The sequence below is a fragment of the Rhinoraja longicauda genome, chromosome 37 (genome assembly GCF_053455715.1).
Source record: "Rhinoraja longicauda isolate Sanriku21f chromosome 37, sRhiLon1.1, whole genome shotgun sequence".
Classification (NCBI taxonomy): Eukaryota; Metazoa; Chordata; class Chondrichthyes; order Rajiformes; family Arhynchobatidae; genus Rhinoraja; species Rhinoraja longicauda.
Window position 1 is genome coordinate 148,400 of NC_135989.1, and position 72,089 is coordinate 220,488.

General features: G+C 47.5%; 1 long non-coding RNA gene across 1 annotated transcript; it reads right to left on the reverse strand.

The window, feature by feature from the left end:
* Nucleotides 1-2,349: 2,349 nt before the first annotated feature.
* Nucleotides 2,350-19,057, reverse strand: LOC144610558 (uncharacterized). The gene is made up of 5 exons (XR_013549438.1): nucleotides 19,040-19,057; nucleotides 14,153-14,236; nucleotides 9,591-9,628; nucleotides 8,238-8,415; nucleotides 2,350-2,480 (listed from the first exon to the last, which is right to left on the reverse strand). It is a non-coding gene; the product is annotated as an uncharacterized LOC144610558 (long non-coding RNA).
* Nucleotides 19,058-72,089: the final 53,032 nt, after the last annotated feature.

Sequence of the window (72,089 nt, forward strand, 5' to 3'; positions counted from 1 at the left end):
CGAGGCGAGGGAGTGAGGGAGGGAGGGGGCACGAGGGAGGGGGGAGGGGGGCCACGAGGGGAGGGAGTGAGGGAGGGAGGGGGCACGAGGGGAGGGAGTGAGGGAGGGAGGGGGGGCCCACGAGGGGAGGGAGTGAGGGAGGGGGTGAGGGAGGGGGGGGGCACGAGGGGAGGAGTGGGGGGAGGAGTGGGGAGGGGGGGGGAACGAGGGGAGGGAGTGAGGGAGGGAGGGGGGCCACGAGGGAGGGAGGGGGGGCCACGAGGGGAGGAGTGAGGGAGCGAGGGGAGGGAGTGAGGAGGGAGGGGGGGGCCACGATGGGAGGGAGTGAGGGAGGGGGGGGGGGGCATGAGCCGGGCTCTGTCGGTGTTGACCGCTCGGTCCCCGTCAGTCCTCCAGAGGTCCCTCTTCCCGCAGCTCTGCACGATGTTGGGGTCCGGGTCATCAAAACATCTCCCGCAACTGCAGCCAGAGAGGAGTAAAGGGGAGTTACTGCACGAGTGGGGGGGGGGGGGGGGGGGAGAGGTGGGGGGGGGGAGGGGTGAGGGGGAGGGGAGGGTGAAGGGGGGAGGAGAGGAGAGGGTGCTACACCAATGCAGGAGAAGTTTGGGCCCCACTTGGTCTAGTATACCTCTAAACATTCCTGTCCATGTACAGCCAAATGTATTTTAAATGTTTTTATAGTACTTGTCTTAACTATCTCCTCTGGCAGCTCATTGCATAAATCCAATACAAACATTATGAAAAAGCTGCCCCTCAGGTTCCTATTAAATCTTTTCCTCTCACCTTCAATCGACAGTCAATCTTCCAGAGCAGCTACCATGTGGAACCTTATCAAATGACTTGCTGAAGTCCAATAGACAATGTCTACACTTTGTCCTCATCCACTCACGTTTGGGCCATATCTCTATCCTGCCCATCTACCTGTACAAATGTATTGCAAATGTTGTTAGAGTCACTCAAAATGCTGGAGTAACTCAGCAGGTCAGGCAGCATCTAGGAGAGAGGGAATGGGTGACGTTTGGGGTCGAGACCCTTCTTCAGTATTCGACACTAGAGTACCTGGGGGGATCTACCTCACCGGCAACTCGTTCCATGTAAACACCACCCCCTGTGGGTAAAGATGCACCTCAGGTTCCTATTAAATCTTCCCATCTCACCTTACACCTATGTCCTCTGGTTCTTGATTCCCCCACTCTGGGTAAAAAAACTGCATTCACCCTATCTGTTCCCACATAACTTTATACATCCCACAGCCTCCTGTGCTGCAAGGAATAAAGTCCTAGCCTGCCCAACTCTGGGCCAAAGAATTGTCCAGGCATTTGAAATGTCAAGGGACAGGAATCTATGATGTGAACACTGGCAAATGGGATGAGAATGGAGAGGTAGTTGAGAGTCAGCATGCAGATGGTGGGCCCGAAGGGTCTTTCACCCCCACTGTTTGTCTGTCTGGGGAAGAGACTGAGAGACCATCGAGAGAGCGAGAGAAAGAGAATAAAACAAGGAACAAATGTCCGTGGGAACAAAAGGGAAAGTGTGATAAGAGAAGACAGCGGACAAGAAGGATCAACAATGAGAGAGAGAGAGAGAGACAGAGAGAGAGAGAGAGAGAGAGAGAGAGAGAGAGAGAGAGAGAGAGAGAGAGAGAGAGAGAGAGGAGAGAGAGAGAGAGAGAGAGAGAGAGAGAGAGAGAGAGAGAGAGAGAGAGAGAGAGAGAGAGAGACAGAAGAGAGAGAGAGAGAGAGAGAGAGAGAGAGAGAGAGAGAGAGAGAGAGAGAGAGAGAGAAGAGAGAGAGAGAGAGAGAGAGAGAGAGGAGAGAGAGACAGAAGAGAGAGAGGAGACAGAGGAGGAGAGAGACAGAGGGGGAGAGAGAGGGGAGAGAGGAGAGGGAGAGAGAGAGACAAGGAGTGGGGAGAGAGAGAGAGAGAGAAGAGAGAGAGAGAGAGAGAGAGAGAGGAGAGAGAGGAGAGAGAGAGAGAGAGAGAGAGAGAGAGAGAGGAGAGAGAGAGAGAGAGGAGAGAGAGAGAGAGGCATAGATGCACAGGGAGATAATGTAACAGACAGACAGACAGATGATTGGAGGGTGAGAGTGGTGGAGATTGTCAGGCACTGGACTGTACCAGATGTGAATAGAATGAATGCAGATTGACAGAAAGCTGGACAACACCCCTGAGGATGTGGAAGAGATATTGTGATACAGATAACCCATAAACGCTGGAAATACCCAGCAGGTCAAACGACAACAGTCTGCCTGTCACTTCCTTCTTTGTTGTTTGTTTGTATGAGTTAAATGTTCTTTAGCTTGTTTTATGTGGGGGGTGGGGGGGTCGGGGGAAACTTTTTATAATCTCTTATCTCGGCATTTCTGTGGTCTGAGGGAACGTTGCAACGTTCTCACCTTCATCACCAGACTGATCGTTAGAAGTTTTCCTGCAGGAGGATGCTGAGTCAGCGGTTCCCGGAGCTTTTCCAGATGCTCCATCTGAAACACAAAAAAGTAGACGCAAGGAACTGCTGATGCTGGTTTATCAAACAAAGGCACAAACTGCTGGAGGAACTCAATGGGTCAGGCAGCATCTCTGGAGGACATGGTAGGTGACGTATCGTGTTGGGACTAAAGAAAGGTCCTGGTCCTGAAACGAGGACAGTAGTGGTCCCAGTTGCCTGTGATTCTGTGGGGAGATGGAGGGGGCTGAGCTGTACCACCTCCCCCTCAGCACACCGCCCCCAGGGGTCAGCCGGAAATGTCCAGACTAGGGATACTGAGAGGTTACTCCTGAGCCACATGTTAGAATAGTTCCTTTATTGTCATTGTAACATGAGCCATGTACAACGAAATTGTAAAATGTCAGCCAGTCAGTGCACCATTCAAACATTTCTAAAAGCTAACGATACATACAAGGTAAAATATTTTAAAAAAGATAAACAACTAAAATAAATATCATGAAAATAGCACGCATAAACACCCAACCCTACATCCTTCTGTCGATTTCACAGTCTCTTATTATGTATCGCCCCTGCGTTCCTTGGCGGCTACATTTAGTGCCTTTATAGCAGTGGGGTAAAAACTATTTTTAAGTCTGTTTGTCCTTGTCCTTGTAGATCTGTACCGTCTGCCTGACGGTAACAGTTCAAACAGGGAGTGTCCGGGGTGGGAAATGTCCTTTATAATACTCTGGGATTTTTTGATGCAGCGGGAACTGTGTAAGTCCTCCAAGGTAAGTAGAGGGCAGCCGACAATCCTCTGGGCGTTGTCAATGGCCCTCTGGAGCGCTTTCCTCTGAGCCGCTGTGCAGCTGGTGTACCATACGCATACACAGTATGTTAGGATGCTCTCAATGTAGCACCGATAAAAGGACAACAGCAGTCTCTGAGTGATGTTATTCTTCCTGAGCACCCTCAGGAAGTGCAGTCTCTGCTGGACCTTTTTCAGCAGCGCAGAGGTGTTCACGCTCCACGTCAGGTCCTCCTCAATATGGATTCCCAGGAAGCGGAAATCCGCCACCCTCTCCACACAGTCCCCTCTGATAGTTAATGGTACCATGTCCGTTTTATTCTTTCTGAAGTCTATTATTATTTCCTTTGTCTTTAAGGTGTTGAGGAGCAGGTTATTTTCTCCACACCACACTGTCAGCTGCTCCACCTCATCCCGGTAGGCGTACTCGTCCCCCCCGGTGATGAGTCCCACCACCGTAGTGTCATCCGCAAATTTGACAATGGTGTTGCTGTGGTGGGCGGGGGTGCAGTCATGTGTATAGATGGTGTAGAGCAGGGGGCTCAGCACGCAGCCCTGTGGAGAGCCGGTACTGAGGCTGAGGGCCGTGGATGTGTGATGGCCCACTCTGACTCTCTGGCTGCGAGCTGACAGGAAGCTATTTATCCACATGCAGGTGGAGTGTGGAAGTCCCAAGTCCCCCAGTTTGTCCACCAGTTTATGGGGAAGGATTGTATTAAAGGCAGAGCTGTAGTCCACAAAGAGCATCCGCACGTAGCTCCCCGGCTGCTCCAGGTGGAACAGTGCAGCATGGAGGGCTGTGGCTATAGCGTCCTCTGTGGATCTATTCGCTCTGTACGCAAACTGGTGGGGGTCAAAGCTTCGGGGCAGGAGTGATGTGATATGACCCCGGACCAGTTTTTCAAAACACTTCATCACCACTGGTGTGAGTGCGACTGGCCGGTAGTCGTTGAGGCTGGAAATGTTGCTCCTGCACCAGCAGCCTGGTGTTCTTTACGACCCACATTTGTGTGTTTGAGTCAGGACTGTCATTCCCCTCGCTCACTGTGCCCATGTCCACTGGCAGCAGAGACACCACAGTTAAAACCAAGTGACCATTGGCCATCCTCTCTGCTGCAGTGATGGTGTGGGCAGTGGTGTGTGTAGACTGGGCCCCACAGGGCAGTGATGTGTGTGTGTAGACTGGGCCCCACAGGGCAGTGATGTGTGTGTGTAGACTGGGCCCCACAGGGCAGTGATGTGTGTGTAGACTGGGCCCCACAGGGCAGTGATGCTGTGTGTGTAGACTGGGCCCCACAGGGCAGTGATGCTGTGCCCAGTGGTGAGTGTAGACTGGGCCACACAGGGCAGTGATGTGTGTGTGTAGACTAGGCTCCACAGGGCAGTGATGCTGTGCCCAGTGTTGTGTGTAGACTGGGCCCCACAGGGCAGTGATGCTGTGTGTGTAGACTGGGCCACACAGGGCAGTGATGTGTGTGTGTAGACTAGGCTCCACAGGGCAGTGGTGCTGTGCCCAGCGGTGTGTGTAGACTGGGCCCCACGGGGCAGTGATGCTGTGCCCAGTGGTGTGTGTAGACTGGGCCCCACAGGGCAGTGATGCTGTGCCCAGTGGTGTGTGTAGACTGGGCCCCACAGGGCAGTGATGCTGTGCCCAGTGGTGTGTGTAGACTGGGCCACACAGGGCAGTAATGCTGTGCCCAGCGGTGTGTGTAGACTGGGCCACACAGGGCAGTGATGCTGTGTGTGTAGACTGGGCCACACAGGGCAGTAATGCTGTGCCCAGCGGTGTGTGTAGACTGGGCCACACAGGGCAGTGATGCTGTGCCCAGCGGTGTCAACCCTAGGGTTCTCAAGGCGTGTGCCAGCCAGTTGTGCGGAGTATTCCATATCTTCAACCTGAGCCTGAGCCTGGAGAGGGTTCCTGTGATGTGGAGACATCCTGCCTGGTTCCTGTACAAAGAGAACATGCCCAGCTCCTCCAATGACTACAGACCAGTGGCACTGACCTCACACATCATGAAGTCCCTGGGGAGGCTGGTGCTCACTCACCTGTAACCCCTGGTTAAACCCTACCTGGACCCCCTGCAGTTCACTTACCAAACACAGGTGGGGGTTGAGGACACCATCATCCACCTGCTCCATCGTTCCAATGCTCAGCTGGATAGGCCAGGCAGCATTGCGAGAGTCATGTTTTTTTACTTCGCCAGTGCTTTTAACACCATCCAGCCTGCACAGCTAGGGAGCAAACTGACGAAGATGTGGGTGGATGCCCCATTGGTTTAAAAAAGGTTCTAAAAGTAAACCTAGCAATTATAGACCTATTAGTTTGACGTCTGTGGTGGGAAAATTAATGGAAAAGATACTTAGGGACAATATATATAATTATTTGGATAATCAAGGCCTGATTAGAAACAGTCAACATGGATTTGTGCCTGGAAGGTCATGTTTGACTAATCTTCTTGAATTTTTTGAAGAGGTTACCAGGGAAATTGATAAGGGCAAGGCTGTGGATGTTGTCTATATGGACTTCAGTAAGGCATTTGACAAGGTTCCACATGGAAGGTTGATTAAGAAGGTTAAATCGTTGGGTATTAATAGTGAGGTTGCAAGATGGATTCAACAATGGCTGAATGGGAGATACCAGAGGGTAATGGTTGACAATTGTATGTCAGGTTGGAGGCCAGTGTCTAGTGGAGTGCCCCAAGGATCTGTGTTGGGTCCACTGTTGTTTGTCATTTACATTAATGATCTGGATGATGGTGTGGCAAATTGGATTAGTAAATATGCAGATGATACTAAGATAGGTGGAGTAGTTGATAGTGAGGTAGATTTTCAAAGTCTACAGAGAGACTTGGGCCTTTTGGAAGGGTGGGCTGAAAGATGGCAGATGGAGTTTAATGCTGATAAGTGTGAGGTGCTGCATTTTGGTAGGACAAATCAAAATAGGACGTACAGGGTAAATGGTAGGGAATTGAGGAATGCAGTGGAACAGAGGGATCTGGGAATAACTGTGCATTGTTCCCTGAAGGTGGAATCTCATGTGGATAGGGTGGTGAAGAAGGCGTTTGGTATGCTTGCCTTTATAAATCAGAGCATCGAGTATAGAAGTTGGGATGTAATGTTGAAATTGTACAGGGCATTGGTGAGGCCGAATCTGGAGTATGGTGTGCAGTTCTGGTCGCCAAATTATAGGAAGGATGTCGACAAAATGGAGAGGGTACAGAGGAGATTTACTAGAATGTTGCCTGGATTTCAGCACTTAGGCTACAGAGAGAGGTTGAACAGGTTGGGTCTTTATTCTTTGGAGCGTAGAAGGTTGAGGGGGGACTTGATAGAGGTTTTTTAAATTTTGAGAGGGACGGACAGAGTTGACGTGGGTAGGCTTTTCCCTTTGAGAGTGGGGAAGATTCCAACAAGGGGACATAGCTTCAGAATTGAGGGACAAAGGTTTAGGGGTAACATGAGGGGGAACTTCTTTACTCAGAGGGTTGTGGTTGTATGGAATGGGCTTCCGGTGGAAGTGGTGGAGGCTGGCTCGATTTTATTATTTAAGAGTAAATTGGATAGGTATATGGATAAGAGGGGATTAGAGGGTTATGGTCTGAGTGTAGGTAGATGGGACTAGGTCAGGGAGAATGGTCGGCGTGGACTGGTAGGGCTGGACAGGCCTGTTTCCATGCTGTAGTTGTTATATGTTATATATGTTATATATGGTGTCCTGGATCACCAACTACCTGACTGGATGACCACAGTATGTCAGGCTACAGAACTGTGTCTCAGACATGGCATTGAGCAACACAGGGCCCCACAAGGGATGGCCTTTCTCCCTTCCTGTTCACCATCTACACCTTGGACCACAGATATAATCTGGACTCCTGCCACTTTCAGAAGGTTTCGTATGTCTCTGCAATTGTGGGCTGCATCAGTGAGGGGAGGGAAGCTGAATACAGAGGTGTAGTCAACGACTGTTGTACGGTATGGGTGGAATCACCTGCAGCTCAACACCAACAAGACTAAGGAGTTAGTGGTGGACTTTAAGAGGAGAGGAATACCCCTGTCCCCTGTCTCCATCAATAATGTGGATGTGCAGTTTAGCAGGGAGTACAAATACCTTGGAGTGTACCTGGACAGTGAACTGGACTGGTCCAGGAATGCTGAGGCCCTGCACAAGAAGGGACCGAGCCAGCTGTACTGTTTGAGAAGGCTCTGCTCCTTCAATGTCTGCAGTAAGATGCTGCAGATGTTCTACCAATCGGTGGTAGCCGGTACCATCTTCTTCACTGCCGTGTGCTGGGGCAGCAGGGCGAAGGTCGCGGACACCAATAGGATCAACAAACTCATCAGGAAGGCTGGCTCTGCCCTGGGGGTGGAGTTGGATTCATGGGAGGTGGTCTTGGAGGGGAGGATGCTCCTCAAACTGTGGAGCATCCTAGACAATACAGCTCACCCCCTCCATGACACACTGGCCATCCTGAGGAGCACCTTCAGCAACAGACTGGTTGCACCAAGATGCAGCACTGAACGTTACAGGAGATCCTTCTTCACTGTGGCTGTCAATCAATCTGTACAACTCCTCCCCCTTCTGTCGTGGGGTCGACTGAGACTGACTAAACCCCCCCCTCCCCAATCTTTGCACATCCCCAAACATTTCCACTCATCACTTTAATTTCATGTTTCATGTATTTTGTGTTTTATGACTGTTGGCAGATCAATTTCCCTCCTGGGATAAATAAAGTTCTATTGTATCGTATCAGACCACCGCTTTTTGTAACTTCCTATGTTCCTGGGTGTTTGAGTTACAGGACCAGGCAGTGATGCCATCAGTCAACATTGACACGTTACCCATGAGAAAGAACATTGGTTCCAGATGTCCACCAGTTTCCTCTCTCACTGCCAGACATAAACAGTTTCAATGGCTGGTGGTAACAACTGTGTATCTGAAACCAATGGCTAAAACAGAACTTTATTCAATACTGCTAGAAAAATACAAGATTATTACATTACCCAAGGTATTGGAAGCGAAGTTTGCCTTTTGTTGGTGATGTAAATTCCGGACAGATGCTAATGTGTAATTTTCCATGATTTCCAGGAAATTGGAAACCAACTTGGAGAATTCTGTTGAACGTGTCTTGCAAAGCTTTGACAAACTCATGTTGAAAACCTCAGCAAATGAATGAATATCCTGTTGGGATAGAGATAGTGCCTTTATCACCACTTGATCAACCTTCAAGCATCTGTGAACATGCACTTTATCCATTCCTCTGCACCGCTCCATATCCTTCAATTTATTGCATATTCTCTTACTCATTTGCAATCATCTCCCTCCTTCCATCCAATGTACAAGCATAGAAACGCTGGTCAGTGTGGACTTGTCAGGCTGGACCAGTTTCCACACTGTATCTCTAAAGTCTAAAATAACAGGCACTTTGGCCCAATTTGTTCATGCTGACCAAGATGCCCCATCTAAGCTCATCCCATTAATGTACATTTGACCCTTTCCAGCCTGTGTACCAATCCAAATGTCTTTTAAATGTTGTTATTGCGCCTCTCTCAATTATTTCCTCTCACAGCTTATTCTATATATGTATCACCCCCTATATATGAAGATGTTGCCCCTCAGGTTCCTATTAAATCTTTTCCCTCTCGTCATGTTCTCTAGTTCTTAATTCCTCAGCCCTGGGGAGAAAGAACTGTGTGCGTCCACCCTATCTATATCCCTGATGATTTTATACACCTCTGTAAGATTACCTCTCAGTCTCCCACACTCCCTGCCTGCCCAATCTCCCCCTACAGCACACGCCCTCAATTTCTAGCAACATCTGCAGAGACCACTCCCTCCGCAATCCTTGGTTTCCTCATCCCGTCCCACCTAAACCGCACCATCCTCAGGTACATTCCCCTGCAACCGCAAGAGATGTAACACTTGGCCTATACCTCCTCGCTCACCACCATTCAAGGATACCAGCTGTGCTTTCAGGTGAGTTGCATCCCCTCTAAACTCACCTACTGCATTCAGCATTACATTACAGGTGTCCAGCGAGACCAGGTGTAGACAAAGTGATCATTTCGCTGAACACCTTCACTCGGTCTGCCAAGACCAACTGGATCTCCCAGCTGTTAATCATTTTAACTCCACTTCCCATTCTCGTACCAGCCTTTCTGCCCTGGGCCTCCTGCATTGTCAGAATAAGGCCACACTCAAACTGGAGGAACAACACTTCAAATTCTGCTTGGGTAGTTTGCAACTCAACAGTAAAAACATTGAATTCTCCAATTCATAGTAACAACCCAAATGATGTTTTCTTCCTCCCACCTTTCCTGACCCCAGTACGCACCTGCGGAAAAACATGAGCTTACCACAACAGATGAACTCTTTGGGCAAAGATTGATCAAATCTGTGAAGAGAACAGAAAATAGTTGAAAAAAGACCCAAAATGCTGGAATAACTCAGCAGGTCAGGCACTACCCTGGAGAATTTAGACAGGAGACATTTCGGGTTGGGACCCATCTTCAGACCCATTGTATGGGGGGGGGGGGGGGGGGACTGGAAGGAAGATGGGACAGGACAAAGCATGGTTGGCGATGGGTGAACACACGCTAAGGGCTTTTTGATGGGCAAATGGTTGGACAAAAGAGGGGGCAGGGAAGGAATAGGTACAAGGCCAGGTGGGGCCCAGTGGAATCCCCTCCCCTCTCACCCCCAGACTACCCTCTTTCTTCTTCCCTCCGCTGCCCTGAGCCACAACTGGCCGTGCACCAATTACTCCCCTGCCCCTCCCCCGACATTTCATCCTCCGGATTCTTAAATTGCAACTCTTTAATCCATTTGTCCCACAGCCTGTGTGTTTTCATCTCTGGCCTTTGTCCACCCATCTGCCTATCAACCCTCCCTCACTTGTGCTTATCTACTACCTGCCCCTCCTCTCTTCCAGTTTTCATCTCCCCACCTTACTAACAGATTGAAGAAGGGTCCCAACCAGAAATGTCACCTATGCATATTCTGCAGGGATGCTGCCTGACCCTCTGAGTTACTCCTGCATTTTGTGTCATTTTTTGGTAAACCAGCATCTGTAGTTCTTTGTTTCAACAAGAAGACAGCTGCAGCAGCTATCAGGAGGATATGTAGTTATAAAGGACCGTCCACCATCATCATCTGCTTCCGGTAAGCATACCAGCATTGTGAGCAATTTTGTGCACCATATCTGAGGAAGAATGTGCTGGCCTTGGAGAGGGTCCAGAGGAGGTTACAAGAATGATCCCAGGAATAAGTGGATTAACATATGATGAGCGTTTGACAGCACTGGGCCTGAACTCGCTGGAGTTTAGAAGAATGAGAGGCGACCTCATTGAAACAAACCGAATAGTGAAAGGGCTTGGATAGAGTGGATGTGGAGAGGATGTTTCCACTGGTGGGAAAGTCTAGGACTAGAGGTCATCGCCTCAGAATTAAAGGACGTTCCGTTAGGAAGGAGATGAGAAGGAATTTCTTTAGTCAGAGGGTGGTGAATCAGTGGATTTTTTAGCCACAGAAGGCTGTGGAGGCTGTCAATGGATACCTTTAAAGCAGATATAGATAGATTCTTGATTAGTACGGGTGTCAGGGATTATGGGGAGAAGGCAGGACAATGGGGTTTGGAGAGAGAGATAGAACAGCCAAGATTGAATGGCGTAGTAGATTGCAGATGGGCCAAATGACCTAATTCTGCTCCTATCACGTATGACCTCATGACCTTACTTTCATGCAACCTTTATCTTTACATTTAACAGAAAAGTGCTGCTGCCCGACTGCAGCCAATCACCTAGGGAGGGTCCTGACCATTGAAGATTGTGGAGTTTGCACCTTTCTCCTCTACCCACGTGGTCTCCTCTCAGGACTCCATATTTCCTCCCTTTGAGAAGGGTTCCACATGGTAGGCTGCTTTGGAAGGTGAGATTGTCTGGGTTCCTGGGAGAACTACCCAACTGGATACAGAGTATGCTTCATGAAAGGAAGCAGATTGTGGTGGTGGAAGATTGTTTTTCAGACTAAAGGCCTGTGGCTAGTAGTGTGCCACAATGTGCTGTGCCCATTGCTATTTGTGTTTTTCCCAACAATGTGGATAGAATGTACAAGGCATGAATGTAAGCTTGCAGAGGACACAAAAGTAGGTAGAACTGTGGACGGTGAAGATTCCTATCAAAAATTGCAGCAGGTTCTTGATCAGCTGGACAAGTGGGCTGATAAATGGCTGATGGAGAGGAGTTGCACTTTGAGAAAAATGTTCCCAATGTTGGGGAATTCCAGAACCAGGGGCCACAATCTACGAATAAAGGGAAGGCCATTTAAAACTGAGATGAGAAAAAAAAAATCACCCAGAGAGTTGTGAATTTGTTGAATTCTCTGCCACAGAAGAGAGGCCAATTCACTGGATGAATTTAAAAGAGCGTTAGATAGAGCTCTAGGGGCTAGTGGAATCAAGGAATATGGGGAGAAGGCAGGCATGGGTTACTGATTGTGGATGATCAGCCATGATCACAATGAAAGGCAGTGCTGGCTCAAAGGGCCAAATGGCCTCCTCCTGCACCTATATTTCTGTGTTTCTTGAGCAGGCCCTTCACAGTGAATCCTCAGACAATGGCAAGCACTGAAGAGCTGAGGGATGAAGGTTACAGGTACATCGTCCCCTGAAAGTGGAGTCACAGGTAGTTAGGGTGATGAAGAAAGGGTTTGGTACATTCGCCTCCATCAGTCAGAGTATTGAGCACAGAAGTTGTGATGTTATGTTATAGTTGTACAAACTGTTTGTGAAGCCACATTTGGAGCAGTGCGTTCAGGTTTGCTCACCCTGCTATCAGATGGATGTTATTGGGTTGGAAAGAGTGCAGAGAAGATTTGTATCTTCAGAAGATCAGAAGAGCAGCCGCGGTGGTGCAGCGGTAGAGTTGCTGCCTTACAGAGCTTGCAGCGCCGGAGACCCGGGTTTGATCCCAACTATGGCTGCTGTCAGTATGGAGTTTGTATCTTCTCCACGTGACTGCAAGGGTTTTCCCAGAGATCTTCGGTTTCCTCCCACAATTTGTAACCTACAGATTCGTAGGTTAATTGGCTTGGTGTGTGTGCAGATTTCCCCTGGTGTGTGTAGGATAGTGTTAATGTGTGGGGATCGCTGGTCGGTGTGGACTCAGTGGGCCGAAGGGCCTGTTTCAGTGCTGTATCTGTAAACTAACAAAACTGAAAGAGCTGTAGGGAGAGATTAATTCTTTATTCTTGGAGTGCAGTAGGCTGAGGTGTGATCTTATGGATGGATATAAAATCATGAGGGGGATAGATCGGGCGCAGGCACTGTCTTTTACCCAGAATAGGGAATCCAGAATCAAAGGACATCGGTTTAAAGTAGTAAGGGAAAGATTTAATGGGAACCTTCGGGGCAATTGTTTCCACACAGATGGGGGCGTGTATATGGAACAAGCAGCCAGAGTAGGTAATTGAGGTATATATTCCAACAACATTTAAAATGCATTTGCACAGGTATGGGAGAGGAAAGGTTTACAGGGATATGGGCCAAACGTGGGCAGGTGGCCCTCCACTAGATGGGGCATTTTGATCAACATAATAAAGTTGGGCCGAAGGGCTTCTTTTACTGCTGTAAAACTCACACATCCCAAAAATATGAGGATTGGTAGGTTAATTGTCAAATGTAAATTCCTGCGCGAGGTCTATAGATTTGCAGAGAAGCACAGACTAGGGACAGGCCCTTTGTCCAAACTCATGCATAACTCAGCCAGGGGAGGCCACAGCTAGTGGTTCTCCCCCTCTCACACAGCTCTGCTGCTCTGAACCCTGTCGGGGAGAAGAGGCTCTCAGGGGCAGCAGCAGCAGCCAGGTCAGTGGTACCAGTGTCTGGCTCTGTGTAAAGCAGGGTAGGGCAAAGACCAGGGGAGCAATAGTGAGACGGGACTCTCCAGTCAGAGGCACAGACTGGTGTTTCTGTGGCTGCGAACCACGGTCACGGATGTCTGAGTGGGCACAAATTATTCTGAAAGAAAGGGTGAGCAGCCAGGTCCACAGTGGTACCGACAACATCGGTGGGGAGGCAGATGAGGTCCTGCCAGGTCTCCTGGGGAGTCAGGTGGTAAATTGAATGAATCTCTGGATTAGACACTGTGCTGTCGAGCCAGGCAAGCAATGAGAAGATGGCTGGGATAGATGTGTGGTGAAGGGGCAGGTGCAGTGGGGAGGGCTTCACATACATGGACCATTGGGCTCACTTCCAGGAGAGTGACCTGTACAAGAGGGACAGGTTACAGCTGAACGGGAGGGTCACCAGTATCCTGGTGGAGAGATTTGCTCGGGCTACTTGGGAAGATTTAGACAAGTATGATACTAGGATAAGACCCAAACCAATTGTGTGGACGAGAAGCAAATAGAGCCTGATATAGATGTTGAGATATGTGAGGCAGTGGAAATGTGTTTATCTTAATATGGTGTTGAACATTGTGTGAGAAGGCCCTGTTCCTGTGTTGTACTATTGTATGCTCTGTGTTTTGTGAAAATGACTAATAAATTCTATATGATCTAATTACTCCCACTTCAGTACCTTGTCTCAGTAGCTGTGTAATTTGTTTTGTTCTACAGTAATGTAGGAACAATATGAAACCAACTGACAATAAGGCTGGTCCTTTGTGAATTCTCCACATGTTGTGCAACTTCAATTATTTACTGGTAGAGAGGCGGAAGGTGAGGATTTGCAACCTCACAGAAGTCTGAAGAAGGGTCCTGACCCAAAATGTCATCTTTCCATGTTTTACGGAGATACTGCCTGACCCACTGAGTTACTGCAACACTTTATGTCCATTTTTGTGAACCAGATCCTTGTTTCTACCGAAGTTGTTACCATGACACTTAATGCCTCCAGTGTTGAGGATAAATCTGTCCTTACCGGTGCACTGATAACTTCCCAGAGTGTTGACACACGTTGCAGCTGGACCACAGATGTTTGGGTTGTTCTCACACTCATTGACATCTGGAGTGAAAACAAAATCTTAAAATGTGGCTGAAAACCTTTGTGCACTGATGGTCTCTCACACCCTCTTGTCTGTCCCTGACGTGAATTGCTGTGACATCTATCACCATGTCACGAGCATCATCTGGATCAATGATGCTCAGATAACACAAACAATATTCAGTGCCCGAAGTAACGGAGGTGCTGGGAGATTATACAAACGGCACAGACGGTGGCTCATAGAACAGTACAGCAAAGGAACAGACCCTTCGGCCCACAATGTCTGTGCTGAGCATGATGCAAGTTAAACAAATGGCCTCTGCCTGTAGGTGATACGTATCCCTGCATGTACATGTGCCTATCTAAAAGCCCCTTAATTATCACTATTGTATCAGCCTCCACTACTACCTCAGGCAGCATGTTCCAGGCACTCACCACTCTCTGTGTAAAAAACTTGCCCCACACATCTACTGTGAATATTGCTGCTCTCACCTTCAAATGATGCCTCTAGTCTTTGACATTTTCACCAACAACCTGTCCTGGACCAAGTACATTGAATCAATGACAAGAGAGCACAACATTGTCCCCATTTCCTCAGGACACTGAGGAGATTCAGCAATAACTCTCAGCAACTTCAAGAGATGTGGATGTAGCACAGTCCATCACACAGAGCAGCCTCCATCTACACATCACCCTGGCTCAGGGAAGCATCCAACATAATCAAGGACCAGTCACACCTGGTCATTCCCTCCTCACTCCACTCCCATCAGGCAGAAGGTACAGAAGCTTGAAAGCAGTTAGCACCCTACTCAGGAACAGATTCTTCCCTTGTTATCAGATTGGGAACAGTAATTTAGGGAGTAATCCCGATCTTCCAACCTAAACCATATTGCTTATATTGAACCTTTTTCTCTGTAACTGTAACGCCACCATGCTAGCAAACTATATTCTATATTTGGGTATTTTTCTCTTTGAACAACCCGTTGTATTTGTGTGTGCAATAACTGTATTCATGTATAGAATTATCCAATCTAATCCGCACCAGTGTAAACCAATGGTGTTTCCAATCTTGTTCAAGGACAGACTCACCAAAGGGTGTGGTACAGTTATACACAGGTGGGTCTGGGTGTGGTACAGTTAATCACAGGTGGGTCTGGGTGTAGAGAGTGTGGTACAGTTATACACAGGTGGGTCTGAGTGTGGTACAGTTATACACAGGTGGGTCTGGGTGTGGTAGAGTTATACACAGGTGGGTCTCGGTGTGGTACAGTTATACACAGGTGGGTCTCGGTGTGGTACAGTTATACACAGGTGGGTCTGGGGGTGGAGGATGTGGAACAGTTAATCACAGGTGGGTCTGGGTGTGGTGCAGTTATACACAGGTGGGTCTGGGTGTGGAGGATGTGGAACAGTTAATCACAGGTGGGTCTCGGTGTGGTACAGTTATACACAGGTGGGTCTGGGTGTGGTACAGTTATACACAGGTGGGTCTGGGTGTGGTACAGTTATACACAGGTGGGTCTGGGTGTGGTAGTTATACACAGGTGGGTCTGGGTGTACAGGGTGTGGTAGTTATACACAGGTGGGTCTGGGTGTGGTACACTTATACACAGGTGGGTCTGGGTGTGGAGGGTGTGGTACAGTTATACACAGGTGGGTCTGGGTGTGGTACAGTTATACACAGGTGGGTCTGGGTGTGGTACACTTATACACAGGTGGGTCTGGGTGTACAGGGTGTGGTACAGTTATACACAGGTGGGTCTGGGTGTGGAGGGTGTGGTAGCGTGATAAATGATGAACCTACTGAACCTCATCCTGACCAATCATGATGTGGCTGCTGGATCTGTCCATGAGGATTTAAGGCAGAAGTGACCCCTGCACAATCCTTGTGGTGACAAAGTCGACCTTCTCCCATTGTTGGCAGTTGGGCTGACTGTATGGTATGTCTCTATGACATTTATATATTTTATACATAAGAGGTGCCAATTGTGAAGCCAACTAAAGAAATAGAAGTGGAAAGGAACAGAGTGGGGGCATGAGGGGGGAAGGAGAGAAATGGGAACAAATCCAGGTGGGCCACAGGGACTAGAGGGGAAAAAGAGGGGTGAGGGTCGGGTTTATTTGTAGATTAGTTATCTGAAACTGGAGAATTCAATATTCACACTGTTGGGTTGTAAGTGGAATATAAGGTTGTGTTTTTTTCCAGCTTGCATGTTGCCTCACTCTGGCAATGGATGAGGCCCAGGACAGAAAGGTCAGGATGGGATTGGGAAGCAGAGATAAAATGGTTAACTACCTGGAGATCCAATACAATAGGATTGAACACAACTATTCGGTGAAACGGTCACCTCGTCTGCGGTTGGTCTCGCCAATGTAATGGAGGCCACATCTGGAACACTGAATGCAGTTGCAGGGGAAAGTACCTGATAAGGGGCTGGCTTGGATGGGAAGGGGTGTGAACCAATGCTTTGCGGAGAGAGCAGTCTCTGTAGAAGGTGGAAAGAGTGGTGATGTGAAGATGTCATAATAATGTTCGAGAGTAGTAACCTCCAATAGTGTTTAGATATCTCACTATTCCCTGACAGTGATGTTGAATATTTCACCAGCACCATACTAGAACTAGGGTGAGGAAGGGGACAGGGGCAGGGAGGGGAGGGGAGAGGAGAGGAGTGTAGGATGAAATCACTTCAAATTAGACCATTCTATGTTCATACGGCTAGCTGATAAGTTACCCAAACAAAATATGAGGTATTGGTGTTGCAACTTGCATGTGGCCTCACTCTAGCAATAGAGGAGGCCCAGGTCAGAAAGGTCAGCAAGGAATGGGACGGGGAGATGAAATAGTTAGCAACCGGTAGATCTCGTAGGTATAGGTGGACAGAGCGTAAGTGTTCAGCGAAACGCTTGCCCAGTTTATGCTTGGGCTCGCCGATGTGCACGAGTCCACATATGGAATACCGGATGCAGTGGATGAGGTTTGAGGAGGTACATGTGAATCTTGGTCCAAACTGTAAGGACTGTCGCGGTCCCTGGATGGAGTTGAGGGAGGAGGTATAAGGACAGGTATTGCATTTGCTGTGGTTCCTGGAAAAAGTACTGTACCTGCAGGGGTGGTAGTTTTAGTGGGAAGGAATGAGTGAACCAAGATGTTGTGGAGGGAGCAGTCCCTATGGAAGGTGGAAATGAGTGGAGGTGGGAAGATGCGATTAGTGGTGAGAGTCCTCAGGAGTTGACGACAATGTTGGAGGATAATGTATTGGATGCGGAGACTAGTGGCGTTAAAGGAGAGGACCGGGGGAACTCTGTCCATGTTGCGTCTTGAAGGATGGGGAGTGAGAGCAGAACTCTGGGACACAGAGAAGACACGTGTGAGGGCCTCATCTATGACAGAAGGGGGGAAACCCCGTTCCCTGAAGAACGAGGACATCTTCGATATTCTAGAATGGAACACCTCATCTTGGGAGCAGATACGGCGGAGACAGAGGTATTGGGAGTCGGGAATCACATCTCTGCAAGAGGCAGGGTGGGAAGATGTGTAGTCCATATAGATGTGGGAGCCAGTAGGTTTGTACTAGATGTCCATTGATAGTCTGTCTCCTGTGATGGAGACAGAGATATCGAGAAAGGGGCAGAGGTGTCCGCAATAGTCCAGGTGTATTTGAGGGTGGAGGGAAAGTTAGTGGTGAAGTTAATAAAGTCCATGAATTCTGTACGGATGCAAGAGGTAGCTCCGATGCAGTCGTTGACATAGTTGGAGATAGGACCAGTGCATGGAGACCTGGAATAAGGACTGTTCGATGTACCTGACAGAAAGGTAGGCATTGCTTGGGCCCATGCCAGTTCCCATGGATATGCATTTGCTTTGGAGAAAGTGAGGGGAGTCATAGGAGAAGTTGTTGAAGGTGAAGATGTTCCGCTAGACGGAGGAGAGTGTTTGTAGAGGGAAATGGGTTAGGCCTTTGTGTTTAAAAATACCCAATGACTTGGCCTCCACTGCAATGAATTCCGCATATTAACCACCCTCTGGCTAAAGAAATCTCTCCTCATCTCCATTCCAAAGGTACGTCTTTTATCCGGAGGTGGGAGATCCCCCCCACCCCCCCCACCCCCACCCCCCCCCACCCCCACCCCCCACCCCCCCCACCCCCCACCCCCCCACCCCCCACCCCCCCACCCCCACCCCCCCCACCCTCTCCCCACCCCCCCCCACCCCCCCACCCCCCCACCCCCCCACCCCCACCCCCCCCACCCATTCATTATTTCAATTTCATTGAAAGTGGTGGTTGTGTAAATTACAAATAAATCCTACTTCATCTAATTACTCCCACTCCACTCCATTACCTTTCCTCAATAGCGGAGAAATGTGTTTTGTTATACAGCAATTTAGGAACAGTGTGAAACCAACTGGCATAATGAAGGATGAGTCGTACCCTGGCCACTCCCTCGTCTCCCCTCTCCCCATCCAGCAGACGGTATTGAAGTGTGAAAACGCACACGTCCAGATTCAGGGTCAGTTTCTTCCCAGCTTTTATCAAGCAACTGAATCATCCTACCACAACCAGAGAGCAGTGGTGAACCACTATCTACCTCTTTGGTGACCTTCTGACTTTCTGTGGCTTTACCTTACACTAAACGTTATTCCCTTGTCATGTGCCCATACACTGTGACTGGCTCAATTGTAATCATGTATCATCTTTCCGCTGACTGGATTGCACACAACAAAAGCTTTTCACTGAACTTCAGGACACATCACAATAAACTAAACTAAACTACGTGAGAGCGGTGAATGCTTTGGATTTGCAACCTTCTCACAGAAGTCTTTACCTTCACACTGAATTACTGCTTTATCAGTGAACGTAATGGCACCGGTGGTTGTGACAAATCCATCCATACAGGTGCACCGATGATTTCCCGGAGTGTTGACACACGTTGCATTTGGAACACAGATGTTTGAGTCATTCGCACATTCATTGATATCTGGAGTAGAAACACAATCTTAAAATGTAGTTGAGAAACGTTGTGCACTGATGATCTCTCACACCATCTTCAGTCTGTTCCTGACATGAATTCCTGTGACATCTATCACCATATCGTGATGCAGTACCTGGAGAAGTGATGCTCACAAAACACAAACAACTTCCAGCAGTCAAAGCAACAGAGGTGAGTCTGGATCTGGGCGGTGTAATACAGTTATACACAGGTGGGTCTGGGTGTAATACAGTTATACACAGGTGGGTCTGGGTGTAGAGGGTGTGGTACATTTATACACAGGTGGGTCTGGGTGTAGAGGGCGTGGTACAGTTATACACAGGTGGGTCTGGGTGTAGAGGGTGTGGTACAGTTATACACAGGTGGGTCTGGGTGTAGAGGGCGTGGTACAGTTATACACAGGTGGGTCCATGTGTCGAGAGCATAGGAGAGTGATAAATGATGAACCTACTTAACCTCATCCTCACCAATCACATTGTGGCTGCTGAATCTGTGCCCATGGGCTTAAGGCAGAAGTGGCCTCTGCAGTCATTGTGGAGACAAAGTCCATCCTCCCCCATCTGTTGACCGTTGGACTGATGGGGCAGTGTCTGTCTGTATGTATGAATGTATGACTGCGTTAAATATGTTGTTGAGAGGAGATTGTTCCCTGTCGTGGACTGGGCTGCTTCCAAAACTCTGCAATTTCTTGCTGTCTTGGCCAGAGCAATTCCAAACCAACCTATGATCATATTTAGAATTCTCTCTATGGTACATCTGTAGTAATTGGTAAGAATCATTGGAGACATGTCAAATTTCGCAGTCTTCTGAGGAAGTAATGGTGTTGGTAAATTTTCTTGGTTATCCCATGAATGTGGTTGGTGATATTTATGCCAAAAAATGGAAGTAGAAATGTAAATGTGAATTCTTTCATGGAAGGAAGCTGAAGGTGATGGTGGGAGGTTGCCCGTGTACTCTTTACTCCATCTAGTCATTGTTTGAGATCCAGCCCAGCCCAAGGAGGGCTGTACTTATAAACTGAATGCACCCCTGAATAAGGGGTGAATTTATAGGGGTGTATAAAATCATGAGGTGAATAGATAGTAGAATGTACGGAGGCTGGACACTCCATCTGTTACCTCAGGACATGTGCAGACCAGCTGGCAGGAACATTGTTGACATCTTTAACCTCTCACTATTCCATTCTCAGGCTATTCTCACTCAGAGGTTTGGGGGTGACCTTAGAGATGTATAAAATTATGAGGGGCACAGATAGGATAAATGATCAGAATCTTGTTCACAGGCAGTGAAGTATGGAACTCGAGGGCAGAGGTTACGGTGAGAGGGGGAAATTTAAAGCTTCTGAACTGTGTTTTTCAAACAGTCATAAAGTCATACACTACAAAAACTGGCCCTTCAGCCTGTCTTGCCCTTGCTGAATAAAATGCCCATCTAAGTTTGTCCTATTTCACCGTGTTTGGCCCATATCCCTCTAGACCCTTCCTATTCATGTATCTGACCAAATATCTTCTAAATGCTATTCAGGTATCTGCCTCAACTGCCGTCTCTGTCAGCTCATCCCTTATATCTGCCACAATATGAGTGAAAAGGGTGCCTTTCTTATCTTGTCCACTGGTTCTTGATTCCCCTACCCTTGCTAATAACCTCTGTACATTCACCCTATCTATTCCCCTCATCATTTTATACACCTCCATAAAATCACCCCTCAGCTTCTTGCACTTTAAGTAATAAAGTCCTAGCCTACCCCCATAGCTTAGACCCTCGAGTCCTGGTAACAACCTCGTAATTTCTCTCTGCACAACTCTAAAGGCGGTGAATATCTGGGAACACATGCTAGAGGACATGGTGGGGGCAGATACAATTATGGTACTTAAAGAGTCTTTGGCCAGGTGCCAGAGCAGCTGGAAATCATTTTGCACATTGGGGCAAATGACATAGGGAGGAAAGGGGACAGAATGAACATGGAGAACTGAGCAAAAAGGTTCCAAAGCAGCAATTCAAGGGTAGACAGGTCTGCAGATAGAATAGGCAGGAGTTCGGCTGAGTGTGAGGATGCACTGTTGGATCAAATTGCATTTATTTCAAAGCGAGAGGCTTGATCAGTAAGGCAGATTAACTGGTGGTGGAAGGGTGTTTTTCTGAGCGGAGGCCTGAGACGTGATGTGCCCCGGGGATCATTGCTGGGACTATTGCTGTTTGTGGTTTATAACAAAGATTTGGATGACAATGTACAAGGCATGATTAGTAAGTCGTGTAGGAAAGAACTGCAGGTGAAACAGTAGATTGAGTCACAGATAATGATTTTAACAAATAGCAAGTATGATATCATACATCAACACACATTAATTAATTGGTTATGGATGATCAACCAAGTTCAGAAAAAGGTCAGTGGTAATATTTGGAAAGATGGATCACCAAACCAGCAAGCCAGATAACACTTCCAATACAGTTTCATGAAGATTATAAGCATCTTATCACGTTATTGGAAGGGGATCAACCATTTCACTAAACACAGGACCCAGAATACTCCTGGCTGAGTATACATGTTTTTAAATTTTATTTTGTATAAGGAATGACACAGAGGGATTCACATGGATCCACTGTGAATGGAGGGATATGGATCACTTGCAGGCAGAGATTAGTTTAACTTGGTATCGTGTTGGCAGAGACATTGTGGGCCAAAGAGTCTGTTCCTGTGTTGTACGGTCTGTCCAGGATTGTTAAGATGCTAATACTATTTTGTCAAATGCTCTGGTTGGTCACTGACTTTTGGGTCAAAGGCCAGTAAAATCCAAACATGGCCGGAAAGAGGAAAATAAACGAAAGTCTGATCCAACATGAAAGAAAGTCGAGATTTTATCAAGGAAATAATCAAGGCAAAGCCTGCCCCAAATTATAGTTGTTAACATTATTGTGATCCAGTTGTGCTTGAGGGACCAAGGGTGGATAAGTAGTTTGAAATTTTGAGTAAATAACCAAAAATGTTTAAAACTGTCCATATAAAACTGAGGTGAGAAGGAACTTTTTCACCCAGAGAGTTGTGAATTTGTGGAATTCTCTGCCACAGAGGGCAGTGGAAGCCAAATCACTGGATGGATTTAAGAGAGAGTTAGATAGAGCTCTAGGGGCTAGTGGAATCAAGGGATATGGGGACAAGGCAGGCACGGATTATTGATTGTGGACAATCAGCCATGATCACAATGAATGGCGGTGCTGGCTTGAAGGGCCAAATGGCCTCCTCCTGCACCTATTTTCTATGTTTCTATGTTTGCTCGACGCAAAGAACAAACAAAAATGACCCTGAACGGAATGATAAATACAAACTATGCAACTCAGACCACAACTGCACACAGTACTGCTAGTGTGGTCTCACCATAGACTTGTATGGCTGTATCTTTATGTCCCAGACATTCCTTGGACCACCTTCCCAACTGACCCAGATCCTTTTGTAAACTTACTATATATTTCCTCACTGCCCAGCATCCCACAGGTTTCGGTGTTACCTGCATATTTACTAACTGCAATAACTACATTATCTTCATATTGATAATGTAGATAAAGAACAACAACAGATCCATTACCGACCCCTCCTTGCGCACACCACTGGTCACAGTCCACAATCAAATGAATCAACACATCACAACTACTCTTTGACTACCTCCTCCAAGCCAATTTTGTCATGGAGTCATAGAGTGATACAACATGGAAACATGTCTTTTGGCCCAACTTGCTCATGCCGGCCAACATGTCCCTGCTACACTAGTCCCACCTGCCTGCTTTTGATCCAAATACCTCCAAACCTGTCCTATCCATGTATCTGTCTCACAATATCCAATTCACTAGCTCACCTTGGATTCCTGACTAGCCCACCATGTGGGACCTTGTCAAAGACCTTCCAAAGTCCATATAGACCTACCAAAGTGCCCTACCCCCATCAATCCTCTTGGTGACTTCCCCTCTTCCATTATAGATGAGGCTCTCACTAGGGCCTCCTCTATATCCCGCAGCTCCGCTCTTGCTCCCCCTCCCCATTCGTAATAAGGACAGAATCCCCCTCGTCCTCACCTTCCACCCCATCAGCCAGAGGATCCAACAAATCATCCTCCAACATTTTCGTCACCTCCAACGGGACCCCACTACTGGTCACATCTTCCCATCCCCTCCCCTTTCTGCGTTCCGCAGGGACCGTTCCCTCCGTAATTCCCTGGTCTACTCGTCCCTTTCTACCCAATTCACCCCCTCCCCGGGCACTTTCCCCTGCAACCGCAGGAGATGCAACACCTGTCCCTTTACCTCCCCCCTCAACTCCATCCAAGGACCCAAACAGTCTTTCCAGGTAAGACAGAGGTTCACCTGCACCTCCTCCAACCTCATCTATTGTATCTGCTGCTCTAGATGTCAACTTCTCTACATCGGCGAGACCAAACGCAGGCTCGGCGATTGTTTCACTCAACACCTTCGCTCAGTCCGCCTTAACCAACCTGATCTCCTGGTGGCTGAGCACTTCAACTCCCCCTCCAACTCCCTGTCTGACCTTTCTGTCATGGGCCTCCTCCAGTGCTATAGTGAGGCCCACCGGAAATTGGAGGAACAGCACCTCATATTTTGTCTGGGCAGCTTGCAGCCCAATGGTATGAACATTGACTTCTCCAACTTTAGATAGTTCCTCCCTCTCTTCCCCTCCCCATTCCCAGATCTCCCTCTATCTTCCTGTCTCCACCTATATCCTTTCTTTGTCCCACCCCCCTGACATCAGTCTGAAGAAGGGTCTCGACCCGAAATGTCACCCATTCCTTCTCTCCGGAGATGCTGCCTGACCTGCTGAGTTACTCCAGCATTTTGTGATACCTTCATGAAAAACTTAGATTCATTTCCCACATTAAAAGCCATGCTGACTGTAGAACATGGAATTTTGGAACAAACCTGCCATAATTTCCTGTCTGACTGGTTTGTTTGATGCAACTGATGTCAATCACAAGTCCAGCTTCAAGTTTCTGGGCACTAACATTTCGGAGGACCTAACATGGTCCAATAACACTGCTGCACTGGTCAAGAAGGCACAGCAACGACTGTTCTACCTAAGAACACTGAAAAAGTCTGGTCTACACCAACAGCTGCTGACGACCTTCTACCGCTGCACCATAGAGAGCATCCTAACACATGGCATCCCCATGTGGTATCTCAGCTGCATGGAGGCAGAGAGGAAAGCTCTTCAGCGGGTAGTCCATAGAGCTCACAGCTACCAGCCTTGGAGGGCATTTACAACATACGATGCCTCAGAAAAGCCACCAGCATCCACAAAGACTCTTCACACCCCTGCAACAGTCTGTTCGAACTTCTACCATTGGGCAGACGATACAAGGCCTTCTACGCCCACACCTCCAGACTCAGGAACAGCTTCATCCCCAGGGCCATAGCTGCTATGAACCGGTCCTGCTGAGCCGGATGGTCACATCGCACAGTGAACCGGCACAGATCTACTTGCACTTTATTCTGTTTTAAAACTGTTCTAATTTGTTTCATTGGATTGTTTAAATTAATAGTGACTAGCTAATTAATTTATTGCATCGTATGGGAGGTGCATTCCCAATCTCGTTATACCCCTGTACAATGACAATGAAGATATATTGTATTGTATTGTATTGCATTGTATGGCACAGTTGGGTAAAAGAGGTGTTATCAAAGGTAGAGTCAACAGACTTTCACAGGCCATAAACGATGTTAGAAAAGTTCATGCCGATCAAACAAGGTGGACGGAGGGAAGCTTATTAATTTCACACTGGTAAACGGCTCAAATATCAGAAAGAATGTGAGGAAAAGCCGAGTCATCTATGTTTTTGAATTGGAATCATCTTGTAGGTAAAAGGTGGGGGAATGGAATTGATATTCAGGCTATTATTCAGCAGCACTGTCAGGAGAGGTGGGACACTTGATTTTCCAATACTCCCCTCTGTACCTGAAACCAGCTGCGATGGCCTTGCCTCTACCCATTCATGCCAAGTTCACAGCACAAGCTTCCCAGTGAGGCAAAACAGGAAAGCATTAAATACAAAATATGAGTGACACCACCCACCTTTGCAGGTTCTGTTGTCTGTGACCTTAAGTTGTTTGCTCAAATATCCTGCCTTGCAGGTACAGTTGTAGCTTCCCTCTGTGTTTTGACAATCAGCGCTGGGGTCACACAGTGATGTTCCATAATCTCCCGCACATTCATCATCATCTGGATGGAGGAGGAGACAAAAGATCCATGCTTTAATAAAGACCACAAAGGGATGAGTGGCCTGATGCACATGCCAGCCCTCACACTCCACAGCTGATCATTCCTGGTCCTATCACCACCTGTCCCTCCATCTCCACCATCCCTTGATTAAATCAACATTCATAATGTCAGCCTGGTGTGAGCTCAACAACTGTGGCCCCACAGTGAGGAACAGGAATACTCACAACCCTCTGAGCAAAGGTACCTTTCCTCAGCCCAGGCCTAAACGGACAAAGCCACTGCCTTTCTGCTGCTCTGTTACTTCCACATCTACTTCAGCAAACTTGGATTCTTTCTGCTTATTGTGAAGTGTTATGTCAAGGAGTCTTGCCAACTCCTGCTTCTCACAATCCCCCTCACTCTTCCCCCACCTACTGCATCTGCCCATCACCACACCCCTCCCAGTGGACCCCCCTGCCCCTCCGTTGTTCCCACCCCCCACTACTCTTCCCATATTGATCCACTCTTCACCTTCCTCTCCTATCAAATTGCAGAATCCGCAGCCTTTTCTTGTTTCCACATCACCTCCCGGTCCCTGTCTCTATCTCCACCCTTCCATTCCCCACCTCACTCCATCTGCCAATTAACCATTTCATCTGCCATAACCTGGATCCTTTTCCCAAACCCTCCCGCACTCTTTGCAGAGGCTATCCCCCTTGTATTCTTTCAGCCCACATGAAGGTCAGAACCTGTCCATTTTCCTCCGTAGATGCTGCCTGACCCACTGAGTACCTCCAACAAATCTCCTTTTATTGGGCCAGGCTCCAGCATCTGTGATCTCTCGTGCCTCCTAGACTACCCCATGTTTCACTCTCATTCAAATATTCATCACAAGAGAAATAGAACAGGTTTCTTGGACTTTTCACAAGCGAAGGCTTTGGTGCAATCTGAAAGTCAGGGCGGGTCGCTTTGTCCAAGCTTCCATCGCTGATACACTGGCTTTTGAGGCAATGCGATTCTGGAATGTGCAGTCTTCTCTTGGTAGGGTTAGAGACACCTGGTGATTGAAGGTGGGGAGTCTGGGAAACTTGAGGCAAAGTGAGGTACCATGACCTTGCCTCAGCATTCCCTATCTTGGTGTCATGGATATGAGGAGAACTATCCGTACCATCCGCCATTCAGGATTCTTGGAAGCACAGATGCTGGCTTATAGAAAAAGACACAAAGTGCTGGAGTAACTCAACAGACCAGGCAGCATCTCTGGAGAACACGTACAGGTGACATTTCGGGTTGAGACCCTTGTCGTGGGGTTGGGAGGGGGGGGGGTGGGGGGGAGGGGGGAGGGGGGGTGGAGAAAGCTGGAAGAGAAGTCGGGGCAGGACAAAGCCTGGCAAGTGATATGGAGATACAAGTGGGAGGGGGCTGATTGACAGATGATTGGATAAAGGGCAGGCAAGAAAAGACAAAAAGTGGGAAATGAGGATAGAAAAGGTAGAATTATAAAGCCATAGAAAGGCATATAGATGGAAGGGGCTGGGGGTGGTGAACCAGAGAAATAGGTGAGAATCCGGCTTAGTCACATGGAAGGGAGGGGGAATAAAAGGGGGGAGAAAAGGGGGAGGGGGTTGTTTTTGATTAGTTACCTCAAATTGGAGAACTCAATGTTCATGCCATTGAATTGTAAATATAAAAGTGAGTTAGATAGAGCTCTAGGGGCTAGTGGAATCAAGGGATATGGTGAGAAGGCAGGCACAGGTTACTGATTGTGGATGATCAGCCATGATCACAATGAATGGTGGTGCTGGCTCGAAGGACCAAATGGCCTCCTCCTGCACATATCTTCTATGTTTTCTATGTAATTTAAAGGCGTGTACGAGATGCTGTTCCTCCAGTTTGTGCATGGCCTCACTCTGGTAATGGAGGAGGCCCAGGACAGGTCAGTATGGCAATGGGAAGGGGAATTAAAATGGTCAGTAACCAGCAGACAGTGCCCGAGGCCAGGATCAAACCCGGGTTCCTGACGCCGTGAATCAGCTGCTCTGTCAGTTGTGCCATTAATAAACTATATCACATGTGCTGATATACGATGAAAATCTTTGTTTCATGGGTTATCCAGTCAAATCATACGATGCATACGTACACCAGCTAGTGCAAAAAGAGAAAGAAAACAGAATACTGAATATAGTGTCACAGCGATAGAGAAAGTGCAGGCAGGAAAAAGTGCAAGGGCTGCAACAAGGTGCAATGTGTTTCAGGCACTCACCACCACGTTAAAAACTTGCCACACACATCTCCTTTAAACTTTGCTGCTCTCACCTTTAAGATATGGCCGCCACTATTTAATATTTCCATCTGCCATTTCTCCGCAGATTCCTGGAGCTGATCTGTCCTAATGTATACTTTGTCAGACTTCCTAACAGTTTGCAACCCCTACAATCTTGGTATCATCTGCAAATTTACTAAATACCCAATAACATTCACATCCAGGTCATTTATATATATCACAAACAACAGAGGTCCCAGAACAGATCCCTGTGGAACTGCACTTGTCACAGACCTCCAGCCTGAATATTGTGTTTCCACCACAGTCCTGTCTTCTACCTGTAAGCCAGTTCTGAATCCATAAGACCAAGTCACTGTTTATCATGCATCATAATGTTCTGGATCAGCAAACCATGGGGACCTTTATCAAATGCCTCACTAAAATCCATGTAGACAACAACCACTGCCCTACCCTCATTTATCATCATCATCATCTCCACAAGAGATTACATCAAGTTAGTGAGACACAGTCTGCCATGTACAAAGTCATGCTGACCGTCCCTATATTACCCATTCTCTTCCATGTGGGCACAAATCCGATACTGAAAAATTCTCTCCAATACCTTCCTCGCTGATGTGAGGCTTACTGACCTACAATTCCCTGGACTCTCTCTACTTCCCTTCTTAAACAAAGCAACAACGTTAGTGACCCTCCCGTCTTCTGGGATGTCACCTGTGCTTAAAGAAGATGTAAAGATCTTTGTCAACGCTCCTGCCCTCTTGTCGTTTTCAATAACCTGGGATAAATCCTATCAGGCCCTGGGTATTCATCCATCTTAATGGTCTTTATGAGTCCCAACACCTCCTCTTTCTTCATCTCAAACTACTCTTGCATATTAGTATTCTCCACACTGATCCTCCATGTCCTTGGTGAAAAGAGATGCAATATACTTGTGTTTTTTACCTCACTTACATCCCTTGACCAAGCACAAATTCCCTCCCTTATCCTTGAGTGGTCCTACCTAATCCCTGCTCATCCTTGTTTTTAACGTAGCTACAAAAAACCTTGGGATTTTCTTTAATCTGATTTGCCAAAGTCATTTTGTGGCCTCTTTTGGCCTTTCTAATTGCCTGCTTGAGTTCTTTGCTCCTTGATTTACATTCCTTTAAGACCCTGTCTGATTCCATCTTAAACTTGTATACAGATGTTCTTTCCCTATTACCCAATTTGCAACCTCTTCAGTCATGGGCGGCACGGTAGCGCAGCGGTAGAGTTGCTGCTTTACAGCGAATGCAGCGCCGGAGACTCAGGTTCGATCCTGACTACGGGTGCTGCACTGTAAGGAGTTTGTACGTTCTCCCCGTGACCTGCGTGGGTTTTCTCCGAGATCTTCGGTTTCCTCCCACACTCCAAAGACGTACAGGTATGTAGGTTAATTGGCTGGGTAAATGTAAAAAATGTCCCTAGTGGGTGTAGGATAGTGTTAATGTACGGGGATCACTGGGCGGCACGGACTTGGTGGGCCGAAAAGGCCTGTTTCCGGCTGTATATATATGATATATGATATACAAAGTTCTCTGCCGGTCCCGAACTTTAATCAAATGGCCTTTAAATGACTGACACAAGTCAATGTGGACTTACGAACACCTGCTTCCAATATTCCAACCTGAGCTCCTGTCTAATAACAACATAATGTGCAACTCCAATTTAGTACCTTACAGCAAGGTCCAAATTTATCCCTATACAAAACCAATTAAAACTTGGACATTCAGACAGCTATCGATAACATCCCATCTAAAAGTTTATCATGCAAAATGAAAACATGCGTTTGTGGAACAAGGTGCTTATTTGGAGAGAGAATGGGTTGGCTCACAGAAAACAAATGATGAACAGTCAATCCTCTGAGTGTCAGGTAGTGGGGAACCACAGGGTTCAGTGCTGGGATGCCAGCTATGTACCACAGAGATGTATCTCTTATGCTGCCATTAAATTAAAGATTTGTATGAGGGAATTAAATGTGACTTCTCCAAGTTTGCAGATGACACAGAGCTGGGTGAGAGACGAGGGGAGGGTGCAGATAGGCTCCAGGTTCATTTGAACTGATCCTGAGAGTGGGCAGACACTTGGCAGATGCCGTTGAATGTGGATAAATGTGGGCTGATGGACTTTGGTGTCAGTGACAGGAAGGCCAGTTAACTGAGTGTTGTCAGATTGTTAAAAGGGGTGGCACCGTGAGACCTGGTGCCCATGTGCACCAGTGGTGGAATAGCAGCATGTAGACACAGCAGCTGATAGGATGGCAGATGATCGGTTGGCCTTTGTCGTGGGAGGATTTGAGTTCAGGAGCAACAACCTACAGGCACCTTGTGAGTGCTCCAGGAGTACAGTGTGCTGTTCCCACATCGGAGGAAGGATGATCTGATTACAGAACAAATTCAGCAAAGGATTACAAGACATTCAGGTTTTCCAACTGAACGGAGAAAAACACTCACTTCTTGCAATTGAAAGGAGAAGGATATAATAGAGAAATGGAGGATATTTAAAGGTGAAATTTTGAGAGTACAGAGTCTTTATGTCCCTGTTCGGTGGAAAGGAAAGAATAATAATTTGAAAGAGCCGTGGTTTTCCAGGGAAATTGGACACTTGGTTCGGAAAAAGAGGGAGATATACAATAAATATAAGCGGCAGGGAGTAAATGAGGTTCTTGAGGAATATAAAGAATGTAAAAGGAATCTTAAAAAGGAAATTAGAAAAGCGAAAAAAAGATATGAGGCTGCTTTGGCAAGTAATGTAAAAGTAAACCCCAAGGGGTTCTACAGATATGTCAATAGCAAAAGGATAGTGAGGGATAAAATTGGTCCATTAGCGAGTCAGAGTGGACAGCTATGTGCTGAGCCGGAAGAAATGGGGGAGATATTAAACAATTTCTTTTCTTCGGTATTTACCGAGGAGAAGGATATTGAATTATGTGAGGTAAGCGAAACAAGTAGAGTAGTGATGGAAATTAGGATGATTAAAGAAGAGGAGGTACGGACACTTTTGAAGAATATAAAAGTGGATAAGTCTCCAGGTCCTGATAGGATATTCCCTAGGACATTGAGGGAAGTTAGTGCAGAAATAGCAGGGGCTATGACGGAAATATTTCAAACGTCATTAGAAACAGGGATGGTGCCGGAAGATTGGCGCATTGCGCATGTTGTGCCTTTGTTTAAAAAAGGTTCTAAAAGTAAACCTAGCAATTATAGACCTATTAGTTTGACGTCTGTGGTGGGAAAATGAATGGAAAAGATACTTAGGGACAATATATATAATTATTTGGATAATCAAGGCCTGATTAGAAACAGTCAACATGGATTTGTGCCTGGAAGGTCATGTTTGACTAATCTTCTTGAATTTTTTGAAGAGGTTACCAGGGAAATTGATAAGGGCAAGGCTGTGGATGTTGTCTATATGGACTTCAGTAAGGCATTTGACAAGGTTCCACATGGAAGGTTGATTAAGAAGGTTAAATCGTTGGGTATTAATAGTGAGGTTGCAAGATGGATTCAACAATGGCTGAATGGGAGATACCAGAGGGTAACGGTTGACAATTGTATGTCAGGTTGGAGGCCAGTGTCTAGTGGAGTGCCCCAAGGATCTGTGTTGGGTCCACTGTTGTTTGTCATTTACATTAATGATCTGGATGATGGTGTGGCAAATTGGATTAGTAAATATGCAGATGATACTAAGATAGGTGGAGTAGTTGATAGTGAGGTAGATTTTCAAAGTCTACAGAGAGACTTGGGCCTTTTGGAAGGGTGGGCTGAAAGATGGCAGATGGAGTTTAATGCTGATAAGTGTGAGGTGCTGCATTTTGGTAGGACAAATCAAAATAGGACGTACAGGGTAAATGGTAGGGAATTGAGGAATGCAGTGGAACAGAGGGATCTGGGAATAACTGTGCATTGTTCCCTGAAGGTGGAATCTCATGTGGATAGGGTGGTGAAGAAGGCGTTTGGTATGCTTGCCTTTATAAATCAGAGCATCGAGTATAGAAGTTGGGATGTAATGTTGAAATTGTACAGGGCATTGGTGAGGCCGAATCTGGAGTATGGTGTGCAGTTCTGGTCGCCAAATTATAGGAAGGATGTCGACAAAATGGAGAGGGTACAGAGGAGATTTACTAGAATGTTGCCTGGGTTTCAGCACTTAGGCTACAGAGAGAGGTTGAACAGGTTGGGTCTTTATTCTTTGGAGCGTAGAAGGTTGAGGGGGGACTTGATAGAGGTTTTTAAAATTATGAGAGGGACGGACAGAGTTGACGTGGGTAGGCTTTTCCCTTTGAGAGTGGGGAAGATTCCAACAAGGGGACATAGCTTCAGAATTGAGGGACAAAGGTTTAGGGGTAACATGAGGGGGAACTTCTTTACTCAGAGGGTTGTGGCTGTATGGAATGGGCTTCCGGTGGAAGTGGTGGAGGCTGGCTCGATTTTATTATTTAAGAGTAAATTGGATAGGTATATGGATAGGAGGGGATTGGAGGGTTATGGTCTGAGTGCAGGTGGATGAGACTAGGTCAGGGAGAATGGTCGGCGTGGACTGGTAGGGCCGGACAGGCCTGTTTCCATGCTGTAGTGTTATATGTTATATGTTATGTTATTAAAAAGGTCAGATCATATTTAGGGAGCAACTGACAATAGGAACAGAAGAATGGGACGTTTAAGTCAGCAGCCACTTCATGAGACACATGATGTTTTGTAGCTGAAAGCAGTTAGTATCCTGGAGTGCCGGCTCCAAGTGGGTGCATGAAAAGGAAGGTCGACACTAGAGGAGTGGCCTCTTGGGAGTGACTGTGCTGAAGGTAACAGTGAGGCTTTAGCTGGACAGGGTTCGGTGTGGGGGTGATGCTGGGGCTTTAGTTTGACAGGGGTTGGTGTGGGTGTGATGCTGGGGCTTTAGTTTGACAGGGTTCGGTGTGGGGGTGATGCTGGGGCTTTAGTTTGACAGGGTTCAGTGTGGGGTGATGCTGGGGCTTTAGTTTGACAGGGGTTCGGTGTGGGGGTGATGCTGGGGCTTTAGTTTGACAGGGGTTCGGTGTGGGGGTGATGCTGGGGCTTTAGCTGGACAGGGTTGGGTGTGGGGGTGATGCTGGGGCTTTAGTTTGACAGGGGTTCGGTGTGGGGGTGATGCTGGGATAAGGTGGGGTCAGTGCTTTGTCTTTCTTTCGTAAACCTTCTGTTGTCCAGTACTGTAGTTAGGGGAGGTGGAGAGGAGGCATCCTCCTCCTGCAGGATGTGGGAAGTCAGGGAGACTTCCAGTGTCCCTGAGGACTACACCTGGGTGAGTTGTGCTCAGCTGCAGGTCCTTACAGATGGTGTTAGGGAACTGGAGCAGCAGTTGGATGACCTCAGGATCATCTGGGAGACTGAGGAGGACATAGTGAGGTGGTCATGCCGAGAGTATGGGCAGAATGTAGACGGATGATCACCAGGAAAGGGGGCAGGCATCGAGTGCAATCGTCCCCTGAGGCCATTCCCCTTGACAACAGGTATGCCCCTTTGGATATTATTTAGGGGGGACGTCTGGTCAGGGGAGAGCAGCAGCAGTCAGGTGTTTAACATTGGGCGTGGCTCTGAGTCACTGCAAGGAAGGATGAAGTCAGGCAGAGCCACAGTGAGAGGGGACTTGAATGGAGAAACAAGGGGCTGCATGTGTTGGTTTATGAACAAAGACACAAAGTGCTGCAGTAACTCAATGTGTTCGGCGGCATGTTTCAGTTTGGGATCCTTCATCAGACCTTTCAAACTTCAGGATAAATAGCCTCTGCAATCAGTATTCCTGACCTGAAATGTCACCTATTGAAGTTCTCCAGAGATGCTGCCTGATGGCATTATCATGTCATTATCAAGGATGTCATTAAGTTGGAAAGCAGACAGAGAAGACTTTCGAGGATATTACCATGACTTTAGGGAGTGAGCTGCAGGGAGAGGTTGGGCAGTCGAGCGAGGACTTTATTCCTTGGAGTATAGGAAGCTGAGGGCTGATCCTCCAGAGATGTAGAAAATCAGAGGGAATTGAGGTTGACACAATGGCACAGCTGTTTGAGCTGCTGCCTCACAGTGCCAGAGACCTAGGTTTGATCCAGACCTAGGTTCGATCCTGACCTTGGGTGACATCTGTGTGAAGTTTGCATATTCTCCCTGTGACTGTGTGGGATTACTTTGGGGTTTCTGGTTTCCTCCCTCACGATGTGTGGGTTTGCAGTTGAAATGGCCCTCTGCAAATTTCCCCGAGTGTATCGGGAGAGGACCAGAAAGTGGGATAAAACAGAACTCATGTGAACGAGTGATCAATGCTCAGCATAGTCTTGGTGGACTAAGAGTTAGCCTCAGTCTGAAGAAGGATCTCGATCTGAAACGTCACCCATTCCTTCTCTCCCGAGATGCTGCCTGATCCGCTGAGATGCTCCAGCATTTTGAGTCTATCTGTTTTCATGCCTCATCACTAAACCAAATAGATACAGTGAATGCACAGTCTTTTACCCACAGCAGGGGAATCAAAAACAAGGAGACATGTGTTTATGGTAACATGAGGGAGGTAACCTCAGAAGGCAGTGGAGGCCAGTTCTCTGAATGCATTCAAGAGAGAGCTAGATAGAGCTCTTAAGGATAGCGGAGTCAGGGGGTATGGGGAGAAGGCAGGAACGGGGTACTGATTGAGAATGATCAGCCATGATCACATTGAATGGTGGTGCTGGCTCGAAGGGCCGAATGGCCTCCTCCTGCACCTATTGTCTATTGTCTAAAATGCTGGATTGAATTACATAGAAACATCGAAACATAGAAAATAGGTGCAGGAGGAGGCCATTTGGCCCTTAGAGCCTGCACCACCATTCATTGTGATCATGGCTGATCATCTACAATCAATAACCTGTGCCTGCCTTCTCCCCTTTATCCCTTGATTCCACTAGCCCCTAGAGCTCTATCTAACTCTCTTTTACATTCATCCAGTGGCCTTCTCCTGCACCTATTGTTGACTCAAGGGTAGTGGGGATATGGTATGAGCTGCCAGAGGAGGTAGTTGAGCCAGGTGCTATCAACAACATTTAAACACACTTCAACAGGATAGGAAAGGTTTAGGAGGATATGAGACAAACGTGGGTGAATGTGAAGAACATTGATGGGGCATGTTGATCAGCATGGATGAGTTGGGCCAAAGGGCCTGTTTCCATGTTCTATGGCACTGGCTCTCTGGCAGATACCTGGTTGGCAAGACTGATCAATGGAGTGACTGTGTTAATTAGGGGCATCTTCATTAGAGTTTAGGAGAATGAGAGGGATGTCAGAGACTCTACTGAACACCAATAGAACTGGAAGTTTGGATGCAGGAAGGTGTTCCTGATGGTCAGGGACTCTCGGGCCAGAGGTCACAGGCTAAAGGTCAGGGCTCAGCCAGTTAAGAAGGGGGTGACAGGAAATGTCTTCTCCCAGAGAATGGTGAATCTGTGAAATTCTCCACCACAGAAATGTGTTGAAGCCAAATCATGAAATACAGTATATGTCAGTTGTAGGATATTTCTGGGGGATAAAGGGAACAAGGGGTGTGGAGAAAGCTGTAACTGGACATACTGTGGGTGATCAGCCGTGACCATTCTGAATGGTAGAGCAGGTTCGATGGGCCAAATGGCCTGCTCCTGCTCTACATTCTGTTCCTGTGATACCCAGAAGCCCACCTCCTTTGGTCCAGTCTGTAAGTGTGGACGTTTGGACACAACAGCCTCCCAATTCACCTCCAACTCCAAGGGATCCTTTACTTGTGAATAGTCCAAGACAATGAGCTGCTTATTTCTTTTGCCGAGCCCTGGCTGGTGGTAACGACAGAAAGGATAGTAATGAACGCTCTCAAGTGAAATTGTATTGTGACTCACCAACACACGTGCCATTCACTAGTTTTATGTATCCAAACGTACAGGTTTCAGCTTGAACTAGAAACATCAGGTGGCTGTTGTAAATCACTGCAAAACAAACCAGAACAGGGTCAGATATTGGTTGAATCCATGTCCATACATTATTCCGTTCCCACAGAGTTGCAAAGAAGGAGATTGATTTTGGTTAATGCTTTGCCAATTGACGACATTAACAGAAAAGTTCAGCAGCTCCTCAAATATGTGATGAAGAAACTGCTTAGAGCTGTTAAAGTTCGTCATATGGCAGTTAGTCACAGCAGAGAAACGGGCCCTTGAGTTCGTGCAATTGCCCACCTCCATTCATCCTACATTTTATTTGCACTTCTCTGCCACTGGATCCTCGACGTTCTGACCCAGAGACCATGAACAGTAGGGACAGGTAAAAACATATCCTCCACAATAACTCCCAACACAGGTGTCCCACTGGATCTCTTCCCAGTCCCCGGCTACACACCGATACGTTCATGACGGGCTGCTCAAATTCAGCTCAAACTTAAGTGTTTTATTGTCACACTGGATCAAGTGGACCTGTTGGGCCCACAACTCATTGGGTTGTCATTGTGATGTGGGAAAATGGGGGAGAGGGGACGGGGGGAGAGGGGACGGGGGGAGAGGGGAGGGGAGGGGACGGGGGGAGAGGGGAGGGGACGGGGGGAGAGGGGACGGGGGGAGAGGGGACGGGGGGAGAGGGGACGGGGGGAGAGGGGACGGTGGGAGAGGAGACGGGGGAGAGGGGACGGGGGAGAGGGGACGGGGGGAGAGGGGACGGGGGGAGAGGAGAGGGGGGGGGAGAGGGGATGGGGAGAGGGGACGGTGGGAGAGGAGACGGGGGAGAAGGGACGGGGGAAAGGGGACGGGGGAGAGGGGAGGGGGAGAGGGGTGGGGGGAGGGGAGGGGGGGAGAGGGGACGGGGGAGAGGGGGGAGAGGAGAGGGGGTGAGAGGAGAGGGGGGAGAGGAGAGGGGGGAGAGGAGAGGGGGGAGAGGAGAGGGGGGAGAGGTGGGGAGAGGGGAGGGGGAGAGGGGGGAGAGGGGAGGGGGGAGAGGGGAGGGGGGAGAGGGGAGGGGGGAGAGGGGAGAGGGGAAGGGGAGAGGGGAGGGGAAAGGGGGGAGAGGGGAGGGATGGAGGCGGATGGGGGCAGAGGAGAGGGGAGAGGGGGAGGGGGAGGGGGGGATGGGAGGGGGAGGAGAGGAGGGAGGGAGGGAAGGAGGGGGAGAGGGGATGGGGAAAGGGGAGGGGGAGGTGAGGGGGGAGAGGAGAGGGGGAGAGGAGAGGGGGGAGAGGAGAGGGGGAGAGGAGAGGGGGGGAGAGGGGGGAGGAGTGGGGGGGATGTGAGGGGGGAGGGGAGGGAGGGAGAGGGGGGTAGGGGAGGGGGGAGAGGGAGAGGCGAGGGGGGGAGAGGAGAGGGATGGAGAGGAGAGGGGGGAGAGGAGAGGGGGAGAGGTGAGGGGAGGGGAGAGGGGAGGGGGGATAGGGGAGGGGGAGAGGGGAGGGGGGAGAGGGGAGGGGGAGAGGGGAGGGGGAGAGGGGTGGGGGGGAGGGGGGAGAGGGGAGGGATGGAGGGGGATGGGGGGCAGAGGAGAGGGGGGAGAGGAGAGGGGGAGAGGGGAGGGGGGAGAGGGGAGGGGGTAGAGGGGAGGGGGTAGAGGGGAGGGAAGGAGAGGGGAGGGGGAGGGGGAGAGGAGGGTGGAGAGGGGAGGGGGGAGAGGCGAGGGTGGGAGAGGAGACGGGGAGAGGGGGAGGGGAGACAGGGGAGGGGGGTAGAGGGGAGGAGGGGGGAAGGGGAGGGGGTAGAGGGTAGAGGGGAGGATAGGTGAGAGGGGGGAGGGGAGGGGGGAGAGGAGGGGGGGAGAGGAGGGGGGAGAGGAGGGGGGGAGAGGAGGGGGGGAGAGGAGGGGGGGAGAGGAGGGGGGAGAGGAGGGGAGATAGGGGAGGGGAGAGAGGGGAGGGGAGAGAGGAGAGGGGGAGAGGAGAGGGGGGTGAGGAGAGGGGGGGAGAGGAGAGGGGGGAGAGGAGAGGAGGGGGGAGAGGAGAGGGGGAGAGGAGGGGGGAGAGGAGAGGGGGGAGAGGAGAGGGGGGAGAGGAAAGGGGGGAGAGGAGAGGGGGGAGAGGAGAGGAGGGGGGAGAGGGGGAGAGGAGGGGGAGAGAGGAGAGGGGGGGAGAGGAGAGGGGGGAGAGAGGAGAGGGGGGGAGAGGTGAGGGGGGAGAGGAGGGGGAGAGAGGAATGGGGGGGAGAGGAGAGAGGGGAAGGGAGAGAGGGAAGGGTAGACAGGGGAGGGGGTAGAGGGGAGGGGGAGGGGAGAGGGGAGAGGTGGGAGAGGAGGGGGGAGAGGGGAGAGGAGGCAGGGGGAGAGGGGAGAGGAGAGGATAGGTGAGAGGGGAGGGGAGAGTGGAGGGGGAGAGGAGGGGGGAGAGGGGAAGGGGGAGAGGGGACGGGGAGAGGAGAGGGGGTGAGAGGAGAGGGGGGAGAGGAGAGGGGGGAGAGGAAAGGGGGAGAGGGGAGGGGGGTGAGAGGGGGAGGGGGTGAGAGGAGAGGGTAGGGGAGGGTGGAGAGGGTAGTGGAGGGGGGAGAGGGGGGGAGGGGAGGGAGAGGGGAGGGGGGTGAGAGGGGAGGGGGAGGGGGGAGAGGGGAGGGGGGGGAGAGGGGAGGGGGGGAGAGGGGAGGGGGGAGAGGGGAGGGGGGGAGAGGGGAGGGGGGGAGAGGGGAGGGGGGGAGAGGGGAGGGGGGAGAGGGGAGGGGGGGAGAGGGGAGGGGGGGAGAGAGGGGAGGGGGGAGAGGGGAGGGGGGAGAGGGGAGGGGGAGAGGGGAGGGGGAGAGGGGAGGGGGGGAGAGGGGAGGGGGGAGAGGGGAGGGGGGAGAGGGGAGGGGGGGAGAGGGGAGGGGGGGAGAGGGGAGGGGGAGAGAGAGGGAGAGGGGGGGAGAGAGGGAGAGGGGGGAGAGAGGGAGAGGGGGGAGAGAGGGGGAGGGGACGGGGGGAGAGGGGGAGAGGGGGAGGGGGGAGAGGGGACGGGGACAGAGGGGGAGGGGGGAGAGGGGACGGGACGGGGAGAAGAGGGGGAGGGGTGAGAGGGGGAGGGGTGAGAGGGGGAGGGGTGAGAGGGGGAGGGGTGAGAGGGGGAGGGGTGAGAGGGGGAGGGGTGAGAGGGGGAGAGGGGGAGTGGTCGGGGGGTCGGGTGCTGCACGAATCCGTGGGGGGTTAGGGTCCAGCGGGTTCGCTTGGTCCAGTTAGTTTGACCTTTAACTGCTCGGCGGCGGTGGGTCCGGGGCTGAGCGGTGAAGGAGACGCCCGTGGCTGAGAGCGGCAGCGGCGTTAATTTCTGAGCGGGATCGGCAGCTTCGGGGTGGAGCGGCGGCCATGATGGAGACCCCCGCGGTTTGTAGCGGCGGCCATGATGGAGACCCCCGCGGTTTGTAGCGGCGGTCATGATGGAGACCCCCGCGGTTTGTAGCGGCAGCCATGATGGAGACACCCGTGGTTTGTAGCGGCGGCCATGATGGAGACACCCGCGGTTTGTTGTGGCGGCCATGATGGAGACACTCGTGGTTTGGGGCGGCGGCAGTGACACTCCCCCCACGTGGGCCGCGGAACCAATCGGGCGTCTGGCGGGAAGTGGGAGCTGAACGCAAAATGGCGACCCTCCCCCCAACTGCGCACGTGCAGTCACCCGGCGGCCATCTTATGTAAGTGTAGGCGCTGGTCTGGCGGCCATCTTACGTGAGGACCGCCCCCCCGACTGCGCATGGGCGGGATTTTATAAAACATTAAAATGTGAATAATTGAAACAATATATCTCCGATTTCAATAAAACCAGTTGCTTTACCACTAAAGTGATGACGGTGAGTAAGGTGGGCCTAACGTTGTCGCGCTTTCATGCAGCGTTTTGGATGTCGTTCAATCACAAACAAACAAACAACAGTTTTAGTATATAGATGTCTCAGATAGAACAATGACATTCTTACTTGCAGCAGCACAACATAATATATAAACATAGTCCACTGTAAACAACATAACCAATGAAAAGGACATTTCAGTATAAATATATATATATATAACATATAAAGTAGACATATAATGCTGGAGTAACTCAGCGGGTCAGGCAGCATCTCAGGAGAGAAGGAATGGGTGACGTTATGGGTCGAGACCCTTCTTCAGACTGATGTCAGGGGAGGGGGACAAAAATAGGATGTAGTTGGAGACAGGAAGACAGTGGGAGAACTGGGAAGGGGGAGGGGAAAGAGAGGGACAGAGGAACTGTCTGAAGTTAGAGAAGTCAATGTTCATAGCGCTGTGGTGTAAGCTGCTCAAGGGAAATATGAGGTGATGTTCCTTCAATTAGCGCTGGGCCTCATGGACACTGGAGGAGGCCCATGACAGAAAGGTCAGACTGGGAGTGGGAGGGGGAGTTGAAGTGCTGAGCCACTGGGAGATCACCTGGTCTGGCCGACCATGTCCTCAAGGTCGGCTCAGGTATTTACATGTTGAATATTCACCTAATCTGTAAGTAGTTGAACAACTGACATTGGGCTAGATACCTGTGCTGTTCTGTAACTGTGCTTGTGTGGAATCTCAACCAGCCCGCTCATAACATTTCAAGTTGCAAGGAGTAAATCAGCAAGCTGTCTTGGAGTAGCCATAGCAAAGCAATGGCCAAGAAAGCACTCCAACACCTCCTCTTCCTTATGAGGTTTAGGAAGTTCAACATACCCCCAACAACTCTCACCAACCTTTACAGATGTGCTGTAAAAAGCATTTTATTGGGATGGCACAGCATGGTTTGGGAACAGCTCCATCCAAGACAGCAAGAAATTACAGAGAATTGTGGACATAGTCCAGACCATCAAACAATCCGACCTCCCTCCAACTGTCTCCATCTACACCTCCACGTTGCCTCTGCAAGGCCATCAGCATAATCAAGGACGAGTCTCACCCTAGACACTCCCTCTTCTCCTCCCTCCCATCAGATATTAGTACATAAGTGTGAAAACACATACCTCCAGATTCAGGGTCAGTTTATTCGCAGCTGTAGAAGACAACTGAACCATCCTATCACCAACTGGACACCAACTGAGCTGCCATCTAGCTCATTGGAGATGTTGAGATGACCTTTAATCGGCCTTGACTGGACTTGGTCTTGTACTACACATTATTCCCTTTATTCTGTATCTGTACACAGTGGACAGCTTGATTGTAATCATATATAGTCTTTGTGCTGATTGGTTGGCACGCACCAAAAAGCTTTTCACTGTACCTCAGTACACCTGACAATAAACTAAACTCAAACTAAACTGCTTGCATAAGTCACTGAGAGCTATCATTTAGGTATAGTAGGTAAGCAGTTATGAAGGCTAATGTCTGTTGGCTTTTATTGCATGTGCATTTAAGTAACAGAATAGAAAGAGGATCGGTACATGTATGGCAAAGGTTGGGAGGAATATGGGCCAAAGGTGGGCAAATAGGACTAGCTTAGATGGGTCACCTTGGCCGACATGGACGAGTTGAGCTGAAGGGCCTGTTCTGTGCTGTGCAACTCTATCAATAGAAGACGCGCCCTGCCCCAAACCATCGCCTGTCCATCCCCCTACAGATGCTGCGATGACCCCTTGAGTTCCTCCAAAACAGTGTTGTGTTGAAGGTTGCAGTAACTGCACTTTCATGTGTCTCCATGAAACTCTTCTGTTCCAACAAGAACTGTTGCCCTGTTTGTGTTGGATGGGGTAAACTGTCTGGAACTGTTTCTTACAGCTGTTATCAAGAAACTAAAACCTAAAACAGTTGAAACAACTGGAGAGCGATCCTGAGATACCATCTGGCTCATTGAAGACCCTCGGGTTATCATTAATCGGATTTTATCAAGCACTAAACATTATTTCCTTTATCATGTATCTGTACATGTGACAATAAACTAAACTCTACCCACCAGGGGGCAGTATAGTCCATCAGCTGGAGGCTCAGATAGCCAAGCTCACTTGTGCTTTGAGAGCTGCCACCATGTCCCTCAGACAACTTGCAGTACCGAAGCAATGACACCTCACTGGGAGCATTGCAGATACAAGTCTGGTTCTGTGTAGAACAAAATAACAAGAGTCCACTAACCATCAACCACTAATCCAAAATTAATCCCTTTTATTTTAATTCTCCCCATATTCTGACCACCTCTCCACAGATTCCATCATTCACCAAACATTCAGGGTGATATACAGTCGGCCATTAACTTACAAACACATATCTTTGGGATGTGGGAAGAAATCAGAGCATCCAGTTTGTGTTTTGTGAAGTCTTTACTCTAGTGCAGCAAAATGGTGTGTTTGGTAGAGTTGCTGTGTCACAATGCCAGAGAGCAAGGTTTGATCCTTACATCAAGCACTGCCTGTGTGTAGTTTGCATGTTCTCCATATTACCACGTAGGTTCCCTTCATTATCCCAATGACGTGCAGGTTTGCGATAATTGGTCTCTGTAAATTAACCCTTAATGTGTAAGGTGTGAATGTGAAAGTGCGATAACATAGAACCAGTGTGAACAGATGATTAGTGTGGACTCGGTGGGCCAAAGGGCCTGTTTCCATGCTGTATCTTACAATCAACAATCACTTACTCCAGATCTCACAGTCTTGGTCCAAACAGAAATCCAGGAGCTCAATTCCAGAGTGACTTTCTTAAATCTGATCTCCTCACCTATTTATTTACTTACTTTGGGTTTTTTTAAAGGTGCAGGAGGAGGCCATTTGGCCCTTCGAGCCATTCATTGTGATCATGGCTGATCATCCACAATCAGTAACCCGTGCATGCCTTCTCCCCGTACCCCTTGATTCCGCTAGCCCCATGAGCTCTATCTAACTCTCTTTTAAATTCATCCAGTGAATTGGCCTCCACTGCCTTCTGTGGCAGAGAATTCCACAAATTCACAACTCTCTGTGTGAAAAAGTTTTTTCTCACCTCAGTATTAAATGGCCTCCCCTTTATTCGTAGACTGTGGCTCCTGGTTCCAATCTAGCTCATTGGAGATGTTCAGATTACCCCCAACATTGGGAACATTTTTCCTGCATCCAGTTTGTCCAGTCCTTTTATAATTTTATTCTCTAAACTCCTAATGCTGATTTGCTTTGAGTAAAGTTTACACTATCAAATATATACTTTAGGTTCTTGAGATGTGAATAACTTCTCAACATTACATTGGGGATGAATAGACTGAGATGAAGAATAATGATGCTTCCTCCCTGTCACTAATCCAGGTTTGCTTTGGAAGAGAAGTTTGTGTGTTTTCCTTCATCTGCCCAGACTTGGTTCACACTGATGTGGGTGACGTAAATCTGCCTCTCCAATAGCCCGGCACTAATTCAGTTGTTTGGACAAACCAGTCATCGAGTTATAGAGCTGAGCAATGAGCACTTCAACTCAATTCATTCATGTCGACCAAGATACTTCATCCAAGCTAGGCCCATATTTGGCCAATATCCCTTTAAACCTTTCCTATCCATGTTCCTGTCCAAGTGTTCCTGTTATTGTATCTGCCACAACTACCTGCTCCAGCAGCTCATTTTGAGCCACCACCCTCTGGGTGATGACTAGAAATAATGAAGTGCCTTCTGCTCCGATTCATATTCCCAGCAGTAACTGAATGTCTTAGTGAGGCTCATTAAAGCACCAGAGCTGTATGAGGAGGATTCTCTTTATACAGAGGGTCACCTATGTCTGACTTCTCTATGTTCTAGTAATCCCTGTAAAGCGTCTTTGAGTGTCTGAAAAGCGCTATATAAATGTAATGCATTATTATTATTATTATTATTATTGTTTCATGGCTTCACAGACATAGGTTTAAAGTGAGAGGGGAAAGATTTAATAGCAATGAATGGTGTGTCTATGGAATGACCTGCCATAAGAGGTTGTTGAAACAATTAATATAACAACATTGAAAAGATATTTGGACATCCACATGGATAGGACGAGTTTGGAGGGATAGGGACCAAATGTAGGGAGGTGGGACGAGTGCAATCTTGGGGCATCTTGGTCAGCATGAGCAAGTTGGGCCGAAGGGCCCATTTCTCTGGCATATGACGTGATTACCTACTGTGCATGGAAACAAGCCCTTTGGCCCATCATGTGCATCCGACCAAGTTTGCAGACGAGGTTATTCTCATTTGACTGCACTTGGGCCAAACGCATTTAGTTTAGTGATACAGCATGGAAACAGGCCATTCGGCCCAATGGCCCATGCCTTTCATTGATCACCTGTTCACACATGTTCTATGTTTTACCAGTTTCTCATCCGCTCGCTACATGTTAGGGGCAATTTAAAGCAGTTAACCTACAAACCCACACATCTTTGGGATGTGGGTGGATACCAGAGCACGTGCAGGAAACGCACACAGACTATCTGGTGCTGTGAGGAAGTAGCTTTACCAGAGGCCACACTTTAACCTTAAACCCACTATAGCCAAATAGCTGTCCAAATATCTATTGGGAGTCATTGCTTCTCTAACTTCCTCTGGCAACAACTAATCTCAAAAAAGACACAAAGTGATGGAGTAACTTAGCAGTGACAAATATGCAGTGCTGTTCCTCCAGTATGTATGTTTTTCGTTGTGGTCACCCTGCTATTGAGAAAGATGCCATTTGCCTGGAAAAGGTGCAGAGAAGATAGTAATAGTGATACCATCGAAGGCCAAGTTGAGGAATATCAAGCCTACATTGTTGGACTTGGTCAGTGTCTGACAGGTTTGTGGCTGCCAGATTGGTGAGAGTTCTAGGGGTTGCATTCACCCAGGCAAATGGAGAGGATCTGTAAACTTCCTGATCCAGAAGCATGAGGTCGATGATACAAATGTCGGAATGGGAAGAGGAGTTAAAATGGTTAGCAACTGGGAGATCCAGTAGCCTTGGCAGAGCGAGCGCAAGTTTGCTGAAACAATCACTGAGTCTATGGTGGTATCGCCAATGTGCAGGAGGTCACATCGGGAACAGAGGAAGTGCAAGTCAACCTGTCTCACCTGGAAGATCAGCTGGGGTCCTTGGATGGAGGTGAGGGAAGAGTCATAGGGACAGGTGTTGCATCTCCTGCAGTTGCAGGGCAAGGACCTGGTGGTTTGGACGGGAAGGGATGAGTGAAGCAAGAAGCTGTTGAGGGAGTGGTCTTTCTGGAAGGCGAAGCGGGTGGGAATGGGAAGATGTGACTGGTGGTGGGATCACGCTGGAAGTGATGGAAATGTGGGAGAATGGTGTGTTGGAGGCTGGTGGGGTGAAAGGCAAGGACCAAGGGAGTTCTATCCTCATTCCATCACTGAGGGGGAGAGTGAGAGCAGAACTACAGGACATAGAGGAGACGCACGCGAGGGATTCATCTATGACAGAAGGTGGAAAACCAAAAGAATTAAGACATCCGGGATGTGTTCATCTTCGGAGCAGATGCGGTGGACATGGAGAAATTGAGAGTAGGAGACGGCAGGGTGGATGGAAGTGTAATCCATATAACCGTGGGAGTCAGTGGGTTTGTGTTGGAGGCCAGTCAATAGTCAAGCCCTTGTGATACAGACAGAGATTAAGAAAGTGGAGAGGGGTATCGATGATGGTTAAAGTGAATTTGAGGCCAGGGTGTAAGTCGGTGGTCAAGTTAATAAAATCAACAAGTTTTGCATGGTTGCTCTGATGCGGTCAGTAATGTAGCAGAGAAGGAGATGGGGATTGGAAACTAATCTCATCTATCTGCATATGATCCATATCCCGCTATATGCATGTGCCTATCTAAAAGCCTCGAAAATGCGAGTCTTGTCTCTGGCTCCACCACCACCCCTGGTAGCATGTTCAGATACCCACTACTCTCACTAAGTTTAACATCAAACACTTGCCAAGCATGTCATCTTTAAATTTTGCTCCTCTTGCCAATCGTATGTTAAGATCCATGCAAATCCTTCCTTCTATGAAGATGTTTGGCACATTGCCATAATTGCCATTTACCCATTCAAAATGTCAGCTACAAATCAAGGCTACGCAGAGTTTCAGACAACCAGTTGGCAGAACTTGTAAGTTCAACTTCAGTAAAATAAATCCTGTTCCAAATGTGATGATGTACTGGCCAGGACAGAATATGGTGGCAATATGCAGGTAGTTGCTGGTTCTGATGTACCTCAGACGTGACACAGTGGCTCAGAGTTAGAGTTGCAGCCCGCAGCACCAGAAAACCGGGTTGAGTTTTGCCTATGGGTGCTGTCTGTTCAGAGCTTGCATATTCTCCCTGTCACCACATAGAATTTCTCCGGGTGCTCCGGTTTTCTCTTACATTCCAAAGATGTCCAGGTTTGTATGTTAATTGGGCTCTTTAAATTTTTAATTTAAAAGTGAGTATGGTGGAACTCGAGTACGAGTGATTGTACATTGGCTCGGACTCAGTTGGATGAAGGGCATGTTTCCACGTTGTAACTCTAAACTAAACTAAACAGTAATTGAAGCCTGTCACCATAGACAGCCAAAGCACAAGTAACAACGGTGCCATCAGACCTGTGCAAGTACTCGGATGTGGTGAACGACTCGTGGCCACAGAGCCAGAGGAGATCTGCTGCTCACCACCAGAGAGTCACAAACACTTTCTACCAGAATTCTGCCTGCATAGAGGGTCAGCTGCATGACAGATACTGGGTAAAAACCTGTGCCTTCACCCAATCTATTCCCCACAAGATCTTATGCACCTGTGTAATAGTACCCCTCAGCCTCCTGCGCTCCAAGTAAGAAACCCTAACCTGCTCACCTTCTCCCTATAGATCAGGCTCTCAAATCCTGGCAACATTGGAGTACATTTTCTTGGCATTATTTCCATCAGATAAACATCCATCATCTTGCAAGGTGAACAAAACGGAACCCAATACTCCAAATGCAATCTCACCAACATCATGTACAACTGTATCACAACATCCCAACTTCTATATTCAATACCCTGTCTGATGAACATCACTATACTGAAAGCCTTCTTAACCACTATGTGGTCACTCATTATGTGTGATGCTGCTTTCAAGGATCTATGTACCCGCACTCCATATCCCTAAGCTCTGCAACACTCCCAGGGCCCTGCCATTCAATGTGATGGTCCTGCCCTGGTTTGACTTCCCAAAATGCAAGACCTCAGACTTATCTGCATTAAACTCCATTAACCTCAGCCCACTTGTTTAACTGATCAAAATCCTGAGATCCTGTTGTAATTTCTGATAACCTCTGTGTTCTATGTTTTTGCTGCACTTGCTAGGGGATTTCTACTACCTCATCTTCTATGCTCGATTCTTCACTGTGGTTTAGTTTAGTTTCAAGATACAGCATGGAAACAGGCCCTTCGACCCACCGAGTCCGTACCGACCAGCAATACCCACACATTAAAACTACCCTACACACACTAGGGACAATTTACACTTATACCAAGCCAATTAACCTACAAACCTGTACATCTTTGGAGTGTGGGAGGAAACCGAAGATCTCAGAGAAATCCCACGTGGTCACGGGGAGAACGTACAAACTCTGTACTGGCAGGATTGAACCCAGGTCACCGGCACAGTCTGGCAGCAACTCTACTACTGTGCCACCGTGGTTATAAATATTGAGAATAACCGATCAGTCACTGTGCATTGTAGATGTCACATCTAATGTGTCTGTAAAGCTGCAGCAAGTAAGAATCTCATTGTTCTGGTTCACATCCGCATGTCAAAAACCTCGGCGTGATATTTGACTCTGCATTAAAATTTGACAAGCAAGTCAAAGCTGTGGTAAAAGCCAGCTTCTTCCAACTTCGAACCATAGCTAAAATCAAACCTTTCCTCCAATTCGATGACACTGAAAAAATCATTCACGCTTTCATTTCCTCCCGCCTAGACTACTGCAACTCCCTATACACTGGGATCAGCCAATCTTCCCTGTCCCGCCTGCAACTGGTCCAAAACGCCGCAGCGAGACTCCTGACGGGTACCCGTAAAAGGGACCACATCACCCCGATTCTGGCCTCTCTCCACTGGTTCCCTGTACGGAACAGAATCAACTTCAAGCTCCTCCTATTCACGTATAAAGCCCTAAATGGACATTCTCCCCCCTACATCAAAAATCTTCTAACCCCCCTCTCTAAGTCCAGGTCCCTCAGGTCGGCCGACTTGGGGCTACTCACTATCCCACGGTCTAGGCTTAAGCTCAGGGGTGACCGCGCTTTTGCGGTTGCAGCTCCTAGGCTGTGGAACAGCATCCCTCTCCCCATCAGAACTGCCCCCTCCATCGACTCCTTTAAGTCCAGGCTCAAAACCTATTTCTACTCCCTAGCGTTTGAGGCTCATTGAGGAGGCGCTGTGAACTGTTTGCGTGCTACTGTATGTTTCATTTTTTTCCCTTAGTACCTAATCAGATGTACAGCACTTTGGTCAACGTGGGTTGTTTTTAAATGTGCTATACAAATAAAATTGACTTGACTTGACTTGATGAGAATGGTCAGACAACATTTCGGGCTGGGTCCCTTCTTCAGACTGTGTCGTAGTGGGGAGAAAGCAGGAAAGGTCAAGGTGGTTGGGAAAGGGTTAACAGAAGTGTGAACAAACAAGCACAGCTGAAGAAAAGCAGTTTCACACAAGCTGAAGCTGAGGCAGAGGGGGGAAGGGAACTGGAGCTGTGACCTCTGGGGCCCAGGGAAGGGAGGAAGGGAACTGGAGCTGTGACCTCTGGGGCCCAGGGAAGGGAGGAAGGGAACTGGAGCTGTGACCTCTGGGGCCCAGGGAAGGGAGGAAGGGAAAAGTCAGTAGACTTTCCACTCGTCACTTTAATTGCATCTTTCATGCATCTTGTTGTGTTTCAGGACTGTTGGCTGACCAATTCCCCCCCCCCCCCGGATAAATAAAGTTGTGTCGTATCGCATCAGTTCTCAGCTTTTGTCCTGTGAACTTGGCATATCAGTCCACTTGACAAGGAGCATATTCCACATGGGTAGCTTACAACCCATCGGCATCTTCGTTGAATTGCCCAATTTTAAGTAATATCTCCTGACCATCTCTCTCTGTCCTGTTCTCCCTCTCGGCTCTGTTACGTGCCTATTTGTCCCATTATCTCTCACCCGACCACTCACTCTGCTCCTCCCCCTCCTTTCAAGACTCGTCTCCCATCCATGACTATCCCATTGCCATTTCATTCCATCTTTCACCCCGCCCGTCTCCTCCCCCCCTTCAATCCTGCTCTCTTCTTATCTGACAGACTTTTTGTCTGCTTTTCATCTCTAACCTTTATCATTTGCTCCACTCATCTGCCAATCACCCCACCCCCACATATATCCACATCACTTGCCAGGCCCCACACCCATCCATCTTTTTCAACTTTCTCCCCACTACTCCGTCGGTTTGAAAGGTCCCAACCTAAAATGTCATCTGTCCAATCCCTCCACAGATGCTGCCTGACCCACTGAATTACTCCAGCACTTTGAATTTTGTATATGACACTTTAGTAACCATGTCTGTGATGACCTGTGGGGATACTAAAGTCAATGAGCAAGACCCACAGAAGGGCCGGTCAGACCCGAGTATGTTCAGTGGACATTGTGACTGGAACTTTATGGAACTCTGGCCTCCTGGATTCAGACGCTGTTAACATCTTTACATTGGCACTTCCCACATGGGGACCATTGTAAAATCACACCACAGGCCTCTCCCAGGGAATCATTTTCTATTGACATTTTAGAAGGCACACTGGCTGGGCATGGTCTCTGCACTGAGTGTAAGCTACAGAGCCGAGATGAGTTGGAGTAGGACGATTATCAGCGCATCGTGACTCAGGCAGACAGAACCCAGTGACCATGAGAACAGACACGGGAAGAATGTTTAGTTTAGAGACACAGCGCGGAAACGGGTGCTGATTTTGTGAGAAATGGGAAATGGGTGAATTTGAAAGATCCATTCATTCTCCTTAAACAATGGAATAAAAGAAAAGTTTTGTCGAACCGCAGAGCAAAGTACTGGGAACCAGCAGAGAACAGGGCCTTCTTTACACCCCCCTCCCCCACGGTCACACTGACCATGATGCCCATCTACATTGATCTCCATTACCTGCATGGAGCCCCTCTATCCCTCTACATCCTTCCTATCCAACCACTTGTCCAGACAGATTTAATTTCTCCCCTCTCACCTTAAATCAAAGCCTTTAGTTCTATATTCCACGGCTTTGTGGAAAAAGCCTGACTCAGGCATCCTCCGTGGGAGGAAATGGAGAGGCAACGTTTTGGGTCGCGACCTGTCTCTTACAACATCCTGGTTAACCTTTTCTGCACTCTCACCATTACTACTGCACCTATTGTCTATAATATACAGATGATTGCATTTGAATGATCAAATCTGCAGGCATTTTCGTGAATTGGGATCAAACTTGCTGAAGCCGTTTCCCATGGTCATAGAACATAGACCATGTCTGCACGATGCATATCCCTGTATTCCCTGATAACCATGTGCCTATCTGCAAACCTCTTAAACACCACAATTGCATCTGCCTCCAACACCAGCCCTGGCAGCAACGTCCCAGACATCCAACACAACGCACTGTTAAACAACTTGCCCCGCGCATCTTCTTTAAACTTCTCTATAAACTCTTGCCCGCTCTCCTTAAAGCTGTGATAGACACAAATAGCTGGAGTAACTGAGCGGGACAGGCAGCAACTCCGGAGAGAAGGAATGGGTGACGTTTTGAGTGGAGACCCTTCTTCAGACTGGCTAGGGTCAGGGATAAGGGAAATGAGAGATTATAGACCATGATGTAGAGAGATAAAGAACAATGAATGAAATACGCAAAAAAACTAACGATAATAAAGGAAACAGGCCACTGTTTGTTGGGTGAAAAACGAGAAGCCGGTGCGACCTTGGTGAGGAAGGGATGGAGAGAGAGGGAATGTCAGAGTTACTAGATATCGATATTCACACCACTGGGCTGTAAGCTGCCCAAGCAAAATATGAGATGCTGTTCCTCCAATTTGTGAATGGGAAGGAGAGTTAAAGTGTTTAGCAACCGGGAGATCAGACCTTAAAGCTATGCCCTCTAGGCTTTGGCATTCCACCTTGGGGAAAAGGTTGTGATTGTCTCCCCTATCTATGCCTCTCGTTGTTTTGAACAGCTATAATGATCATGCAGAGTCGGCAAAAGCAAGTCCCTGACTCAGTCTGAAGAGTTTCGACCCGAAACGTCACCCATTCCTTCTCTCCAGAGATGTTGTCTGGTCCGCTGAGTTACTCCACCTTTTTGTGTCTATCTTCGGCGACAGCAGCGGAACATGTGGCACGAATGGTCTTCGGGTGCAGCGCGCACCTTTACAAACGTTTTGTTTAAGAAGTTCCACCCACACACTGCCTGAGGACTGCATCATGTACCCGCTTGTCCCACGAACTATTGGGTCTACAATGGTCTTGTATTCATGAATGAGCTTTCACAGTTCAAGACGATCTCTTTCTGTCTTGCAACATTGCAGGGAGAACAGTTTCACCGTGCGCTGACCTCTACAACAGCCAGCAAGTTGTGGGCTTCTTGGAGACTGAGACTGGGCAGAGTTACCCTGAGACGGGGCAGAGTTACCCTGAGACGGGACAGAGTTACCCTGAGACGGGGCAGAGTTACCCTGAGACGGGGCAGTGTTACCCTGAGACGGGGCAGAGTTACCCTGAGACGGGGCAGAGTTACCCTGAGACGGGGCAGAGTTACCCTGAGACGGGGCAGAGTTACCCTGAGACGGGGCAGTGTTACCCTGAGACGGGGCAGAGTTACCCTGAGACGGGGCAGAGTTACCCTGAGACGGGGCAGTGTTACCCTGAGACGGGGCAGTGTTACCCTGAGACGGGGCAGTGTTACCCTGAGACGGGGCAGTGTTACCCTGAGACGGGGCAGAGTTACCCTGAGACGGGGCAGTGTTACCCTGAGACGGGGCAGTGTTACCCTGAGACGGGGCAGTGTTACCCTGAGACGGGGCAGTGTTACCCTGAGACGGGGCAGTGTTACCCTGAGACGGGGCAGAGTTACCCTGAGACGGGGCAGTTACCCTGAGACGGGGCAGTGTTACCCTGAGACGGGGCAGTTACTCTGAGACGGGGCAGTTACTCTGAGACGGGGCAGAGTTACCCTGAGACGGGGCAGAGAGGGAGGAACAGGTACCGCGATAAACAAAGATTAAATCAAAGATAGATGTAGATAATGTGGTTGGGCAGAGAAAGAGAGTTGCAATAACAACCACGCCACGCTGGGGAGAGTCAAATAAAAATGTAAAGGAAGATCCCAATGGGAAAGGTCCCGTCCTGTTCATTCTCTCCACAGATGCTTCCCGATCTGCTGAGTTCCTCCAACAGTTGTGTTTGCCAGAAGTCTAATTATCCGGTCTGAACATTATTTAAGAGGTAAGTGAAGGGATCCTTTCCTAAGATAGGTGGAGTAGTTGATAGTGAGGTAGATTTTCAAAGTCTACAGAGAGACTTGGGCCTTTTGGAAGGGTGGGCTGAAAGATGGCAGATGGAGTTTAATGCTGATAAGTGTGAGGTGCTGCATTTTGGTAGGACAAATCAAAATAGGACGTACAGGGTAAATGGTAGGGAATTGAGGAATGCAGTGGAACAGAGGGATCTGGGAATAACTGTGCATTGTTCCCTGAAGGTGGAATCTCATGTGGATAGGGTGGTGAAGAAGGCGTTTGGTATGCTTGCCTTTATAAATCAGAGCATCGAGTATAGAAGTTGGGATGTAATGTTGAAATTGTACAGGGCATTGGTGAGGCCGAATCTGGAGTATGGTGTGCAGTTCTGGTCGCCAAATTATAGGAAGGATGTCGACAAAATGGAGAGGGTACAGAGGAGATTTACTAGAATGTTGCCTGGGTTTCAGCACTTAGGCTACAGAGAGAGGTTGAACAGGTTGGGTCTTTATTCTTTGGAGCGTAGAAGGTTGAGGGGGGACTTGATAGAGGTTTTTTAAATTTTGAGAGGGACGGACAGAGTTGACGTGGGTAGGCTTTTCCCTTTGAGAGTGGGGAAGATTCCAACAAGGGGACATAGCTTCAGAATTGAGGGACAAAGGTTTAGGGGTAACATGAGGGGGAATTTCTTTACTCAGAGGGTTGTGGCTGTATGGAATGGACTTCCGGTGGAAGTGGTGGAGGCTGGCTCGATTTTATTATTTAAGAGTAAATTGGATAGGTATATGGATAGGAGGGGATTGGAGGGTTATGGTCTGAGTGCAGGTAGATGAGACTAGGTCAGGGAGAATGGTCGGCGTGGACTGGTAGGGCCGGACAGGCCTGTTTCCATGCTGTAGTTGTTATATATGTTATTGTTATATGTGGATAAAGGAAGGAAATCGTAAAGCTGAGAAGACCATGAGTAAATCTTACAGAAAAAGATACCGAGTTTAACTGTATCAAAATGGTGAGACGGCGGGTTACACGGAGTAATGGTTCAGAGATCAATATCACTTCACATACCCAACAGAAGGTATTCACAAAATGCTGAAGTAACTCAGCCGGTCGGGCAGCATCTCAGGAGAGAAGAGGAGGAGAACTTCTTCAAAGTGGACATACCTCGAAGAGAAATCGCAGTGGAGCAACAAGTAGTATAAGAAAATAAGATCATTACCCAACAGAAGGTAGCTGTACACGGCTCGCATCCTGCTCTCAGAAAGATCCAACTGTAACTGCTCGGTAATGATCTCATTCACACTTTTGTACGACTCACATCGTCCTGCAGAACTTCAGCAGCTGTACAGAGGCACGCCCCACTGAGGGAGGACATGAAATTCAGATCGGACCAGTTCCTAGATCTATCAATGCACCGGGCGTGAAGCCTGGAGGAGACACATGAGGCTGTAGATGGTGGAAGAGGTAGAGAGAGAGAGAGAGAGAGAGAGAGAGAGAGAGAGCAGCATCTCTGGGGCAAAACCGGGTGACATTTCATTTTGAGCAGCAGAGACCGTCAGATGGCGGGTCTGGACCCAAAACGTTGATAAATATTGTCCCCTCCTCCCCAGACGCTGCTCGACATGAGTTCCTCCAGCAGGCTTTCAGCCTTTTATAAATTCAAATCTGTAACTTCGCCAGAATTCTGTCCTGATTGGAGGGTATTATTTGGATCGCTTTCCCTGAAGTGTCCGGGGTTGAGCTGATAAAAGTATCAGTCCAGTGGGGCAGTAGGGTTGCTCCCTGACAGCGCAAGGGACCCGGGTTCGATCCTGATGAAGGCCGTTCTCTCTTTGACGCCGTGGGTTTTGTCGTGTGCCCGTTTCCACCCACATTCCAAAGATGTGCTTCTTTGAAGGTTAATTACCACCTCTCCTTTATTTAATTACCACTCACAAATTTCAATCAGGGCTCCTGCAATTTTCTTTCTGCATTCCCACAATGTCCTCGGATCTATCTGATCCGGCCCTGGAGATTTGTCTACCTTCATACACAATAGTACCTTCAGCACCTCTTCGATGTAACACTGACTGCTCTCAAGCCACTTCCATTAACTGCCTCAAGTACCTCTGTCTTCCTGTCTTTCTCCTCGGTAAAAACAGAAGAGAAATACTCATTGAGGACCTTGTCCATCTCCTGCGGCTCCACACAGAATTGACCATTTTGATTTCCACTCTCTCACTCGTTACCATTTCCCCCCTTATGTATTTATAAAATCTTGTGGGATTGTCCTTAATGCTATCTCCTGGCCACTTTTTGCCCTTCAAGAGACTAATCAAGAACCACATCTGTGCCCTCCTTCCTCGCAACATGGACCCAATACAGTTCGCATACCGTCCGAACAGATCCATGGATGATGCGGTCTCCCAGGTTCTGCACACGGCTCTCTCTCATCTGGACAGACAGAAGGGGGGCTATGTGAGGATGCTGTTCATTGACTTTAGTTCAGCTTTCAACACAATAGTCCCCATCAGACTTGATGAGAAGCTGCTGGAACTAGGGCTTAGCACCCCTCTGTGTGCCTGGGTCCTGGACTTTCTCACCGCCAGGCCCCAAGTGGTCAGGATGGGGGAACACACATCTAACCCCCTCATCCTGAACACAGGATCCCCCCAGGGTTGTGTCCTTAGCACCCCCCACTGTACTCCCTGTACACACATGACTGTGGGGCCAGGTTCAGCTCAAACTCCATCATCAAGTTTGCTGATGACACTGTGGTGGTGGGCCGGATCTCCAACAACGATGAGAAGGCCTACCGGGAGGAGGTGGCTGATCTGGCACTCTGGTGTTAGGATAATAGCCTCCTCTTGAATGTCATAAAAATCTAAGGAGCTGATTGTGGACTTTAGAAGGGCTCAACATCCAAGGACGTACACGCCACTGGAGATAGATGGGTCTACTGTGGATAGGGTGAGCAGTTTTAAATACTTGGGAGTCCACATCAAATAGGATCTGACATGGGCAACACACATTGCCACACTGGTGGGTAAGGCAAAGCAGCACCTTTACCACCTTAGACAGCTGAGGAAATTCAGAGTGTCTCTGAGGATCCTTCAATGCTTCTACTCTGGGGCTGTAGAGAGCATCCTGTCCGGCAACATCACAGTCTGGTTTGGGAACAGCTCTGCCCAGGACAGGATGGCCCTGCAGAGAGTAGTGCGTTCGGTAGAATGCACCATGGGAACTACACTCACCCCCCTGCAGGATCTATACATCAGGAGGTGCAGATCAAGAGCAAGCAAGATCATGAGGGACCCCTGCCACCCCAGTAACGGACTGTTCCAGATGCTACGATCAGGCAAACGCCTCCGCTGTCACGCTGTGAAAACGGAGAGGATGAGACGGAGTTTCTTCCCACAGGCCATCAGGACTGTTAACTTTTATAACTCCAGGGACTAAATTTTGTCTTCTCTGTATTAACTTTTATTTATTTATATGCTGTAACTCTAATTCTTTTTTGTGCACAATCCGCAGGCATTGCCACTTTCATTTCACTGCACATCGTGTATGTGCATGTGACAAATAAACGTGACTTGACTTGACTTCTGATTTCCTTTTTTTAGTTTGCATCCTAGTTCCCGAAACTCCTCCAGGAATATACGATCCCAGCTGCCTATCTATACCTGTCCTATGCCTCCCTCTTATTATCTAGCAATGCCTCAATTTCCATCGTCAGCCAAGATTCCTTTTGTCAGCACACTTTAAAAACATCCCATGTGGCTGATGTTCCTTTCCCCTCAAACAATCTGCTCCAATCAATTTGATTGGCACATGTTGGCTGGCATGGGGATGTTGGGCCGAAGGGTGTGTTTCCCTGCTGTATGACTCAATGTTAAAGACTGGACATTGTGGGCCGAAGGTCCTGTTCCTATGCAGTACCGTTCTAAGTTCTCTTTCCTCAGCTTCTGCAGTGCCAGCAACATGCCAATGTTGTAACCCAACAAGAAAAGGATCTAAAATGGGTGGGTGTGGGGACTGGCTTTGGGTAGAACCTCCCCCTCCCCCCCTGTGTACAGTGTTGAGTGAAGCAAGGCACCTGAGTGTGTGAGCTGGTGTGAAACAACGCAGCAGGTTGAATGGAGGAGGGGGTTGGAGGGGGAGGGGGGAGGTTGGAGGGGAAGGGGAGGAGGGGGGGAGGGGGAGGAGAGGGGGAGGAGAGGGGGAGGAGAGAGAGAGAGAGAGAGAGAGAGAGAGAGAGAGAGAGAGAGAGAGAGAGAGAGAGAGAGAGAGAGAGAGAGAGAGAGAGAGAGAGAGAGAGAGAGAGAGAGAGAGAGAGAGAGAGAGAGAAAAGGGGGGTACAGTGAGGGGGAGAGAGGAAGGGTATGAGAGGGAGGACAACAAAGTGGGACTGAGGGGGAGAGAAGGACAGGTTGGAGATAGAGAGTAGAGAGAGTGGGAGGAGTGAGAGGAAGAGAGAAAGGGAAGGGGGAGGAAGGTGAATTTAATTTTCTTTTGCTATTTACACCTCACCACCGAGGCAATTTTGTTCTGCACAATTCCTTGCTCTCCAATTCTCTAAGTAGGTTACCTGTGGATAATCCGGTAACCTACAAACCTGCACATCTTTGGGATATTGGAGGAAACTGGAGCACCCAGAGGAAACCTACACGTTCATAGGGAGAATGTGCAAAGTCCACACAGACAGCACTCCAGGTCAGGTCGAACCAGTCCCTGGCACTGTGAGGTGATAGCTCTACCAACTGTGCCACTGTGTTACATGCCTTTTTCACCACCTGGTTTGCCTATTTCAGAGATCAATGGACTTTGAACCCTAGGGTCCTTGCTCATTAACTTTCCTTAGTGCTCCATCATTTATATCAGAGAACCAGGGAAATAGCAACACCATCTCCACTAAATCTTCTAAATCCCATGCGAGCAGAAGTGAACACTGTGTCGTCTCCAAGTTTAACAACAACTGTGCTTCTCATCCTCAACTATCTTAATTATATCATCCCAGTAAATGGTGAGCTATCTGAATGGAACCTGATCAGAAGTTCTCAAGAAACGAGGGCACATTGATACCTGTTGCACTCTCACTCTCACTCCAGTGCCATGGAACACAGGCACTACAACCTCTGTGCCATGTTGCTCTTGAGTTGGGAAGTAACTTGGATACAGCTTCTCCTTAAACAACTTTCACTCAAGGGAAGAAGTAATTCACCAACCACAATAGCGGTTACACAATATATCAAAATTCATACTGACATCACATGATGTTCTTAAATGTGTATGCACACTCAATTTATTCCACAAGCGTATTTCCACGATGATGTGGCTGTTTCTGATCTTTGACCAATGACTCAGTTGTAATTCAGCTGATAAATGAAAAGATTTGCGGCAAATGGCCCAATTATTGCCATAGTCATTGAGTGAAAGAGTCATACAGCATGTAAACAGGCCCTTCAGCCCAATTTGCCCATGCTGACCAAGATGTCCCATCTACACTAGTCCCATCTGCACCATGTTTGACCCATATCCCTTTCAACCCTTCCTATCCAAGCACCTGTCTTTTAAAAGTTGTTATAATACTTGCCACAACTATAACAGTTGGTTCCATACACCCTCTGTGTGAATAAGTTGCTCCTCAGGTTCTTTTTAAATCTTTCCCCTCTCACTTTAAATCTTTGGTTATTGATTGCACAGCTGTTGATTCCTTGGTCTCAGGCTTGGTAACGTGAGGAGGAAGACAGAGGAGAATAAAGGCAAAAACCAAACGGGTAGTTAAGCAGAAAGGGTGATGTGGAGTGCATTGCCAGGAGACTGAGCAGCTCTGACTTACATAACAAGTTGTTTGTTGCTTCGCAGTGGTGCCAACGCTCAACAAGTTTGCTTCACAGACTGGGAGAAGGGAAACCACTGGGCCAGCTCCATTTCCATCTATTGATCATGGCTTGAGCTTGTTAGAATGGGGAATAATGAGGACTGGTATGAAGGAAGTCTCACTCAGGTGCCGAGGGATTGCTCACAACGTACAGGAGTTGAATTAACATGTTCAGCAGGAACCAGCAAACCCAGAGGGAAATCCAGAGCAGAATGTAAGCTCGAGGTGAGAAGTGCAGTGTCGGCTTCACAGGCACATTGCTCTCCACAGTCCATCAGTGCCAGAGTTAATGGAATGATAAATATCGCCCACCTCACTGGGAATGCAGAATGCAGCTTTCTGGAGGGGGTCTATCAGAGGTGCACATTGGACCTGCCTAATTCAGGTGATAGAAACATACTCATTGACATTAAGCTATTCATACTATTAATGATATTTTAGATTGGAATGGCCTGAAAACCTCGATCACCATTATAGATGACCTGTAATGGTACACATTTAATCATTTCTATTCGCCCAATGGTGCAGCCTGTGTTATGTTAAGGATCATTCAAGGGTTATAAAATGATGTGGAAGTAGTAGCCATTAATTCAAAATAAGAAACAGTCTTCAGAATATCTGTTCTGATATATACTGAATGCAGTAATTGGTTTAAAATTAAAAGGACAGATATACAAACAGGCTACTGAGACGAATGAACATGTTAATTGACCAACGTCAAATGTTTCAAGTCAGAACCCCTCTTCAGGCTGATTGTGGTGGGGGGTGGGGGGAGGGGGTTGTGTTGGGGGAAGCTGGAAGAGAGATGGGGACAGGACAAGATGTAGAAACAAGGAACTGCAGATGCTGGTTTACCGAAGAAAGACACAAAATGCTGGATTGAATTATATAGAAACATCGAAACATAGAACATAGGTGCAGGTGGAGGCCATTTGGCCCTTAGAGCCAGCACCACCATTCCTTTTGGTCATGGCTGATCATCTGCAATCAATAACCCGTGCCTGCCTTCTCCCCATATCCCTTGATTCCACTAGCCCCTAGAGCTCTATCTAACTCTCTTTAAAATTCATCCATTGGCCTCCACTATCTTCTGTGGCAGAGATTTCCACAATTCACAACTCTCTGGGTGAAAAAGTGTCTTCTCACCTCAGTTTTAAATGGCCTCCCCTTTATTCTTAGACCATGTCCCGTGGTTCTGGACTCCCCCAACATTGGGAATATTTTTCCTGCATCTAGCTTGTCTAGTCCTTTTATAATTTAATACATCTCAATAAGATCCCCTCTCATCCTTCTAAACTTCAGTGAATACAAGCTTAGTCTTTCTAATCTTTCAATAGACAATAGACAATAGATGCAGGAGTAGGCCATTCGGCCCTTCGTGCCAGCACCACTATTCAATGTGATCATGGCAGATCATTCTCATCAGTACCCTGTCCCTGCCTTCTCCACATGACCCCTGACTCCACTATCCTTAAGAGCTCTATCTAGCCATCCCTCCATCCCAGGGATTAACCTCGTGAACCTGCACTGCACTGCCTCAATAGCAAAGACTTCCTTCCTCAAATTAGGAGACCAAAACTACAAAACAATTATTCTGACTTCAGTCTGAAGAAGGCTCTCGGCCCAAAACGTCACCGATCCATGCTCTCCAAAGGTACTGCCTGACCTGCTTATTTACTCCAGTATTTTATGTCCTTTTGTACATTAACCAGCAGTTCTGCAGTTCCTTGTTTGTAAATACTGGAGTAACTCAACAGTTCAGAACATGTACAGATGACAGTTTGGGTCTGGACCCTTCTTCAGACTGATTGCAGGGGGAGTGGGGGAAGAAAGCTGAAATAGAGGGCAAGACAAAGCATGGCAGGTAGTACTTGAAAGCTGATGTAGGTGTGGTGGGGTGGAGGGGGGGGGGGCATTGATAGGTAGATGGTTGGACAAATGCCAGAGATAACGAGATGCAGGTGTGAGGAAAAATGAGGATGGGGGGGGCTTTGTTTAGTGGAGAGATGGGAGAGGAAGATGGGTCTGGAGAGGTTACTTAAAATTGGAGAATTCAACACCCGTCCTCTCTTCCAATGTTCCTCCCCCCCCCCCCCTCAAACCAGCGATCAGTGTGAAGAAGTATCCCAACCCAAAACATTGTCTATACATGGTCTCCAGAGAAGTTGCCTGACCCACTGAGTTCCTCCAGCATTTGTGACAGGGGGCAGGACAAAGCCTGGCAAGTGGTTGGTTGATATTCGTGGTGGTGGGGTAGGGGTGGGGGTCAGGGGTAAAGGAAGGGGAGCAATGGATACAAATCGAGGTGTGGAGGGAAGAGAGGGAGTGGGGGAGGGGGGGCAGCTACGGAGCAAAAACAGGGTTAAATCGAAGAATTCAATGGTCATACCGTCAGGTAATAAGCTACAAAAGTGGAAAATATCAGGTGCTGTTCCTGCAGTTTACATGTGGCAATGGAGGAGACCCAGGACAAAAATGTCTATGGGAATGGGAAGGGGAGTTAAAATGGATGGCAACCAGTTCAGTAAGGGGATACTCCAGCACTTTGTGTTTTATTTTGTACACCAGCATTGCAGTTCCTTGTGTTTCACAATTGCCATGTTGGGTAAAATAGTGAACCAAGGATCTGCAGATGCTGGTTTACAAGAAAATACACAAAGTAACTCAACAGATTAAGCAGCATCTCTGGTGAATAGAAGAGACCTTTTGGGTCGGGACCCTTCTTCAGATTGATTATGGTGGCAGGGGAGAAGGGTGGAAGAGAGGAGGATTCAGGACACAGCCTGGTAAGTGACAGGTGGTTACAGGTGTATCTGTGTTCTCTATCCACAGAAGCTTTTAAACCGGATAAGAATTACTGTGTCCCAGCAATGGTGTTGGAATATTCAGAAGCAGCAACAATATGTCTTGGCAGCAACAATATGCCACTGAATCTGCAAAGTTTAGTTATCTACACCCAAAATTTTAAAGCTTACTGGAGCCATGGAAACAGTAGTTACTCATTTCATGTGTAGGAAACAACAGCAGATGCTGGTTTAAATCGAAGGTAGACACAAAATACTGGAGTAACTCAGCGGGACAGGCAGCATCTCTGGAGAGAAGGAATGGGTGACGTTTCGGGTCGAGATCCTTCTTCAGACTGGGAGTCAGAGGAGAGGGAAACTGGAAATATGGAAGGGCACAAAGAGCATGTAAGGTGTGAAAAGGACAGATCAAAGCAGATGGTGATCAAGGAAATGTAATGGTTCATTGAAAGTAACAACTAGGCAAACAAACAGTAACATTAATCAGAAGGACAGTGAAACTAGTTGGAGAACTAGAGTGGGGAGGGATGGAGAGAGATTGAAAGCAAGGGTTACTTGAAGTTAGAGAAATCAAAACTGATACTGCTGGGTTGTAATCTGCCCAAGCAAAATATGGGCAGGACCTACGCAGTGAATGGTAGGCCTCTGGGGAGTCTTATAGAGCAGAGGGATCTAGGAGTACAGGTGCATGGTTCCTTGAAGGTGGAGTCGCAGGTGGATAAGGTGGTCAAAAAGGCTTTTGGCACATTGGCCTTTATCAGTCAGAGTATTGAGTACAGGGAAGTCATGTTGCAGTTGTATAAGATGTTGGTGAGGCCGCATTTAGAGTATTGTGTTCAGTTCTGGGCACCATCTTATAGGAAAGAAATTGTCAAGCTTGAAAGGGTTCAGAGATTTACGAGGATATTGCCAGGACTAGAGGATCTGAACTAGAGCGAGACGTTGAGTAGGCTGGGTCTCTATACCATGGAGCACAGGAGGATGAGAGGTGATCTGAAAGAGGTGTATAAAATCATGAGGAATAAATCATGAGGAATAACTCTTGCCCAGAGTAGGGGAATCGAGGACCAGAGGACAAAGGTTCAAGGTGAAGGGGAAAAGATTTAATAGGAATCTGTGGGGTAACATTTTTACACAAAGGGTGGTAGGTGTATTGAACAAGCTGCCAAAGGAGGCTGGGACTATCCCAACGTTTAAGAAAAGGTTAGACAGGTACAAGGATAGGACAAGTTTAGAGGGATGTGGACCATTCGAAGGCAGGTGGGACGAGTGAAGCTGAGACATGTTGGTCGGTGTGGGCAAGTTGAACCGAGGGGCCTATTTCCACATGGTATCACTCTATGACTATGAGGTGCTGTTCCTCCAATTTTTATTTGGCCAACAATTTAGAGACCAATTAACCTACAAACCTGCATGTCTTTGGGATGTGGGAAGAAACCAGAGTACCCAGAGGAAAGCCACCTAATCACAGGGAGAATGTGCAAACTCCAGACAGATGGTCAGGATCAAACCTGATCTCTGGTGCTGTGAGGCTGTGAAACATTGCCTGTCCATTCCCTCCACAGATATAGGCTAACCCACTGAGTTTCTCCAGCATGCGGTGTTCTTGTCTCCACTCATTGAAAGGGTTGTCTCCCTGAATCCCATACACAGAAGCAAGGTCACATATTGTTTACATCAATGTACTCTTGTTAATGTTCAAAAACCTGTATATTTTTATACTAAAGGGAAGTGGATTGAATCAATTTAAGTGAGATTATTACCTACTGTCTCAGGAGAGCAAGGGCAGCTTTTGACTGAAAATGAGCACAGCACCAAATCCACAGGAATCTGCAGAATGAGAAAGCTGAAGTATAGAATACTCTTGCCTGCAAACCCACAGATAATACACAGGGAGCATTCAAAAGATGGTGTAAAAATTGACCATTGTTCAATTGCTCTGAAAACTGAATTGTGAAAACAAGCTGTATTCTGTTTCAAAAGATTGGTTTCATTGAGTTTAGTTAAGTCTTGTGTGCACAAGGCACAATATTATCTTGCACCATTTCGTTAGAGTCTGAAGAATGGTCCCAAACTGAAGCATCCACGTTCTCCATGTTCTATCCATGTTCTCCAGAGATGCTGCCTGACCCACTGAGTTACCCCAGCATTTTATTTTTCTTTGTAAACCAGCATCTGCAGTTCCTTGCATCACCCTTTATCTGGACATGTTTGTTTTGCTGATCTAAAAGATACTGGCCATGATAATTTTAGTTTAATTTAGTTTAGTTTAGAGATACAGCGTGGAAACAGGCCCTTCGGCCCACCGAGTCTGCACCAATCTGCGATCTCCACATATTAACACTATCCTACACACACTGGGGACAATTTCCACTTACACCAAGCCAATTTACCTACAAACCTGTACGTCTTTGAAGTGTGGGAGGAAACCTATGATCTTGGAGAAACCCCAAGCAGTCACAGGGAGAATGTACAAACTCCATGCAGACTGCACCCATAGCCAGGATCAAACCCTCTCTGGGGCTGCAAGCATTGTAAGGCAGCAACTCTAATGAAATGTCAACCAGGGCAATATCACATTAAACAGTCAGGCCGCTCACGCCTGGCAAGTCTTTCATGGGCAGGACTTCAGCACTGGACGATAGAATCGGTTTCTTTAATCTAGTTGCGCTGTTTTTGATATCAGCCGGAAGCCTCACAAAGTGATCGTACTCACCCTTGCACAGTGACAACATCCTTTTTTTCCAGAAAGTTGATAACAAAAGCTCTGTAATTTCGCAGAAATATGAGTCACTTTCCCTCTTTAAAGGTGGCAAGTTTATAGTTTTTATTTTTTATTTTTACTTTCTCTCTTCAAAAATTTAAAAATTGAAGCTATGTAAGAACTTTGTAACAAATGTGTTTTTTTATTTCTATTTGTACATATGCTTTTCAAAAATAAAAAATATTTAAAAAAAAATAAAGGTGGCAACACATTTGCTTGTAATGACATTATTGCCAAATACAGAAGAGAATTTCCCCTTCTGCATGTTTCGATCCAGCTCTGACCTTACTTCTCTGGCAATGAGAACATCCTAATTTGAGGTTCCCAATAACATATTGTTGTTAAAATAACAATCAGTTCTTGTTTCCATTTATTTTACCATCACCCTGTTTCATCTTGCATTGACACCTTTCAGACAAGTAAGTTATATTTTGAGCCCATCACAGCTCTTCCCTCATGCAATTTTTGACAAATAAACCGCAAACTCTAACAAGATCCTCCTTCACACTGGTGTGGCAGATAATGTAACGGAGACCATGGTCTTATCCTTTACTTTGCTCCATCAGAGTTGCAGCACAACAGCATCTTTCAACTTTCATATTTCTCATCTCCTAACTGCCTTCATGTGACTCCATACCTATCCCTTGACAACACACATGGTTGCCATTTAGTCTGTGATTGAGGTTATTGCAATGCCTTGACATTTACAACTGTTTTAAAACATTCTTTAACGTCACACAATCCAGACCGACATTCGTGAGTATTATAGACTGCAGCATTTTTGAAGGTGCCATTTATCAGATAAAGTGTGCACTGCCTTTTGGGAAAGCAAAAACATTTCAATGTGCTAATTTGAAAAATAAAGAGAGCAACTTGGAAAATATGTAACTTTCAATCCAGATTAGATGACATGGAATCAAAGATGAGCAATGCCAATTGGATACAGAAGGGATCAATAAACAAAGTACTGAAGGTCAGGCAGTATCTGTGGAGGCATTTTGGATCAGGACCCAGAAGTCATGGGAGCAAAATAACGAGCATTCAGTCTCGTCAGTCTACTCTGCCATTCAGTCATGGGTGATCAATTTCTCCCTCTCAGTCCTATTCTGTCTTCTCCCCGTAACCTTTGATGCTCTTCCCAATAGAGCCTATCGATCACCATTAAAAATACCCAATGTCTTGGCTTCCACAGCTGTCTGTGGCAATGAATTCCACAGATTCACCACTCTCTGGCTAAAGAAATTCCTCCTTATCTCCATTCTAAAGGTACGACCCTTTTATTTTGAGGCTGTGCCCTCTGGTTTTAGACTCTCCCATTACTGGAAACATCCTATCCACATTCACTCAATCGAGGCCTTTTATTATCTGGTTGATTTCAATGAGATTCCCCCTTCATCCTAAACACCAGAGAGTACAGATCCAGGGCCATCAAAATCTCTTAATACGATCATTTAATCATCCCAAAATCTTTGTTGTGAACCTCCGCTGGACACTCTCCGAAAACAACACGTCCTTTCTCAGGTATGGGGCCCAAAACTGTTCTATAAAGAGAGATATTACTGCCCTAAAAAGCTTCAGCAATACATCCTTGCTTTTATATTCTAGTTCACTCAAAATGAATGCTGGTTTTGCATTTTTCTTCCTTACTGCCGACTCAACCTGCAAATTAACCTTTTGAGAATCCTTCACAAGCACTTCCAAGACCCTTTGCACAGCTGATTTCTGAATCCTCTACTCATTTAGAATGCTGTCTATACTTTTATTCCTTCTACCAAAGAGTATTTCCATACACTTTGCGACACAATGCCCATTCTCGCAAATTGACCAAGTCCTTCTGGAACTTTCCTGCTTTCTCAACACTACCTGCCTCTCTACCTATCTTCGTATCATCCGCAAACTTGTCCACAAAGCTATCAATTCCATCATCCCAATCATTAACATTGCCAAACTCACAGAACTTGGAGCCAGCACTCAGCTCTGCAACTGGATCCTCGACTTCCTGACAGACAAACCACAATCAGTGAGAACAGGTGATAAATCATCGTCTACAATAATCCTCAACACAGTTGTTCAACAAGGATGCGTTCTCAACCTCCTTCTTTACTCCTTGGACACCAACAAATCTAACTCAATTTACAAATTCGCAGACGACACCACCATAGTGGGCCAGATAGCAAATAATAATGAGACGGAGTTCAGGAAGGAGATTGAGAATCTCGTAACCTGGTGGAAGGTACCAACCTTTCCCTCAATGTCAGCAAGTCAAAAGAGATTGTGAACAACTTCAGGGAGCAAAGTGGTTCACATTCTGGTATATAGTAACAGTGCCAAACGAGAGAGGGTTGGAAGCTTGAAATATCACCAACAACTTGTCCTGGACCAGCCATATCGAAGCAATATCCAAGAAAGCAAACCAACACCTATTACTTCCTTAGAAGGCTGAGGAAGCTTGTCAGATCTGACACAATGAATCTATTCAGTTCGTCCTCCATTTCATTGTTCCACATTACTACTTTTCCAACTTCATACTTACCCCTTTAGTTTTGATCTCCTATGAAGTTCAGCACCTCACACTTGTCTGGATTAATTCACTTGTCCATCTGTCAATTCTCTGCTCATACCTGTATCTCCAAACTTGGATTGTTTTCTATGGAGTATCTGAGGTGGAGGGAGGCATGATTTAAATATGTAAAATTATGAGAGGTATAGATCGGGTACGCAGTCAGAACCTTTTTCTGAACATAGAAATGTCAAAAATTAGAGGGCACATCTTTAAAGTCAGACGGGCAAAGTTTAAGGAGATGTGCTGGGCAGGTTTTATACACAGGTGGTGGTGGGTGCTTAGAAGGTGCAGGGCAGTGGTGGAGGTAGTTATGATAGTGGCTTTTAAGAGGCATTTAGTGAAATACATAAACCTGGAATAGAGGAGTACAGACCATAAACTGGGAGTTAGATTAATTTAGATTGATGTTTTGCTCAGCACAGACAAGATGGGCAGAAAGGTCTACCCCATGCTGTTATGTTCTTCAGATTTCAGCTTCTCAAGCACATTCTCCTCAGTAAAAGTGACTGCATTCACTTCTGCCCCCCGACTCACCTGAATTTCTGGCATGTTGCTGGTGTCTTCCACTGTGAAGACTGAGACAAAAAAACCTATTCAGTTTCTCTGCCATTTCTTTGTTCCCCATGACGACTTCTCCATCATTTTGCAATGGTCCAATGTCCACTGTTTGCTCTCTTTTACTCTTTATATATCTGAAAGGTCTTTGGCATCCTCTGTTATATTATTGGCTAGCTTTGTCATCTTCTCTCCCTTATTGCTTTTTTATTTGCCTATTGTTGGTTTTTAAAAGCCTCCCAAATCCTCTAGCTTCTGACTAATGTTTGCTATGTTACTTACCTTCTCTTTTGCTTTTATGCTATCTTTGACTCATTGGTCAGCCACAGTTGGAGAAGTCAATGTTCATACTGCTGGGCTACAAGCTGCCCAAGCGAAATATGAGGTGCTGTTCCTCCAAAGGTCAGACTGGGAGTGGGAGGGGGAGTTGAAGTGCTCAGCCACCGGGAGATCAGGTTGGTTAAGGCGGACTGAGCGATTGAATTCTATCATATCATTGCATAACATCAAATTCAGAATTGCCTTTTCTGTCGTGGGCTCGACCAGAAGCTGCTGTAAGAAGCCATCTCGCTGGCATACTACAAATTAATTCTCCAGTACCAACCTGATTTTTCCAGTCTACCTGCAAATTGAAATCTCCAATGAACACTATTTAATTATCTTTCTTAATCATTTTCTATTTCCTGATGTAATTTGTGCCCTACATCGTAACTACTATAAGGGCGGCACAGTAGCACAACAGTAGAGCTGCTGCCTCACGACGCCAGAGACCCGGGTTCGATCCTGACTGAGGGTGCTGTCTGTGTGGAGTTTGTATGTTCTTCCTGTGACCACACAGACTTTCACCAGGTGGTCTGCTTTCCCCCGACATTCCAATGACGTGCAGTTTGTAGGTTAATCGGCTTATGTACATTGTGTGTAGAATGGAATGAGTGTGCAGGTGGTTAATGGTCAGCATGAATCAGTGGGCCAAAGGGCCTGTTTCAATGCTGCATCTCTAAACTGAACCAAACAGAACTGAACTAATAGGAGGCCTGTTTCTAACTCCCATCTGGGTCATTTTACCCCTGCATTTTTTAACTCAATCCACAAGGATTCTACTTCTTCTGATCCTGTGTAATTTCTTTCTAAGGATTGGATTTCTTTCCTTATCAACATAACCCTTGATTATCCCCTCTGCCCACCTGATCCTCTTTCATGCCCATAACGTCGTGCGTGCCAATGCACTGCGCTACCCCATCCACCTTGTTTTGTATACTGCATGTATTTAGATATAACACCTTCAGTACAGTATTTACCACCCTTCTTCTTAACATGGTCCCCATGCTGCCCGACGTTACACACTTATCCCTTTTGAAACTTCATCTCCTATTTCCTATTCTGGACTTTGGTAACTTCTCCTGCACTCTCATTCCCTTTAACTTTATCCATACTTTTCCAATCTGTTGTACCCCACCCTCTTTATTTAGTTCAAAGCCCTATCTATGGCCCCGATTATGTGATTTGCCACAGCCCTCCCGACACAACTGGCCATTATCCAGTGCAATGCCCATCCGGGTGGCTCCCGACACAACTGGCCGTTATCCAGTGCAATGCCCATCCGGGTGGCTCCCGACACAACTGGCCATTATCCAGTGCAATGCCCATCTGGGTGGTTCCCAACACAACTGGCCATTATCCAGTGCAATGCCCATCTGGGTGGTTCCCGACACAACTGGCCGTTATCCAGTGCAATGCCCATCTGGGTGGCTCCCAACACAACTGGACGTTATCCAGTGAAATGCCCATCCAGGTGGTTCCCAACACAACTGGCCGTTACTAAACTGGCCACGACTAAAATTTCCAGGGAAATGCCCTATGCTGACATCACTGCCTGCACCATAGCTTGCGAATCCTGCACTATGGTCCCCACAGAACCAAAGATTCTAATAGGCAGAACAGCCTTGCCAGACGTGGGTGACGTAGGGTTAATGCAGGGGGATGCCTCTGCTGGGCAGCACGATCTTGGAAATGAGAGGGCTGTGTCATTGACTCCTTGACAGGGCTCTGGCTTACCCCTCTTGGGCAAATTTGTGTACCTGATGCTTTTCTGCCCGTTCCTTTAAACTATATACACTTCCTTACGCATGCTAGTAAGGAGGGTATGGTCAGGATGGCAAAGGGAACATGGTGGCATCCGAAGATTCGCCAGGAGGCGTTAAAACAACCCTCAGATTTTGAAATTTGCAGATGAAATAAACCCAGGAAAGACAGTAAAATGTCCAAAGGGAATGACACCCATACTGGACCGACCATCAGTCACTGAAAGGAAGCATGCAGGTACAGCAGGTAGTGAAGAAAGCCAATGGAATGTTGGCCATCATAACAAGAGGAGTTAAGTATAGGAGCAAAGAGGTCCTTCTGTGGTTGTACAGGGCCCTAGTGAGACCGCACCTGGAGTACTGTGTGCAGTTTTGGTCTCTGAATTTGAGGAAGGATATTCTTGCTATTGAGGGCGTGCAGCGTAGGTTCACTAGGTTAATTCAAGGAATGGCGGGACTGTCATATTTTGAAAAACTGGAGCGACTAGGCTTGTATACACTGGAATTTCGAAGAATGAGAGGGGATCTTATTGAAACATATAAGATTATTAAGGGATTGGACACGTTAGAGGCAGGAAGCATGTTCCCAATGTTGGGGGAGTCCAGAACCAGGGGCCACAGTTTAAGAATAAGGATTAGGCCATTTAGAACGGAGATGAGGAAAATTATTTTCAGTCAGAAAGTTGTAAATCTGTGGAATTCTCTGCCTCAGAATCAGTGGAGGCCAATTCTCTGGAAGCTTTCAAGAGAGAGCTAGATAGAGCTCTTAAAGATAGCGGAGTCAGGGGTATTGGGGGGAAGGCAGGAACGGGGTATTGATTTTTAATGATCAGCCATGATCATATTGAATGGCTCGAAGGGCCGAGTGGCCTACTCCTGCACCTATTGTCTATTGTCTATTGACCCTTTGAGTGTATATAAGTAGATCTTCTAGAGTTGCCAGGGGCACATTATGATTAAGTGTGTGGAAGTTATTTTGACCCACACGCCCTCAGCGATGAATTCATTATATATGCACAGCAATTAACCCATGCTTTACCAGTCCTGCATTCCCAGGTACAAGAGGCACAGAAGCCATTACCAGTTACATAAAGGGACAAGTCCATAATACCAGGAGACTACGTGCTGAAATCTCTCCTCAGAATAGATGAGGTGCACCTGGTGATCATCTGTCTTAAAGCCTTGCTGATTCCAGGTATGATGGAGGAAAGAACGTGCAGACTGGACCAACCGAACCATATTCACCACCTGTGCCAAGGAGATGTACTCTAATGTGATGATGATAACCCGGAGGGATTTGGAGAATGGAACGCCAGCCGACTGAAGGCCTGTATTGGACTTTTGAGGCATCTTCACTTTTCGTGACTGTTGAAGGACTGTCATCATAAAATGTTACCTTGTTATTGGACTAAGTGTAAATTTGATGATGTATGTCCAAGTGCGGGAGGTTGGATTCCTGTAGAACTATGTTGGGTCTCTCCACTACAGAGACGCAAACGTGATCTCCAATTTCTCGGAGAAGCCCCAAGAGGTAACTTATTTCTCCGAGCTCTCTCAGCTATGTACTCCCCACAATCAGTTGTTTGCTACCCACCCATGACCTCAGTACAGGCATTATTTAGCATGACCAGAATGGGACACCCTAAAGTACCTTATATGTGATAATTGGAGGGAGAAAGCAAAAATAAAGGCACCTAAACCTACCCACCTCATTTATGAACCCTTTACTGCCCCGCCTGCTATTTGTCTTCCGTTACCAAACGATAATTCACATTCACAGGACGTAGGTTTGGTCGGAGATATCACCAAACCGTGCAAATTCACACCCAATGATGACCTCATATTGTTTCCACTAGGAAAAGGAAGGATGCGTATATGATAATCACCCAACCAACATCACATGCTTGATGTCATTTTGTGATAACAGGGCCTGTCAGGTCAAAGCTGGCCAAGGGAAGTGTAAATGTCACCACTATACCTGTGTTCCTCTTGTTATGGGAATCCAACTAGTCCGTGGAGTGTGCAATAGGATGCATGTGGTGGTAGGAAACTATACGTTCCCACTTACCCAGATGACTAAAGAAAGAGGTGGCAGAGATGTGCGATGGTTCTCTGAGCAGTTTAGCGACTGGATAGAGGGAGGTGAATTAAACATGCATTCGATATGTCATGGCACCTTGTTTTTAACAGACTCAAATCTCTTCTTTTTCTTTAATGGTACAGCCACTAATGTCCTGAATCCACCATTCCTGAGACAGGTGGCAATAGGGACCCTGATTCCTATGACAATAACCTGTCCCTCTCAGTGGGTGTCTCATCAAAGGTTGGTGACTAAAGCTGTTTCGGAAGAATTTTGTTCAAAGTGGAAAGATCCCACATCTCTGGGAACACATTGGAGCTCTGTGGGATGTGGATGGGCGAGCTTCTTTAGTCTAGGCTTCACTGGAGGTTACTTGGCTGCCAATAATCGCAATTACCTCATTTGTGGTCTTACTATCTTGGGTAATGCAACCACAGAGGCCCTCGACATGATTACCCAGGGACTGACTGAACTTAGGCTCTTTACAATGCAGAACAGATATGCCCTAGATTAATTGTTGGCTCGGGAAGGTGGTGTCTGTGCTATGGTGAAAGGTAAGTGTATGATGGGAGTTAGGGATCAGACAGAGAATATCTGAAGAAGGGTCTCGACCCGAAACGTCACCCATTCCTTCTCTCCCGAAATGCTACCTGACCTGCTGAGTTACTCCAGTATTTTGTGAATAAAGAGAATATTACTCGTTTTATTACAAGGATAAGAGAGCAAATGGATAACAAGAAGGAGTCGAATAGTTGGGGTGATTGGGGTTTCGGGGGCTGGTCGGACAAGTTGATTAATATCGCATTGTATTCCGGAATTGGAATTGTTTGTATTTTTGCAGGGCTGGCTATTCTGAATGTGTATTGAGAAGAATGCAGATGGTGTTAGAGATTGGCGTTATTGGTACTTCAAGAATGTTAGTTAGTGGTAAGACAAACTGAATTGTGTGATAAGGAGGCTGAGGATGTTGATAGTGTGAAGGAAGAGTTTGAACGACTAGGAAGGTTATTAGATTATGAGGTAAAGATGAAGGGGAAGATGAAGTGGTTTTGAAGATGACCAACGTAATAGAATAGGTGTAGTGGGATTTGTGGCCTTTGGTGGGCGATACCAGAAGAATGATGCATGTGTGGAGTTTTGGAACTGAAAGGGTTAAGGCGATGCAGGCAAGAAGCAGTTCATGTGAGAGATATTGTAACAGGGCGTAGTTTTTCTGGTGTCAGTGGTCGTTGTTTAAAAGTGTTAATGGTGGTGTAAGTATTGATGTAGTTTCCTTTCTGTAGAATAAACAAAGTTTAGATTTGGTTTTACTTAGAAGTTTGGTTGGACTTAGTTTGTTTTTCTATCCACATGAGTGAATATGAAGGCATCGTTTGAGGTGTTTAATGTGATTTATTG